This window comes from Pristiophorus japonicus, chromosome 22 (assembly GCF_044704955.1).
Source record: "Pristiophorus japonicus isolate sPriJap1 chromosome 22, sPriJap1.hap1, whole genome shotgun sequence".
NCBI classification, from domain to species: domain Eukaryota; kingdom Metazoa; phylum Chordata; class Chondrichthyes; family Pristiophoridae; genus Pristiophorus; species Pristiophorus japonicus.
Window position 1 is genome coordinate 34,405,795 of NC_091998.1, and position 67,161 is coordinate 34,472,955.

The 67,161-nt window shown below is 49.5% G+C and overlaps 1 protein-coding gene across 1 annotated transcript; it reads left to right on the forward strand.

Annotated features, from left to right (window-relative positions):
* The first annotated feature begins 1,318 nt into the window (after positions 1–1,318).
* LOC139234742 (fatty acid-binding protein, intestinal-like) lies at positions 1,319–45,358 on the forward strand. The gene is made up of 5 exons (XM_070865428.1): positions 1,319–1,347; positions 29,747–29,853; positions 38,332–38,504; positions 41,856–41,966; positions 45,261–45,358. Exons 2-5 carry the CDS (start codon positions 29,787–29,789, stop codon positions 45,309–45,311), a joined length of 402 nt encoding a protein of 133 aa, XP_070721529.1. The 5' UTR covers positions 1,319–1,347; positions 29,747–29,786; the 3' UTR covers positions 45,312–45,358.
* The last annotated feature ends 21,803 nt before the right edge of the window (positions 45,359–67,161 follow it).

A 67,161-nucleotide genomic window follows, 5' to 3' on the forward strand; every position in this document is an offset into this window, starting at 1 on the left:
ATAATCTATTTTTTTAATGATGTTGATTGAAGGATATCAGGGATAACGCACCTGCTTCTTTTCAAAATAGTGCCATGGGATTTTTTACGTCCACCCAAGAGGGCAGATGAGGCCTCGGTTTAATGCCTCATCCAAAAGACGGCACCTCCGACAGTGCAGCACTCCCTCAGCACTGCACAGGAGTGTCAGCCCAGATTATGTGCGCAAGTCTCTGGAATGGGGCTTGAACCCACGACCATCCGACTCAGAGGCGAGGGTGCTACCCACGGAACCACGGCTGAAATGCATCAAACCTGCTCAGGCCTCTCGCTGAGCACACAGGATGGACGGCACAATCAGCCCCATCCCCCAATTCCCCCCCCCCCAACCCGCTCGCTCGCTGTCTGCCCGAAGGGAAAACCAGCCTGCGTCTTACAAATAGCAACCACTTTATTTGAGAGTAAATGATGATTTAGACAGACGACATTTTGTTCTGATTGGTCAAACACTTCCAGTTTGCTGTTTGTGGGATCTTGCTGTGTGCATATTAACTGCCACATTTTCCTACATCATTACAGTCATCATAGGCAGACCCTTGGAATCGAGGAAGACTTGCTTCCACTCTAAAAATGAGTTCTTAGGTGACTGAACAGTCCAAGCTCCACGTAGAGCGCTTGCTTTGGGAGTCTCGTGTCAGGCATGCGGACGATGTGGCCCGCCCAACGGAGCTGATCGAGGGTGGTCAGTGCTTTGATGCTGGGGATGTTGGCCTGAGCAAGAACATTGATGTTGGTGCGACTATCCTGCCAATGGATTGAGTCAATGCACAGTGATGTTAAACTGCAAAATGAAAGTCATAAATGCATATATCTGAGCACAGCCATTTCCTACTGCACTACTTCGTTGCATATTGTCAAAGTTAGTATTGAATGCCTTGCCCAGCTTCCGTCCCAACTGGGATACTGGCAGAGTCAGTGTTAATAAAATGAGTTGGCCTCTGCCTTCCATTCATTGCAGCAGAATGTTGATTGATGGCTCGAAGCTGGTCACAGATTGGTAGATTCAAGTCCTGATAGCCCAGTCTGAGGCATCATAGGGTACTAAGCAGCTCCTTCACACATTCAACTTGTTAGACCTCATTTTATTGTAAGGGACAGGCCAGAACTTGCACAGTCACTTTCTCAGGAGTAGGTGCCACAGTGAGTAACTAGATATTGTGGAAGCCCCAGGGCAAGAAAGGAGGTACAGGTAAATCAGGAGACGGACATCTGTGACAACTTGTGCATGACAATCAGATGAGCCAGCGATCTCACATCATCTCATATTTCCCTGCAGCGCTGGGGTATAAGCAGCAGCAACTGAAAGGAGGTGAGTGCTCTCTGTTTTATAGTTATTCCTTTCATAGGGCTACAGCTATGGTTGCACAGAAGCTGTGGAAGTGATTCACAGGGGGCCATCCCAGCAATAAAGGACGGTATTGGTGAAAGTGCCTGACAGATCGGCACAGCGGAGCACAAATTGTCAGTAGTATTCCGGGAGATTATCTCAACCACAAACACTGGGTTCTCATGTACAGCTAGCATCACAGCTTCAATTGTTCAGAAGTTAACAGACGACCCATTCAGTGAGCAGTGTTTTCCACAGTGTCGTCGGTAACTCTGGAATGTTGAGCTGCGTGTTTAGCTCTGTCTGTACGCATTAAACTGAACACCCCAGTTCGATCTTATCGCCCGTCCCGTGTCCTCAGCGAGAGGCCCAAGCAGTTCTGATGCATTTCAGCCGTGGCTCCGTGCACCTCTGATTCAGCAGGTTGTGGGTTCAAGTCCCACCCTAGAGACTTGAGCACATAAATCTAGGCTGACACTTTCAGTACAGTGCTGAGGGAGCGTTAAACCGAGGTCTTGTCTGCTCTCTCAGGTGGAAAAAAGATCCCATGGCACTATATTGAAGTGTCCAGTTGCAACATTCCTTGCTGCCGCAGTATGTAGATTGTTCCTGCAGAGGTGCTGCACTTGTGAGGCCAATGGCGAGCTCCTTCGAGAGTGCAGTTCCAAAGTCTGTGTGTAGCTGAGCCATGCCAAGCGACACCAAAACAACTTGTATTTATATAGCGCCTTTAACATAGTAACATGTCCAAAGGCATTTCACAGGAGCGTTATAAAACAAGATTTGACACCGAGCCACAAAAGGAGAAACTTGGGCAGGTGAACAAAAGAGGTTGGGTTTAAGGAGCGTCTTAAAGGAGGAGCGAGAGAGGCAGAGAGGTTTAAGGAGGGAATTCATTAGAGCCTAGGCAGCTGAAGGCACGGCCACCAATAGTGGAGCGATTATAGTCAAGGATGCTCAAGAGGCCAGAATTAGAGAAGCGCAGGGGGAGTTGTAGGGCTGGAGGAGATTACGGGATAGGGAGGGGCGAGGCCATAGAGGGATTTGAAAACAAGGATGAGAATTTTAAAACGCAGAAGGTCATGGGTTTGGTTTCCAGTGCCTGTGGAGTTCGGTGATCTTGGACAGGAAAATCCATCAAGGTTCTTGCCCCCAATTACTGTACAGCCAATGTAGTCACTGGAAATCGGCGCGATCCCGGCCTGCAAGACCATCAGCAGGCCGGGGCCATTATAGGGAGCAGCGTGTGCTGCTGCAGGAGGGCGACGGCTGACTGCAGTGCGGGCAGGTACAGCAGGAGCAGCGAGGTCAGGGCGAAGGAGCGGCAAGAGTTCATAGAGGGAAGTGACCGGGGCCAAGGAGAGGCGAGAGTTCGGGGCCCAGAAGAGGCGAGGGCCCAGGGGCAGCACGGGCCAGCCCACACTGCGATATGTGTGCGCACTAGGTCCGTGCAGCAGAGCAGGTCTCCAGTGGTCTTGGGTAATCCTTGCCACTGGACCAAGACCTAGCTCTGTCAAGCCCGTGTGGTGGCTGGTCTACAACGGCCACCACACGTTAAAAAAATCCAAGCACAGGCATCTTCCACCCTTCAGGATGTAGTTCAGGATCCAGATTATTAGGTCTTTCATTGAAACACCTGTGAACGCATCCCTTTTCGGTGTGGAAGCAAGTCATCCTCGCTTCGAGGGACTGCCTACGATTCTTGATGGGGTGGGAAAGTGTCTTCTGACTATAAGGGTCCTCCATGAAATGAGTTTGCGCAGATGTGGGTAGGAAATCACAGCACAAGACTACGTCATCATTAATTGGGGATCTCTCAGGGGAGGCCACTGGAGGGCTGATGTGGGCCAATATAGGGCATTCTCTGAGATAGAGAGGCATTTCTGGGAGTAATTTGTTATTTAATACTCCCGATGGTTTTGTCTGTAGGTTTGCCCGCACGCTGTCAGTATGGGTTTGATGTCACCACTTCACCAGGTCAGAGATCCCCGGAGCTAGTCAGCAAATAGTAGCCGGAACTGCCAGCTGTGACTGCCCTCTTTGTGTTACGCTCTCTGCCCCCAACAACCCCGACCAGGGAGATACTGCCCATGAGTGGGTGGGCAAAAATATGGCCGATGGAGTATAGGGCCCAAGTTTTGGCCTGAGTTGCTCCTGATTTTTTGGAGCAACTGGTTTAGAACGGAGTATCTTAGAAATTCAAATTCTCGGCATTTAGTTTGCTCAAGTTCGAGTCAGTTAGAACAGTTTCACTTTGGAACAGAATTTTTTTTTCAAAAGGGGGCCTGTTTTCAAAGTTTCGGCAGTGAAAACTTACTCCAAACTAACTTAGAATGGAGTAAGTGAAGATTTTTGTACACTTGAAAAAAGCTTGTCTACACTTTAGAAAATCAGGCGTAGGTTACAAATTAGGCATAGGGAACGAGGTGGGGGGGAGTGGGGGGGAAGGGAAGTCATTAAATTCTACAATCAATCCTTAGTTGTACTTATACAAATATTATACAAATAAATCCAACCTGAATAAAAATTTATAAGCAAAGAAAAGATTAAATAAACCATGTTCCTACCTGTGTGAAACAGCAGCAGCCTTCGAGCTGCTGTACTTCAGGCAGGCCTTTCATGTTAGAGACAGGCAGGGGTGTGGCGTCAGTGTCTCGACGGCAGCCCCAACAGCGGCAGCAGGCAGCCTTCGAGCTGAGCTGCGGTGCTTGAGGCAGGCCGTCATTCTCTTAGTGGCTGGCCGCGAAGAATCAACACCGGACGGACTTGAGGCCATTCAGCCATGGGATAGCAGCGACATCAGTGGCTGGCCGGCAGCCAAAGAATCAGCACCGGACGGACGTGAGGCCATTCGGCCATGGGATATCAGCGGCGTCAGTGGCTGGCCGGCAGCCGAAGAATCAGCACCTGACACACGCAGCTCTTTATGGTGCTTGAGGCCATTCGGCCACGCTTTAGGGGCGGCGTCAGTGGCTCGACGGCAGCCGAAGATACAGCAGCAGCCTTCGAGCTGTGAGGGGGACTGAGGCCATTTGGACAGGGAGAGGCAGCCACATCAACAGTTTTATACTTAAATTTGCAGAATGGGTGCTGCATTGTCAACACCACGTTTTATGCAATGGTTCGCCATCAATTCACTGCACAGGAGAGAATTGATTAGAACTCACCGCACCAGGAACGTCATAGCCCGTAGGCTGATGGGCAAGAGACCTTACCCACGTCGACAATATCGAGCCAGGCGCTCGTACCTGGACATGAGCGAGGCTGATTGTGTCAAAAGGCTGCGTTTTCGCAGAGAAGTTGTCACTGAGATCTGTGATATGGTGAGAGCAGATTTGCAGCCGAGAAGCAGAACGCCAACTGCCCTGTCTGTTGCAGTGAAGGTAACAGCTGCACTTTCTTTCTATGCCTCGGGATCGTTTCAGGCTACAACTGGAGATGTGTGTGCCATCTCTCAACATGCAATACATGCCTGCGTTTACCAGGTCACGGCTGCACTGTATGCGTGAAGGAATGACTTCACCAATTTCCCAATGACCGCACAAGCGATCCATGAGAGGGCTGAGGGTTTCTTCAGGATTGCCGGCTTCCCAAAGGTACAGGGCTGCATTGATTGTACCCACATAGCCTTGTGAGCACCTGAGGATTCTGAGCAGTACAGGAATAGAAAAGGTTTCCACTCCATTAATGTGCAGCTCGTGTGTGACGACAAGCAGTGCATCATGTCAGTCGATGCGAGATACCCTGGCAGCACCCATGATGCGTTCATCCTACGCGACAGCGTTATATCTGATATGTTTGAGCAGCAGCCAGAAGGGCAGAGCTAGCAACTGGGAGACAAAGGGTACGGCCTCGCCACCTGGCTCATGATGCCCATACGCGTAACACGGACAGAAGCTGACCGTCAATACAACATGGCGCACATTACGACGCGCAGCATCATTGAGAGGACCATTGGCATCTTGAAACAGCGATTTCAATGCCTGGACCATTCCGGAGGACAGTTGCAATACTCTCCTCAGATTTTCGGTCACTTCACTGTTGTGTGTTGTGTGCTGCATGCTTCATAACTTAGCCATCATGAGGCAGCAGGAGCTGGTAGTGGAACCAGAAGATCTACGTGAGGGTCCAGTGCATGATGATAGTATTACGGAAGACCAGGATGTGGATGATAACGATGATCAGGAAAGCATGCAAGTGCCTGATGCCGGAGCACGAGGTCGGAGGAGGGCCGTCCATCGTGCCCCTTTAACGATTGCTCGAGCCCTGCGCCAGCAGCTCATCCCTGAACACTTCAATTACTGATGCCTGAGGGCTCTGCAACCACTGTTGCGCATGGACATGTTTATTCTTTGGAGTTGTTCCTACATTGTGTTGTACTAATGGAAGATGATTCAGTTTTAATGAAAAAATATTTTATTAAAAAGTTAACATCACTCTAATAAAATATTTGTTGTATCAAACTATACTTTTTAATATGACTCTTGAAGATCACTTAAAAACTTTAAGATCACTTATAAACTTGTAAAGTTACAAAAGTTACAAAACAATTTCTATGTGAAAAATGTTACACTCTAAGATCACTTACACTTCAAGATCACTTTTTAGATGCAAAATTAAATAATTTACAGAATGTGAGAGCATTTACACTATAAGATCACTTGAAAACCCTGAGATCACTTATATGTTGTAAAGTTACAACACTTACAAAACAATTTCAATTTGAAAAACGCTACGACAGCTACATCAAGAACAAGAACAAAAGCAGCAAAGAAAGGCTGCAACCATCTCTCATCCAAATCTCGGTGAATGTTCACTTCCTCATGGGGGTGTCATTTGATTGGCTGGGCCCTTATTGCAGCAGCTACCTCAACCAGGCCCTCCCTGATCGCCTGTGCCGACACTTGCATGCCCTCCCTGACGGCCTATGCCATCGATTGCACTCCCTCGGACATTCCCTCCCTAAGTTCCTGTGTCATTACTGCTATTTCTCCCGTCAGGACCGTCAACTCTTCACCTACTGCACTGACGCCACCGATGAGTGATCGGGTAAGCTCATTGGTCTCCATACCCAATGCCACAACCTGAGTCGCATCTGTTGCACGCTGCATCTCAGGAGAGCGTGTCTCCAATCACCTTCTCCTCTGTCTGGGTCTGCCTTGTGGCAGCACTACACTGGGAGGCGCGGGCACGGACGGTGGGGTGCTCGGTGTTGCAAGCGGCACCACTACACAGGGAGGTGCGGGCTGGGACTGTGGGACGCTCTGTGTTCCAGACGGCTGAACTGGAGGGAGAGGCTCGGCTGGAATGGTGGGATGCTCTGTGTTGCAGACGGCAGTACTAGAGAGAGAGGCTCGGGCTGGGACGGTGGGACGCTCTGTGTTGCAGACGGCAGTACTAGAGAGAGAGGCTCGGGCTGGAATGGTGGGGCGCTCGATGTTCCAGACGACAGTACTCGAGTGCGAGCCGTGGGCTGGGATGTTGGACGAATGGGTGTAAACTGCTCCATGATATCAGCAGCAACACTGGGACCCGAAGCGTCGGAATCAAAACCATAGTAGGTGGAACCAGAACCTATGCGAGAGGGAGGCGCAGGCTCAGACGGTAGTGCAGTGACTGTAGAATGCTGCATTATACCAGCAGAAGCACTGGGACCCACAACATCGGAAGCGAAACCATGGAAGGTGGAACCAAGACCTATGCTAGGGGTTGAAACTCTGATGCCCCTTGATGGGGGCTCATAAACATAAAATTGGAAGCTCTCCCCTGCAGACATTTCAGTCATCGCTGCCATCACCCAGTCTGGTTCGTCCGCAGCTGGTTGTACTGGTTCTTGTTCTGTACCCTCAGGATCCTCAGGGTTGGCATCATCATCATCATCATCATCGTCATCATCCATCATGTTCTGTAAAATACATCAGAACAGTCAAATGCTTAACAGCAAGGGAGGGGGCCGGATGGGTGACATGAATACTCTCACACATAGCAGGCCAGGCAGCAGGTTGATTTAATGGGGCACGATGCATTTTCAGGACTTACCCTCTTCCTCGCGTGCGGGCCCAGCTTGTGCTGTACTGATTGCTTTTCTCCATGTACGACTCATCATAGCAGCTGCACTCTGTTCCAAGGGTGTCAGTGGATGCAGATTGAGCGTGCCTCCTCCTGTCCGAGTTGCCTCCCTTTTGTTGTGGGCCAATTTCTTCTGCAAAGAGTAAAATATAACTTTTTACAGAGTGTGTCAGTCTGCAAGGTGGGACATACAGATAGTCACGTTACAATTACGATTAAATTAAAAATGGGAAATATTACTTGCACTAACGACTTGACCAAGGTCGTGCCATTTCTTTTTACACTGGCTTCCAGATCTCATGGTATGCACCACTGCGCAGTAATCTTCTGCAACTTGGTTCCAGCATTTCTTCATTTCTTTTGGTGGTACTTTTATGTGACCTCTGTTGCTGGTATCTAGCTCCTGCCATCTCTGCTCAATTACGTTGACTAATATTTCTACTTCCTCATGCAAGAAATACTTTGTTCTTGGTGGACGTTGATCCATTGCAAAGTTGAATTGGCACTCTTATTTCTCAAAACACACAGTCCTTAATTTGCATACACCAATGCAGCACTGGTTCTGCAAGTTTAGCAGTGAAACATAGAAACATAAAAACATAGAAAATAGGTGCAGGAGTAGGCCATTCGGCCCTTCTAGCCTGCACCACCATTCAATGAGTTCATGGCTGAACATGCAACTTCAGTACCCCATTCCTGCTTTCTCGCCATACCCCTTGATCCCCCTAATAGTAAGGACTTCATCTAACTCCTTTTTGAATATATTTAGTGAATTGGCCTCAACAACTTTCTGTGGTAGAGAATTCCACAGGTTCACCACTCTCTGGGTGAAGAAGTTTCTCCTCATCTCGGTCCTAAATGGCTTACCCCTTATCCTTAGACTGTGTACCCTGGTTCTGGACTTCCCCAACATTCGGAACTTTCTTCCTGCATCTAACCTGTCTAAACCCATCAGAATTTTAAATGTTTCTATGAGGTCCCCTCTCATTCTTCTGAACTCCAGTGAATACAAGCCCAGTTGATCCAGTCTTTCTTGATAGGTCAGTCCCGCCATCCCGGGAATCAGTCTGGTGAACCTTCGCTGCACTCCCTCAATAGCAAGAATGTCCTTCCTCAGGTTAAGAGACCAAAACTGTACACAATACTCCAAGTGTGGCCTCACCAAGGCCCTGTACAACTGTAGCAACGCCTCCCTGCCCCTGTACTCAAATCCCCTCGCTATGAAGGCCAACATGCCATTTGCTTTCTTAACCGCCTGCTGTACCTGCATGCCAACCTTCAATGACTGATGTACCATGACACCCAGGTCTCGTTGCACCTCCCCTTTTCCTAATCTGTCACCATTCAGATAATAGTCTGTCTCTCTGTTTTTACCACCAAAGTGGATAACCTCACATTTATCCACATTATACTTCATCTGCCATGCATTTGCCCACTCACCTAACCTATCCAAGTCGCTCTGCAGCCTCATAGCATCCTCCTCGCAGCTAACACTGCCACCCAACTTAGTGTCATCTGCAAATTTGGAGATACTACATTTAATCCCCTCATCTAAATCATTAATGTACAGTGTAAACAGCTGGGGCACCAGCATAGAACCTTGCGGTACCCCACTAGTTACTGCCTGCCATTCTGAAAAGTCCCCATTTACTCCTACACTTTGCTTCCTGTCTGACAACCAGTTCTCAATCCATGTCAGCACACTACCCCCAATCCCATGTGCTTTAACTTTGCACATTAATCTCTTGTATGGGACCTTGTCGAAAGCCTTCTGATCAACTGGTTCTCCCTTGTCCACTTTACTGGAAACATCCTCAAAAAATTCCAGAAGATTTGTCAAGCATGATTTCCCTTTCACAAATCCATGTTGACTTGGACCTATCATGTCACCTCTTTCCAAATGCGCTGCTATGACATCCTTAATAATTGATTCCATCATTTTACTTACTACCGATGTCAGACTGACCGGTCTATAATTCCCTGTTTTCTCTCTCCCTCCTTTTTTAAAAAGTGGGGTAACATGGCTACCCTCCACTCGATAGGAACTGATCCAGAGTCAATGGAATGTTGGAAAATGACTGTCAATGCATCCGTTATTTCCAAGGCCACCTCCTTAAGTACTCTGGGATGCAGTCCATCAGGCCCTGGGGATTTATCGGCCTTTAATGCCATCAGTTTCCCCAACACAATTTCCCGACTAATAAGGATTTCCCTCAGTTCCTCCTCCTTACTAGACCCTCTGACCACTTTTATATCCGGAAGGTTGTTTGTGTCCTTCTTAGTGAATACCGAACCAAAGTATTTGTTCAATTGGTCCGCCATTTCTTTGTTCCCCGTTATGACTTCCCCTGATTCTGACTGCAGGGGACCTACGTTTGTCTTTACTAACCTTTTTCTCTTTACATACCTATAGAAACTTTTGCAATCCGTCTTAATGTTCCCTGCAAGCTTCTTCTCATACTCCATTTTCCCTGCCCTAATCAAACCCTTTGTCCTCCTCTGCTGAGTTCTAAATTTCTGCCAGTCCCCGGGTTCGCTGCTATTTCTGGCCAATTTGTATGCCACTTCCTTGGCTTTAATACTATCCCTGATTTCCCTTGATAGCCACGGTTGAGCCACCTTCTCTTTTTTATTTTTACGCCAGACAGGAATGTACAATTGTTGTAGTTCATCCATGCGGTCTCTAAATGTCTGCCATTGCCCATCCACAGTCAACCCCTTAAGTATCATTCGCCAATCTATCCTAGCCAATTCACGCCTCATACCTTCAAAGTTACCCTTCTTTAAGTTCTGGACCATGGTCTCTGAATTAACTGTTTCATTCTCCATCCTAATGCAGAATTCCACCATATTATGGTCACTCTTCCCCAAGGGGCCTTGCACAACGAGATTGCTAATTAATCCTCTCTCATTACACAACACCCAGTCTAAGATGGCCTCCCCCCGAGTTGGTTCCTCTAAAAAACCATCCCTTATCCTCCTCCATCGTATTGCTTCCAGTTTGGTTAGTCCAATCTATGTGCATATTAAAGTCACCCATTATAACTGCTGCACCTTTATTGCATGCACCCCTAATTTCCTGTTTGATGCCCTCCCCAACATCACTACTACTGTTTGAAGGTCTGTACACAACTCCCACTAACGTTTTTTGCCCTTTGGTGTTCTGCAGCTCTACCCATATAGATTCCACATCATCCAAGCTAAACTCACTGATTTAAGCAGGTGATTTTTTTCAACAGTGCTGCTAAAAGCACTCCCTCACACACAGAAATATCACAAAAATTAAGTTACAAGCCTTTGCAGGGGTCCAAGAGACAAATCTTCACTTTTTTTCCAGTCCTTTTAAAAATGGCCGAGTGCCAATGTTTGTTTGACACTGCGCATGCGCACACGCTCCAACGCGCACACGCAGGGTTGCCGGCACCACGTTGGCTCATTTAAATTGGACCCGCCCCCCACTACTTACAGAATCGGCGCGAGTGTTTGGCTCCGTCCCCCGCTGTGAAGAGCGCGCCGCGCCAAGCTGAGATCGAGCTCCGAGGAGCTGGAGAATATCGTAGTTTTTTTTCTAGCGCAGTTTTAGGCGTGAAGAACAGGCGTGCAGCTCGGAGGTGCGCCGTTTTCGGCGTGGGCTGAAACTTGGGGCCATTATATGGGGAAAAATGTGATGGTATCCACTTTGGCAGAAATAATAGAAAAGCAAATTATAATTTAAATGGAGAAAAATTGCAAAGTGCTGCAGTACAGAGGGACCTGGGGGTCTTTTGTGCATGAAGCACAAAAAGTTAGTATGCAGGTACAGCAAGTAATCAGGAAGGCTAATGGAATGTTGGCCTTTATTGCAAGGGGGATGGAGTATAAAAGCAGAGAAGTCCTGCTACAACTGTACAGGGTATTGGTGAGAACACACCTGAAATACTGCGTACAGTTTTGGTCTCCATATTTAAGGAAGGATATACTTGCATTGGTGGCAGTTCAGAGAAAGTTCACTAGGTTGATTCCGGAGATGAGGGGGTTGAATTATGAGGAAAGGTTGAGTAGGTTGGGCCTGTACTCATTGGAGTTCAGAAGAATGAGAGGTGATCTTATAAGATAATGAGGGGGCTCGGCAAGGTGGATGCAGAGAGGTTATTTCCACTCATAGCGGAAACTAAAACTAGGGGACATAGTCTTAGAATAAGGGGCTGCCCAGTTAAAACTGAGACGAGGAGAAATTTCTTCTCTCAGAGGGTTGTAAATCTGTGGAATTCTCTGCTCCAGAGAGCTGTGGAGACTGGGTCATTGAATATATTTAAGGCGGAGTTAGATGGATTTTTGAGCGATAAGGGAATAAAGGGTTATGGGGAGCGGGCAGGGAACATAAGAACATAAGAAATAGGAGCAGGAGTCGGCCATTTGGCCCCTCGAGCCTGCTCTGCCATTCAATACGATCATAGCTGATCTGATCATGGACTCAGCTTCACTTCCCCGCCCATTCCCCATAAACCCTTATCCCCTTAACGTTTGAGAAACTGTCTATTTCTGTCTTAAATTTATTCAATGTCCCATTGAATGGCGGAGTAGGCTTGAGGGGCCAAATAGCCGACTCCTGCTCCTATTTCTTATGTTCTTAAATCCTTCGCTGCTTGGTGCAGGGGCGGAGCAGAGTGAGGATTCCAGCCAATGACTGTCAGTGCTCTGACACATGGTCCAATCCCTCCGACTTACAGTTGTAAATGTTCACAAGCCACTCTTTACTGATGCTGTTCCAAATGACGGAGCGGCACATTAAAGGCACTGCTGTCTTTGTCACAAATCCTGGGACCTTTCGATTGTACTAAACATCGTACACAAGCGATGCTGTCATACGCTTTGCTCACAACTAGTGTTTGCCGAAAAGCGATTCTGCTCTGGTCAATAGAGGGATTCCAGGCAACTGGATATGAGATCATCACTGGCAGCACAGACACAGTACTTAACAACTGAGATAAAAACAGAAAATGCTGGAAATCTCAGCAGGTCAGGCAGCAACCATCGAGAGAAACAGACAGTTAACGTTTCGGGTCGACGACCCTTCATCAGAACTGGCAAATATTCGAAAGGACAGATTCTTAAGGAGCACTGAAAGGGGGAGGGGAGGAAAGAACAAAAGGGAAGGTCTGTGATAGGGTGGAAGGCAGGAGATGGGGATGGGCTGAATTGAAATGGTACTGGCAGAAGTTAGAAAAAGGTTAGTCAAGATAAAGTGTGAATGGCAGAGTAATGACCAGCTGCCCATTGGAGACACAGAGGAAAAAAACATAAGATCGGGGGGGCCGGGGGGCCGGGGGGCCGGGGGCTCGGGGGGCCGGGGGCTCGGGGGGGGGGAGAAGGAGGGAGCCAAAAATGGGCAGCGGTTACGCTCTGAAATTGTTGAACTCGATGTTGAGTCCAGAAGGCTGTAAAGTGTGTAAACGAAAGATGGCATGCTGTTCCTCGAGCTTGTGTGGAACTTCATTGGAACAGTGTAGGAGACCGAGGACGGAGAGGTCAGAGTGGGAGTGGAACGAGGAAGTAAAGTGACAGGCGACCGGAAGCTCGGGGTCACGCTTACGGACTGAACGGAGGTGTTCCGCAAAGCGGTCACCCAATTTTCTTTTGACTTAACAACTGACGACAGGCTCCTTCAATCAGCCCTCGCAATTTGTAAAAGCACGCACTGCGAGCAACTGATGCGAATAAGATGGTTTAACAAATGAAAGTCAAACGTATAGGTTTGCCACACCAAATGCATCCAATTTCCTGAGTCAGGGTCATGATGGGGTCAAAGCAGAAGGCCCACCCCATGCCAACAACAGGAAAATCTAGACCATAGTTTCTGTGGAGCAACAGCAATTTAAATTAATTGCAGAATGCAGAAGCCCAGTCATGGCCCCTTATTCCTAAGCAGTCAGCAATTTATTGTTACTTTGACCAGCTCCGCTGGGCAGGCCACATTGTCCACATGCCAGACACGAGACTCCCAAAGCAAGCGCTCTACTCGGAACTCCTTCAGGGCAAACGAGCCAAAGGTGGGCAGCAGAAACGTTACAATGATCAGGGCTGGGAACTCAACATCCAGGGGTATTCAACATTCAGGAAGGATAGAATAAAAGGAAAAGGAGGTGGGGTAGCATTGCTGGTTAAAGAGGAGATTAATGCAATAGTTAGGAAAGACATTAGCTTGGATGATGTGGAATCTATATGGGTAGAACTGCAGAACACTAAAGGGCAAAAATCGTTAGTGGGAGTTGTGTACAGACCTCCAAACCGTAGTAGTGATGTTGGGGAGGGCATCAAACAGGAAATTAGGAGTGCATGCAATAAAGGTGCAGCAGTTATAATGGGTGACTTTAATATGCACATAGAGTGGGCCAGCCAAACTGGAAGCAATACGATGGAGGAGGATTTCCTGGAGTGCATAAGGGATGGTTTTCTAGACCAATATGTCGAGGAAACAACTAGGGGGAGGCCATCTTAGACTGGGTGTTGTGTAATGAGAGAGGATTAATTAGCAATCTCATTGTGCGAGGCCCCTTGGGGAAGAGTGACCATAATATGGTGGAATTCTGCATTAGGATGGAGAATGAAACAGTTAATTCAGAGACCATGGTCCAGAACTTAAAGAAGGGTAACTTTGAAGGTATGAGGCATGAATTGGCTAAGATAGATTGGCTAATGATACTTAAGGGGTTGACTGTGGATGGGCAATGGCAGACAGTTAGAGACCGCATGGATGAATTACAACAATTGTACATTCCTGTCTGGCGTAAAAATAAAAAAGGGAAGGTGGCTCAACCGTGGCTATCTAGGGAAATCAGGGATAGTATTAAAGCCAAGGAAATGGCATACAAATTGGCCAGAAATAGCAGCGAACCTGGGGACTGGGAGAAATTTAGAACTCAGCAGAGGAGGACAAAGGGTTTGATTAGGGCAGGGAAAATGGAGTACGAGAAGAAGCTTGCAGGGAACATTAAGGCGGATTGCAAAAGTTTCTATAGGTATGTAAAGAGAAAAAGGTTAGTAAAGACAAACGTAGGTCCCCTGCAGTCAGAATCAGGGGAAGTCATAACGGGGAACAAAGAAATGGCAGACCAATTGAACAAGTACTTTGGTTCAGTATTCACTAAGGAGGACACAAACAACCTTCCGGATATAAAAGTGGTCAGAGGGTCTAGTAAGGAGGAGGAACTGAGGGAAATCTTTATTAGTCGGGAAATTGTGTTGGGGAAATTGATGGGATTGAAGGCCGATAAATCCCCAGGGCCTGATGGACTGCATCCCAGAGTACTTAAGGAGGTGGCCTTGGAAATAGCGGATGCATTGACAGTCATTTTCCAACATTCCATTGACTCTGGATCAGTTCCTATCGAGTGGAGAGTAGCCAATGTAACCCCACTTTTTAAAAAAGGAGGGAGAGAGAAAGCAGGGAATTATAGACCGGTCAGCCTGACCTCAGTAGTGGGTAAAATGATGGAATCAATTATTAAGGATTTCATAGCAGCGCATTTGGAAAATGGTGACATGATAGGTCCAAGTCAGCATGGATTTGTGAAAGGGAGATCATGCTTGACAAATCTTCTGGAATTTTTTGAGGATGTTTCCAATAAAGTGGACAAAGGAGTACCAGTTGATGTGGTATATTTGGACTTTCAGAAGGCTTTCGACAAGGTCCCACACAGGAGATTAATGTGCAAAGTTAAAGCACATGGGATTGGGGGTAGTGTGCTGACATGGATTGAGAACTGGTTGTCAGACAGGAAGCAAAGAGTAGGAGTAAATGGGTACTTTTCGGAATGGCAGGCAGTGACTAGTGGGGTACCGCAGGGTTCTGTGCTGGGGCCCCAGTTGTTTACATTGTACATTAATGATTTAGACGAGGGGATTAAATGTAGTATCTCCAAATTTGCGGATGACACTAAGTTGGGTGGCAGTGTGAGCTGCGAGGAGGATGCTATGAGGCTGCAGAGTGACTTGGATAGGTTAGGTGAGTGGGCAAATGAATGGCAGATGAAGTATAATGTGGATAAATGTGAGGTTATCCACTTTGGTGGTAAAAACAGAGAGACAGACTATTATCTGAATGGTGACAGATTAGGAAAAGGGAAGGTGCAACGAGACCTGGGTGTCATGGTACATCAGTCATTGAAGGTTGGCATGCAGGTACAGCAGGCGGTTAAGAAAGCAAATGGCATGTTGGCCTTCATAGCGAGGGGATTTGAGTACAGGGGCAGGGAGGTGTTGCTACAGTTGTACAGGGCCTTGGTGAGGCCACACCTGGAGTATTGTGTACAGTTTTGGTCTCCTAACTTGAGGAAGGACATTCTTGCTATTGAGGGAGTGCAGCGAAGATTCATCAGACTGATTCCCGGGATGGCGGGACTGACCTATCAAGAAAGACTGGATCAACTGGGCTTGTATTCACTGGAGTTCAGAAGAGTGAGAGGGGACCTCATAGAAACGTTTAAAATTCTGACGGGTTTGGACAGGTTGGATGCAGGAAGAATGTTCCCAATGTTGGGGAAGTCCAGAACCAGAGGTCACAGTCTAAGGATAAGGGGTAAGCCATTTAGGACCGAGATAAGGAGAAACTTCTTCACCCAGAGAGTGGTGAACCTGTGGAATTCTCTACCACAGAAAGTAGTTGAGGCCAATTCACTAAATATATTCAAAAGGGAGTTAGATGAAGTCCTTACTACTCGGGGGATCAAGGGGTATGGCGTGAAAGCAGGAAGGGGGTACTGAAGTTGCATGTTCAGCCATGAACTCATTGAATGGCGGTGCAGGCTAGAAGGGCTGAATGGCCTGCTCCTGCATCTATTTTCCATGTTTCTATGTTTCTAAGGACACCCTCAAAGCCTCCCTGATAAAGTGCAACATCCCCACCGAAACCTGGGAGTCCCTGGCCAAAGACCGCCCTAAGTGGAGGAAGTGCATCTGGCAGGGCGCTGAGCACCTCGAGTCTTGTCGCCGAGAGCATGCAGAAGTCAAGCGCAGGCAGCGGAAGGAGCATGCGGCAAACCTGTCCCACCCACCCCTTCCCTCAACGGCTATCTGTCCCAAATGTGACGGTGACTGTGGCTCTCGTATTGGACTGTTTAGCCACATAAGGACTCATTTTAAGAGTGGAAGCAAGTCTTCCTTGATTCCGAGGGACTGCCGATGATGATGATGAGTTAATTTAGAATTGGTGTCTATGTCATAGGGGAGGCAAGTTTTCTAAACCATTAAACCAAAGCTTAACTATTGAATGTTAAAGTCAATCTTCAAAATCGTCAAATGGAAAGGACACCCGTGTAATCAAGGGAGCCTGTTTGTTTCTTCAGTCTTCTCCTCCGTTGGTCACCTGTGTGTAGGGGAATGGGGATTGTGTCCCTGTGTGTAGGGGGAATGGGGATTGTGTCCCTGTGTATAGGGGGAATGGGGATTGTGTCCCTGTGTGTAGGGGAATGGGGATTGTGTCCCTGTGTGTAGGGGGAATGGGGATTGTGTCCCTGTGTGTAGGGGGAATGGGGATTGTGTCCCTGTGTGTAGGGGGAATGGGGATTGTGTCCTTGTGTGTAGGGGAATGGGGATTGTGTCTCTGTGTGTAAGGGGAATGGGGATTGTGTCTCTGTGTGTAGGAGGAATGGGGATTGTGTCTCTGTGTGTAGGGGGAATGGGGATTGTGTCTCTGTGTGTAGGGGGAATGGGGATTGTCCCTGTGTGTAGGGGGAATGGGGATTGTCCCTGTGTGCAGGGGGAATGGGGATTGTGTCCCTGTGTGTAGGGGGAATGGGGATTGTGTCCCTGTGTGTAGGGGAATGGGGATTGTGTCCCTGTGTGTAGGGGGAATGGGGATTGTCCCTGTGTGTAGGGGGAATGGGGATTGTGTCTCTGTGTGTAGGGGGAATTGGAATTGTGTCTCTGTGTGTAGGGGAATGGGGATTGTGTCCCTGTGTGTAGGGGGAATGGGGATTGTTACGTCCTTACTACACAGTATAAATGCACACGAGGCCCATGCTTGAGCGAAGGTCAGTCTGTGACCTGTCCTTTATTCCTTAGCACTCAAGTGATGAAGGTGGGTGGAGCTTCCCCTTTTATACCTGAAGGTCCAGGTTAGGAGTGTCTCCCACCTAGTGGTCAGTGTTCTCACGGTGTACAACTTAGGTCAGTTTATACATGGGTTACAATGCTGGTTGAATACATGACATCACCTCCCCCCCCAAAGTCTTATTGGGATCACAGGTTGAGTCTCTCTGGTGGTTTACGCTCCCTTGTAGAGCGCCTGAGTTGGGGCTCCGGTTGTTGGGCGCTAGCCTGAGTGTCTGCTGTTTGCAGTGCCTCAGGCCTGTCCGGACTGCCCACAGTGACTGGGCTCTCCTCCCTTTGGTTCCGGTGTTCGGTCACCTGTGGTGGAGTGAACTCTATATCGTGTTCTTCCTCTGCTTCTTCTATGGGGTTGCTGAACCTCCTTTTTGTTTGATCCACATGTTTGCGGCAGATTTGTCCATTGGTAAGTTTAACTACCAGAATCCTATTTCCCTCTTTGGCAACCACAGTGCCTGCGAGCCATTTGGGCCCTGCAGCGTAGTTGAGGACAAAAACAGGATCATTTACATCAATACATCGCGCCCTCGCATTCCTGTCATGGTAGTGATATTGTGACTGGCGCCTGCTCTCGACAATTTCTTTCATGGTGGGGTGTATAAGGGATAATCGGGTTTTGAGCATCCTTTTCATTAGTAGCTCTGCGGGTGGAACCCCTGTGAGCGAGTGTGGTCGGGATCTATAGGCCAACAGGAGACGTGATAAGCGGGTTTGTAGGGAACCCCCTTGGAATCTGAGCATCCCCTGTTTGATTATCTGCACTGCTCGGTCTGCCTGGCCGTTTGAGGCCGGCTTGAACGGTGCCGTGCTAACATGGTTAATTCCATTGCCTGACATGAAGTCCTGGAATTCAGTGCTTGTGAAGCACGGGCCATTGTCGCTGACCAAGATGTCCGGTAGACCGTGGGCAGCGAACATTGCCCGTAGACTTTCTACCGTGGCAGAGGATGTGCTTGAATTTAAAATGTCAGACTCGATCCATTTGGAGTAGGCGTCCACGACAACCAAAAACATTTTCCCCATGAAAGGACCTGCGTAGTCCACATGGATGCGTGACCAAGGCTTGGCGGGCCATGGCCAGGGGCTAAGGGGGGCTTCCCTGGGCGCATGGCCCAGCTGGGCACACGTGTTGCACCTGCGAACATAAAGTTCCAGATCTGCGTCTATCCCTGGCCACCAAACGTGTGACCTGATAATTGCCTTCATCATGACAATGCCCGGGTGCTCATTGTGGAGTTCTCTGATGAACACCTCTCTGCCCATCTGGGGCATGACTACGCGGTTTCCCCACAGTAGGCAATCGGCCTGAATCGAGAGTTCATCCTTGCGCCTGTGAAATGGTTTAAATTTCTCAGGGCATGCCCTGTACGTGGCTGCCCAGGCCCCATTCAGGACACATTTCTTGACTAGAGACAATAGCGGGTCTCTATTTGTCCAGACTTTAATCTGACGGGCTGTCACGGGTGAGCCTTCGCTTCCGAAAGCTTCAACAGCCATGACCATCTCAGCACCATGCTCGGTAGCCCCCTCAGTGGTGGCTAGTGGGAGCCTGCTGAGTGCATCAGCGCAGTTTTCGGTGCCCGGTCTGTGCCGAATTGTGTAGTCATAGGCAGCTAACGTGAGTGCCCACCTCTGTATGTGGGCCGATGCGTTTGCATTTATGGCCTTGTTGTCGGCCAAAAGGGACGTTAGGGGTTTGTGATCTGTCTCCAGCTCAAATTTCCTGCCAAACAGGTACGGGTGCATTTTCTTTACCGCATATACACATGCGAGCGCCTCCTTTTCTACCATCCCGTAGCCCCTTTTTGCCTGGGACAGACTCCTGGAGGCATAAGCTACCGGCTGTAACTGACCCTTGGCATTGACATGCTGCAACACATAGGATGACGCATCGCACGTTAACACAAGTTTCTTACATGGGTCATATAGCGTTAACAGATTGTTGGAACATAACAAATTGCGTGCTCTATTAAAAGCCCTTTCCTGGCTGTCCCCCCAGACCCATTCGCGACCTTTGCGTAGGAGCACGTGTAGCGGCTCTAGCAGCGTGCTCAATTTGGGAAGGAAGTTACCAAAATAGTTCAGGAGCCCCAGGAACGAATGCAGCTCCGTTGTGTTATGGGGTCTGGGTGTTCTCTGGATCACTTCCGTCTTGGACGCAGTAGGGCTGATCCCGTCTGCTGCTACCCTCATCCCCAGGAATTCTACCTCTGGAGCTAGGAAGACGCACTTCGCCTTTTTCAGTCGCAGCTCTACCCGGTCCAGTCTGCGTAGCACCTCCTCTAGGTTGTGGAGGTGTTCTTCAGTATCATAACCCGTGATGAGGATGTCGTCCTAAAAAACCACCGTCCCTGGAATCGACTTGAGGAGGCTTTCCATATTTCGTTGGAAGATCACGGCGGCCGAGCGAATCCCGAACGGACATCTGTTGTACTCAAACAACCCCTTGTGTGTCGTGATGGTGGTCAGCTTCTTTGACTCACTCGCCAGCTCCTGGGTCATGTAAGCTGAGGTCAGGTCCAATTTTGAAAAAAGTTTGCTACCGGATAGCGTCACAAAGAGGTCCTCCACTCTCGGTAGCGGATACTGGTCTTGGAGTGACACCTGATTGATGGTGGCCTTGTAATCGCCACATATCCTGACCGACCCATCCGTCTTGAGCACCGGCACAATCGGGCTCGCCCAGTCACTGAATTCGACTGGCGAGATGATGTCTTCCCTCAGCAGGCGGTCCAATTCGCCTTTTCAGCATCTTTTCCCGCATCACGTACGGCACCGCTCTGGCCTTGTGGTGCACTGGTCTGGCATCCGGGTTTATGTGAATCACTACCTTGGTCCCCATGAAAGTGCCAATGCCGGGTTGAAATAATGAGTCAAATTTGTCCAGGACCTGTGAGCATGATACTCGCTCCACAGAGGAAATTGCATTGACATCGCCCCATTTCCAGTTCATGACGGCAAGCCAACTCCTCCCCAATAGTGCGGGACCGTCCCCTGGGACAATCCAGAGTGGCAACCTGTTCTCCGAATCTTTGTGGGTCATGACTACCGTGGCACTGCCTAGCAGCGGAATGATCTGCTTTGTGTAAGTCCGTAGCTGTGCGTCAATCGGCGATAATTTTGGCCTCCTGGCCTTGGATGCCCACAACTTTTCGAACTGTTTGATACCCATCAGGGACTGGCTGGCACCCGTGTCTAACTCCACTGATACTGGGATGCCATTGAGGAGCACTTTCATCATTATCGGTGGCGTCCTGGTGTATGAACTATATACGTGCTCCACATGAACTCGCTGAACTTCAGCTTCCAGCGATTTCCCCCAGTGTCCAATTCTGCAATTTCTGCAGGTATTTTGCTCATCTCTGCAAACTCCGGCAGAATGTATGCCTCCACGCCTCCAGCATGAGTTGCGGTTTGAAACAAAAGGTCCCTTGCCAGTCGATCGTCCCTGACTGCCCCTGTTATTGTCCTTGAGTACACCATTAACAGTGTTGATGGCCCCATTACTGGCCGCATTGTCCCTTGCAATGGCGTGAATCGCTGTTCAGCTTGCCATTGTCTCTGTCGAACTCCCCCTCTGGGTTCGACTACATGTTGGGGCATGCCTGACTGCCCTTGTCTGCCTGGAGAACTGTGTGCTGCTTTAACAATGTTGAATATCTGTCCCAACTATTCCTTAACACAGTACCTCTCGTCTGTTCTGCTAGTGGCCATGCTCGCGTGGTTTAAATCCCAGTTTCTTGTCGCCATTGATACGTCCTTACTACACAGTATAAATGCACACGACGCCCATGCTTGAGAGAAGGTCAGTCTGTGACCTGTCCTTTATTCCTTAGCACTCAAATGATGAAGGTGTGTGGAGCTTCCCCTTTTATACCTAAAGGTCCAGGTTAGGAGTGTCTCCCACCTAGTGGTCAGTGTTCTCACGGTGTACAACTTAGGTCAGTTTATACATGGGTTACAATGATGGTTGAATACATGACAGGGATTGTGTCTCTGTGTGTAGGGGGAATGGGGATTGTGTCCCTGAGTGTAGGGGGAATGGGGATTGTGTCCCTGTGTGTAGGGGGAATGGGGATTGTGTCCCTGTGTGTAGGGGGAATGGGGATTGTGTCTCTGTGTGTAGGGGGAATGGGGATTGTGTCCCTGTGTGTAGGGGGATTGGGGATTGTATCCCTGTGTGTAGGGGAATGGGGATTGTGTCCCGGTGTGTAGGGGGAATGGGGATTGTGTCCCTGTGTGTAGGGGGAATGGGGATTGTGTCTCTGTGTGTAGGGGAATGGGGATTGTGCCTCTGTGTGTAGGGGGAATGGGGATTGTGTCTCTGTGTGTAAGGGGAATGGGGATTGTGTCTCTATGTGTAGGGGAATGGGGATTGTCCCTGTGTGTAGGGGGAATGGGGATTGTGTCCCTGTGTGTAGGGGGAATGGGGATTGTGTCTCTGTGTGTAGGGGGAATGGGGATTGTGTCTCTGTGTGTAGGGGGAATGGGGATTGTCCCTGTGTGTAGGGGGAATGGGGATTGTGTCTCTGTGTGTCGGGGGAATGGGGATTGTGTCTCTGTGTGTAGGGGGAATGGGGATTGTGTCTCTGTGTGTAGGGGAATGGGGATTGTGTCCCTGTGTGTAGGGGAAATGGGGATTGTGTCTCTGTGTGTAGGGGGAATGGGGATTGTGTCTCTGTGTGTAGGGGGAATGGGGATTGTGTCCCTGTGTGTAGGGGGAATGGGGATTGTGTCTCTGTGTAGGGGGAATGGGGATTGTGTCCCTGTGTGTAGGGGGAATGGGGATTGTGTCTCTGTGTGTAGGGGGAATGGGGATTGTGTCTCTGTGTAGGGGGAATGGGGATTGTGTCCCTGTGTGTAGGGGGAATGGGGATTGTGTCCCTGTGTGTAGGGGGAATGGGGATTGTGTCTCTGTGTGTAGGGGAATGGGGATTGTGTCCCTGTGTGTAGGGGGAATGGGGATTGTGTCCCTGTGTGTAGGGGGAATGGGGATTGTGTCTCTGTGTGTAGGGGAATGGGGATTGTGTCCCTGTGTGTAGGGGGAATGGGGATTGTGTCCCTGTGTGTAGGGGGAATGGGGATTGTGTCCCTGTGTGTAGGGGAATGGGGATTGTGTCCCTGTGTGTAGGGGGATCATCATCATAGGCAGTCTCTCGGAATCGAGGAAGACTTGCTTCTACTCTAAAAATGAGATCTTCGGTGACTGAACAGTCCAATATGGGAATTACAGTCCCTGTCACAGGTGGGACAGACAGTGGTCGAGGGAAGGTGTGTTTGGGACTGGTTTGCCGTGCGCTCCTTCTGATACCTGCACTTGATTTCTGCATGCTCTCGGCGATGAGACTCGAGGTGATCAGCGCCCTGCCAGATGAACTTCCTCCACTTAGGGCGGTCTTTGGCCATGGACTCCCAGGTGTCAGTGGGAATGTTGCACTTTATCAGGGAGGCTTTGAGGGTGTCCTTGTAACGTTTCCGCTGCTCACAGTGTGTCGGAGGGATTCGGATTCTGTCACCATTGCATGGGGGAATGGGGATTCTGTCAGGAATAAATCTTACATAAGGCTTATCAGACACTGTGGGATCGATTTTTCTTCTTTAGGTGGAGCACAGACTGGAAAACCTGGTGTGGCGAGCATCACACAGCGATATAATCTGGCTTTCCCCTGTCCCTAACTGAAGATCTTAGATCCGTATCAGGGCTTGTCCGCCAGGGCCAGTCTGCAACATCGCAGTTCTGACATCTTTTGGCAACATGCTGCAACCTCGTGGCTTTTATTATATTTTTCTCAAACGTTTCCGTCTGTTGGCTGGATCACTTGTCATTTCTAATTTTGTTGGGATGGGCACATTGGGAAAATGTGTTTGAAATGCTGTTATATCTGGAGCCTCACATCTTCTCATGGCTGATGAAATGAACGCAGGGCAGGTGAAGGTCAAAAATCACATTGCAAGCACGGCCCTGATCAGAGATTGCTGGCCAGTTCCTGGTCACTGAGGGCCGGGCCTAGTTGGGCGCCTATTCTGGAGCACTGCTGACCTCAGTGAGTCTTTATTAGTTTCAAGATTAGGTGTCTACCATGGCTCAGTGGATAGCACTTTTGGCTCTGCATGACAAAGTTCGTGGGTTCAAGTCCCCATGCCAGAGGCTTGCGCACAAAAATCTTGGCTGACTGTTAAACTGAGGCCTATTTTGTCCTCTCAGGTGGTGTAAAAGATTCCATGGCACTATTTCGAAGAAGAGCAGAGGAGTTCTACCCTGGCGTCCTGGTTATTATTTATCCCGCAAACAACATCACTAAAACAGATTATCTGCTGTGTGTGAATTGGTGGCTGCATTTCCCACATTATATTGGTGAACACGCATCACAATTGGGCTGCAAAGCACTTTGGGGCGTTCTAAGGTCATGAAAGGCGCAATTGAAATGCAGGTCCTTTCCTTAGTCTGTCAACAGTCACAGCCAGAAACACACACAGATCACTTTGGGCTGGAGATTCGGTTGGAGGCTTCTTCGGGCGCTAATGGCGGTGAGGCGGCCATTTGCGGAAGGAAAATGGTTTGCGACGGCAGCCAAAACATTTAGTTGCTGCGCCCTGATAGTGGAGAGGAGCGCTGGGGGAGGTGTTCCGCACCTCTCTTAGGGCACTAGGCCGGGTGGGCAACTGAAAATCCCGAGCTAAAGAGCCAGCCTCAGACCGCCCTGAGAGAGGCCTCGCTGCAAAAAAAATAATCGGGACAAAAGACACAACAAACATTCCCAATAAAGTACTCCCCCAAATAAAGGTGAATCGCAAAAAAATGTGACTTACCTTTTTCAATCATTCCTTCCCTTAACGCCCGGGACAGCTCTGCCTGCCAGCTTTCTCGGGCGATCCCACTAGGGGGCGCTATGGGTGCTGCTCTGAGCAAATATCGCATCGCTATCAGAATCGACTCGATGCCCCGCCGGCTGGTACTGCTCAGCACCGTCGGCACCGGCACACTGAATGTGCCGATCGGCGCGAATGTCGCCGGTCACGGCTCCGACCCCTTTAGCGCTCATTTCCAGGGGCGCTCACCAACCGAATTTCTCCCCCTTCGTGTTTAACTTGGACAAGGAGTGAATGATAATAAAACCAGAGGGAAAATGGGAAGGCATTTAACTTTAGATCGGAAAACGTATCAGCTGGTTTCCCAACACGGCCAACGAAACCTGGCTTTGTGGGAGATTCTACAACCATCTATCCTGAATCCTCTCCCAACTTGTAACGAAAGGGTCACTGACTCAGCCTCAGCTGGAGTATTGTGGATCATTCTGGGCACCCCACTGCAGGAAAGATGTAAAGGCCTTAGAAAGGGTACTGAGGAGGTTTACCGGGATGTTACTAGGGATGAGGGACTTGAGTTATGAGGAGAGGTTGGAAAAGTTAGGACTGTTCTCCTTAGAACAGAGACAGTTAAGAGTAAGAAATAAAAGAAAGACTTGCATTTCTATAGCGCCTTTCACTTTTTGAAGTGCAGTCACTGTTGCAATGTAGGGAACCTAATTGAGGTTTTCAAGATGATAAGAGGGTTTTTATAGAGTAGTTCGAGAAATATTATTCCCTCGGGTGAGTGGCTCAATAACCAGAGGTCATAGATTCAAAATGATTGGCAGAAGATCTCGCCGTTGAAATTGGTCATCCGCCCATTTCTCGGTGGTATGCCTGTTCATACCGCCAGGTATCACCGGGGCGGAGTGTGCACGATTTTCATCAGTTTCCTCTCGGTGGTATGCCGAGCGGAATGCAGCCGGCGGAGCGGGCGGTGAGTCCTTTTCACTCGGGAATCTTCGGGTCCGGAGTTTGGCGCACGCAAAGCTACAAAGCTCCGCCCCTCTGAGAGGCACCGACCAGAATCGACAATATATCGAGGAACCAACTAGGGAGCTGGCCATCCTAGACTGGGTGATGTGTAATGAGAAGGGACCAATTAGCAATCTTGATATGCGAGGCCCCTTGGGGAAGAGTGACCATAACATGGTAGAATTCTTTAATAAGATGAAGAGTGACACAGTTAATTCAGAAACTAGGGTCCTGAACTTAAGGAAAGGTAACTTCGATGATTTGAGGCGTGAATTGGCTAGAATAGACTGGCAAAGGATACTTAAAGGGTTAACGGTGGATAAGCAATGGCAAACATTTAAAGATCACATGGATGAACTTCAGCAATTGTACATCCCTGTCTGGAGTAAAAATAAAACACGGAAGGTGGCTCAACCGTGGCTAACAAGGGAAATTAAGGATAGTGTTAAAGCCAAGGAAGAGACATATAATTTGGCTAGAAAAAGCAACAAACCTGAGAGAAACCTGGGAGAAATTTAGAATTCAACAGAGGAAGACTAAGGGTTTAATTAAGAGGGGGAATATAGAGTACGAGAGGAAGCTTGCAGGGAACATAAAAACTGACTGCAAAAGCTTCTATAAATATGTGAAGAGAAAAAGATTAGTGAAGACAAACGTAGGTCCCTTGCAGTCAGATTCAGGTGAATTTATAATGGGGAATAAAGAAATGTCAGACCAATTGAACAAATACTTTGGTTCTGTCTTCACAAAGGAAGACACAAATAACCTTCCGATTGTACTAGGGGACAATAGGTCTAGTGAGAAGGAGGTACTGAAGGATATCCTTATTAGGCGGGAAATTGTGTTCGGGAAATTGATGGGATTGAAGGCCGTTAAATCCCCGGGGCCTGATAGTCTGTATCCCAGAGTACTTAAGGAAGTGACCCTAGAAATAGTGGATACATTGATGATCATTTTCCAACACTCTATCGACTCTGGATCAGTTCCTATGGACTGGAGAGTAGCTAATGTAACACCACTTTTTAAAAAAGGAGGGAGAGAGAAAACAGGTAATTATAGACCGGTTAGCCTGACATCAGTAGTGGGGAAAATGTTGGAATCGATCATTAAGGATGAAATAGCAGTGCATTTGGAAAGCAGTGACAGGATCGGACCAAGTCAGCATGGATTTATGAATGGGAAATCATGCTTGACGAATCTTCGATAAGGTGCCACACAAAAGGTTACTGCAGAAGTTAAAGGTACGCAGAGTCAGAGGAAATGTATTAGCATGGATAGAGAATTGGCTAGCTAACAGAAAGCAGAGAGTCGGGATAAATGGGTCCTTTTCGGGTTGGAAATCGGTGGTTAGTGGTGTGCCACAGGGATCGGTGCTGGGACCACAACTGTTTACAATATACATAGATGACCTGGAAGAGGGGACAGAATGTAGTGTAACAAAATTTGCAGATGACACAAAGATTAGTGGGAAAGCGGGTTGTGTAGAGGACATAGAGAGACTGCAAAGAGATTTAGATAGGTTAAGCGAATGGCAGATGGAATACACTGTCAGAAAATGTGAGGTCATCCACCTTGGAAAAAAAAACAGTAAAAGGGAATATTATTTGAATGGGGAGAAATTACAACATGCTGCGGTGCAGAGGGACCTGGGGATCCTTGTGCATGAATCTCAAAAAGTTAGTTTGCAGGTGCAGCAGGTAATCAGGAAGGCAAATGGAATGTTGGCCTTCATTGCGAGAGGGATGGAGTACAAAAGCAGGGAGGTCCTGCTGCAACTGTACAGGGTATTGGTGAGGCCGCACTTGGAGTACCGCATGCAGTTTTGGTCACCTTACTTAAGGAAGGATATACTAGCTTTGGAGGGGGTACAGAGACGATTCACTGGGCTGATTCCGGAGATGAGGGGGTTACCTTATGATGATAGATTGAGTAGACTGGGTCTTTACTCGTTGGAGTTCAGAAGGATGAGGGGTGATCTTATAGAAACATTTAAAATAATGAAAGGGATAGACAAGATAGAGGAAGAGAGGTTGTTTCCACTGGTCGGGGAGACTAGAACTAGGAGGCACAGCCTCAAAATACGGGGGAGCCAATTTAAAACCCAGTTGAGAAGGAATTTCTTCTCCCAGAGGGTTGTGGATCTGTGGAATTCTCTGCCCAAGGAAGCAGTTGAGGCTAGCTCATTGAATGTATTCAAATCACAGATAGATAGATTTTTAACCAATAAGGGAATTAAGGGTTATGGGGAGTGGGCGGGTAAGTGGAGCTGAGTCCACGGCCAGATCAGCCATGATCTTGTTGAAGGGCTCGAGGGGCTAGAAGGCCTACTCCTGTTCCTAATTCTTATGTTCTTATGTTCTGGAATTTTTTGAGGATGTAACTAGCAGAGTGGACAAGGGAGAACCAATGGATGTGGTGTATTTGTACTTTCAAAAGGCTTTTGACAAGGTCCCACACAAGAGATTGGTGTGCAAAATCAAAGCGCATGGTATTGGGGGTAATGTACTGATGTGGATAGAGAACAGGTTGGCAGACAGGAAGCAGAAAGTCGGGATAAACGGGTCCTTTTCAGAATGGCAGGCAGTGACTAGTGGAGTGCCGCAGGGCTCAGTGCTGGGACCCCAGCTCTTTACAATATACATTAACGATTTAGATGAAGGAATTGAGTGTAATATCTCCAAATTTGCGGATGACACTAAACTGGGTGGCGGTGTGAGTTGTGAGGAGGACGCTAAGAGGCTGCAGGGTGACTTGGACAGGTTAGGTGAGTGGGGAAATGCATGGCAGATGCAGTATAATGTGGATAAATGTGAGGTTATCCATTTTGGGGGCAAAAACACAAAGGCGGAATATTATCTGGATGGCGGCAGATTAGGAAAAGGGGAGGTGCAACGGGTGTCATGGTTCATCAGTCATTGAAAGTGGACATGCAGGTACAGCAGGCGGTGAAAAAGGCAAATGGTATGTTGCCCTTCATAGCTAGGGGATTTGAGTATAGGAGCAGGGAGGTCTTACTGCAATTGTACAGGGCCTTAGTGAGGCCTCACTTGGAATATTGTGTACAGTTTTGGTCTCCTAATCTGAAGAAGGACGTTCTTGCTATTGAGGGAGTGCAGCGAAGGTTCACCAAACTGATTCCAGAGATGGCAGGACTGTCATATGAGGAGAGACTGGATCAACTGGGCCTTTATTCACTGGAGTTTAGAAAGATGAGAGGAGATCTCATAGAAACATATAAGATTCTGATGGGACTGGACAGGTTAGATGTGGGAAGAATGTTCCCGATGTTGGGGAGGTCCAGAACCAGGGGACATAGTCTTAGGATAAGGGGTAGGCCATCTAGGACTGAGATGAGGAGAAACTTCTTCACTCAGGGAGTTGTCAAATTGTGGAATTCCCTGCTGCAGAGAGTTGTTGAGGCCAGTTCATTGGATATATTCAAGAGGGAGTTAGATATGGCCCTTACGGCTTCGGGGATCAAGGGGTATGGAGAGAAAGCAGGAAAGGGGAACTGAGGGAATGATCAGCCATGATCTTATTGAATGCCGGTGCCGGCTCGAAGAGCCAAATGGCCTAATCCTGCACCTATTTTCTATGTTTCTATGTGACAGAGACTGCCGGCCTGAGAGCGATGTGCAGGTATGTGGGCGGCGGCGGGGGGGGGGGTCGCTTCTTGGGGGGAGATTGCTATTTGGAGGGAGATTGCCGTGGGGGGGGGGGGGAACAGATCACTGTGGGAGATGGGGCAAGAGACTGGTGGGTGGGAGAGACTGGGGTGGTGACAGATAAAAAAATTTTCACAGGTGAAGATACATACCGCCGACTGAAGATCGATTAAAACCACCTTTTCCAGGGCGGTCTGCAGGGTCAGCGGTATGTCGGTGGTAAGTGATCAATTTGGCAATTTTGGGCGGTATGTCAGCGGTCTGCATGGGCTGACGGTATGCATACCGCTCGGCGGTATGTTGCTGATGAATTTTCCGCCAGGCTGTATGTGGGCGGTATGTTGGTATTTTTCGATCAATTCTGCGACTTTGGATGGTATGTTGGTGGTCCGTGGGCGGTATGTTCACCAATTTCGGGCCCCTAGAGGAGAGATGAGGAGAAATATTTTCAGTCTGAGAGCTGTCGGGATCTGCAACATTCGGTCTGAATGGGTGGTGCAAGCTGCTTCTATCAATAATTTTATGCGGGAGTTGGACGAGTTCTTGAGGATGAGGACCTTACAGGGTGACGGACAAAAAGTGGGTTGTGAGTCTAAGCACAGCTGGTCTTTCAAAGAGCCAGTTCAGACACAATGGGCCAAATGGCCTCCTTCTGTACTGTAAGTTTCTATGGTTCTATCTCCACAAGTTGGACTTGAGTTTCACAAACACATCTCACTTCGAATTTCTTTCACCAGGTCAGCATCAGAAAGTCCTTTCAATAATCAACATTCCGCCATGGCTTTCGATGGAGTTTGGAATGTGTGTGAAAATGATAATTTTGAAGCATTCCTAATTGCCTTGGGTAAGTCAGTGGTTCCTGACCGCAAGAAAACATCAATCAAATATTAATTGGCGTGTTAACACGGGGTTAATTTATGGGGATTTGCAGAACATCTACTCCTCGGCGAGCATTGCCATGCGCGTGTCAGGAAGGGTCAAAGGGCTGGATTTTTATCTGGATTGGGCCTCTGTTATCGCCCGGAGGGGTGGGAATGGGTCTCAGAATGTTTCTCACGGGAACATTTGTTGCCGGTGTGGCGGCGCTGAGCAGTACCGCCCGGGACCACCGCGCCGGTGTGTAACGCGCCCGGTTCCGACAGTGATCTGATATTTGCTTGGAGCGCCCCCTAGTGGGACCGCCCGAGAAAGCTGGTGGGCAGAGGTGTCCCGGGGCACTACGGGAAGGAATAATTGAAAAAGGTAAATGGAATTGATATTTCTTTGCGGGTGGGGTGGGGGGGGGTTGTGGTGGCGGGGGAGCTTACGATTCACCTTTATTTGGGGAGTACTTTATCGGGAATGTTTTTTGTGTTTTTTGTCCCGGTTATTTTTGTTGCAGTGAGGCCTCTCTCAGCGTGCTCTGAAGCCGGCTCTTTAGCCACGGATTTTCTATTGCTCACCCGGCCTAGCGCCCTGAGAGAGGTGTGCCTCCCCTAGCGCTCCACCCCACTCTCGGCGCAGCAAGCAAATTTTTTGGCTGCCGTCGCAAACCATTTTCCAGCACAAAATTTACCGCCCCCATCGCCATTTGCGTCCGAAGTAGCCTCCAACCGAAAATCTAGCCAGAGAGTTTAACAAAGCTCACATCAGGGAAACATAGTGGAAAGTTCAAATTAAAGGCACTAAATCTGAATGTATGAAGCATTCATAACAAGATAGATGAATTAATGGCACAAATAGAGATAAATGGGTTTGATCGAGTAGCCATTACTGAGACGTGATTGCAGGGTGAGGGGACCAAGGTTGGGAACTAAATAGTCCATGGTACTTGATTTCTAGTCTTTTGGAAAATATAAGGAAAATGGAATCAGAAGGAGGGTAGCCCTGATAATAAAGGATGAGATAAAGACAGTGGAGATAAAGGGTCTTGGTTTGGAAGATCAGGAGTAGAATCAATATGGATAAAGCTAAGAAGTAACAAAGGGCAGAAATAACTGGTGGGAATAGTTTATAGGCCTCCTAACAGTCGCTATACAGTTAGACAGAGAATAAATCAGGAAATTAGAGGAGCATGTAACAAGAGTAATGCAATAATCCTGGGGGAGTTTAATCTTCATATAGACTGGGCAAACCAAATTGGCAAAAGTAGTTTGGAGGACGAGTTCATGGAATGCGTTCAAGACAGTTTTCTCGAACAATATGTTGAGGAACCAACCAGGGAACAGGCTATTTTAGATCAAGTATTGTGTAATGAGACAGGATTAATTAGTAATCGTAGTGAAGGATCTGCTGGGGAAGATTGAACATAATATGATAGAATTTCATATTGAGTTGGAGTGTGGTGTAATTAAATACCAAACTAGGGTCTTGAACTTAAACAAAGCCAATTACGAAGGTATGAGGGCGAGGTGGTTAAGGTAGATTGGGAAATTAGATTTAAAAATATGACGGTAGATAAGCAATGCCGAACTTATAAAGTAATAATTCGTAATTCTCAATGAATATACATTACCATGTAGAATAAAAACTCTGCTGGAAAAGTTGTCCAACTGTGGCTAACTAGAGAAGTTAGGATAGTATTAGATTAAAAGAAGAAGCTTACAGTGTTGTCAAAAAGAGTTGTAAGCCTGAGGATTGGGAGGGTTTTAAAAATCAGCAAAGGATGAACAAGATATTGGTAAAGAGGGGAAAAATAGATTATGAGAGTAAACTGGCAAGAAATATACAAACAGATTGAACAAATTCTACAAGTATGTAAAATGGAAGAGATTAGCAAACGTAAACATGGGTCCCTTAGAGGCAGAGACAGAAGTAATTATCATGGGAAATAAGGAAATGGCAGAAATGTTGAACAAATATTTTGTTGTCACAGTAGAAGACACAAAAAACATACCAGAAATAATGGGGAACCTCGGGTCTAATGAGAGTGAGGAACTTGAAGGGCTGAAGGGGTTAAGACGAGAGACTTTGAGCCAGACGCAGAGGTCTTGCCTCTCGCGAGAAATTGGGATTACCTCCCCCAAAGGGAAACGAAGCGCTCCACTTCCTTTCTGGGAATGTAGCGGGGCGGATGTTCGGGAGCGGGGCGCATGGCACAGCAGTGCGATGCACTGGGCCGCGTATCGCCGCCGCATAGGAGGGGTATTTCCCTGAATTAAAGGGAAGAACCCAAGCTGCAAACTCTGCAGGAAAAAAAAGGGTCCTCCATGGACCACTGGGGAGCGCGGACGTCGCGTCAAGTGGCCGGATCACGACACGGACCCTGCGTCCAAAGCGGCAATGGTCAGCAAAAGAACACCGGCCATCTTGTTTCCAACAGCAGCCCACCTCCCCTTTAACTTTCGCCCCGCTAGCAGCTGGCCGCCCGGAGCGTTCCCTGAAGCTGTCGCTGTCATCGCCTTTCGGAGCTTCAGGGGACGATACCCAATTTAGGATCCGGGGCGCTAATGGGGTGCTGCGCACAGTGATGATGTCAGCATCGCCTGCACAGCGGAGCAGGGCACTACATGTTACTGCCGCTGATAAACTCCCGCCAAACTTGGCAGGAGTCGTTAGCAGCATCGCGCCAGTCAAAAAGTCTTTGCGCCCCATTAGCACCTCTGGGGGGCGCTAACAGGAGGTGCAAAGTAGCCGAATTTCTCCCTCAAAGTATTTAATATCAGTAAAGAAAAAATACTGGAGGAATTAATGGGACTAAGACCCGACAAATCCGCTGGACCTGATTCTACAATGGTCCCAGTGGATTGGAATGTAGCAAATGTAACCCCGCTATCCAAGAAAAGAGAGACAGAGAAAGCAGGGAACTACATCCCAGTTAGCCTGACATTAGTAGTAGGGAAAATGCTAGAATATATTCTTAAGGACATGGCAACAGGACACTTAGAAAATCATAATATGATTAGGCAGATTCAACAGTTTTATGAAAGGGGAATCGTGTTTGATAAATCTATGAAAGTTTTGTGAGGGTGTAACTAGCAGGGTAGATAAGAGAGAACCAGTGGGTGTAGTATATTTGGATTCTCAGAAAGCATTCTATGTCACACAAGGTTAGGGCACATGGAACTGGCAGTAATATATTAGCTTAGCTTGAGGATTGGTTAATGGACAGAAAACAGATGGGGCAAAATTGCCCCTTTTTAATAGCCCCATTAGTGCCCCCGGGAAGTGCTAACGGGGGGCAAGGCAGTTTTCGCCCGGGGGAGCAGGCACTATCGCCTCCCGGGAAGTTGACCCGGGGGTTTGTGAGGCGTTGTGCCGGGCAGCGTGCCGCGCGATTAGTGTTTTGGCCCGTCGCGCGACCGCCGATAATGTCATCACCAGCGCGGCCGCCCAGCGCCGACCCCTTAACACCCTAAGGGGTAAATTGCCGCACGGGTCGCAAAGCTGCCGGACATCCACTCCCGTGGAGCTGTTTGAAGGGGAGGCTTGCAGTGCCCCGGGCAGCCACCTTTGCTGGTCGGCCGGCTCTTGGGTCGGCCCGACCATGGTGGCCCTAGCGTGGGCCGGGCTGCCATGGTGAAGACTGTCACTCTGCTTTGGACTGCTGGCCCGGCGTCACGTGCCCCTTGGTTCCCGGGATTTGAGTGTCCCTGTCCGTGGCCACCCAAGTGCCATACAGTGAGCAGCGGCTCTCCCCTGGCGGCATCGTAGTGCTGGATTCCTTTGAGGGGTGGAAGGCCCAATTCCGCATCAGGAGCGGGGCCTCTGGGCCGGGCGATAAATGTCTCGTCCCCAGGAAGGTTATTGCCCCCAATTGGGGGGGAACGGGACATTTTGCCCCCAGGGAGTAGGAATAAATTGTTTTGGCAGGTTGTAACTAGTGGGGTGCCGCAAGGATCGGTGCTGGGGCCCCAGCTATTCACAACCTGTATCAATGACTTAGATGAGGGGACCGAGTGTAATATATCCGTGTTTGCTAATGATACGAAGCTAGGTCGGAATGTAAGTTGTGAGGAGGGCACAAAGAGGCTGCAAAATGGATATAGACAGGCTAAGTGAATGAGCAAGAAGGTGACAGAAGGAGTATAATGTGGGAAAGTGGGAAATTATCCATATTGGTAGGAAGGAGAATATCTTTAAAAGGTGAGAGACGAGTATGCAGAGGGATTTGGGGGTCCTTGTGCATGAATCACAGAAGGTTAACATGCAAGTATGCAAGCAATTAGGAGGGTAAATGGCATGTTGGCCTTTATTGCAAAGGGGTTGGAGTATAAGAGTAAAGAAGTCTTGCTGCAATTATATAAGGCCCTGGTTAGACCACACCTGGAGTACTGTGCACAGTTTTGGTCTCCTTATCTAAGGATGGACATTCTTGCTTTAGGTTTAACAAAGGATCACTGGATTGATTCGTGGGCTGAGAGGGCTGTCCTATAAGGAGGGATTGTTGGTGCATTTGCCCCAGGGGTGGGGGGAAGAGGCGCGCTAATGCCTTACCGCTACCGCCCGGGTGCAGCGCTGACAACGACTTCCGCCATATTATGATGCGAAAGGTGAGGACGTGACGATCTCCTGCGCCCGCCGATCATCACGTCCTCACCTTGCGCATCGCCCCGTCCAGTGACCCAGCCGTGAAGTTGAGTTTCGTCCTGCAGCAGCGGCGGGCGATGACACAATAGCTGCGGGGGGCGGAAATTAACGGCAAGGAGGCCGAATGAAAAAAAAATGGACCTTTCCATTGCCACTCCAATTGGCGGTTTATTCGTGGGGTCGAGGGTGCAATCGCTCAGCTCAGCACCCCTGCTCCACGGTGATCCAGGTCGGTCCTTTTATCATTCGCAGAGTCGGCAGCATGGACCTATAAGAACATAAGAAATAGGAGCAGGAGTAGGCCATATGGCCCCTCGAGCCTGTTCCGCCATTTAATACAATCATGGTTGATCTGATCACGGACTCAGTCCACTTCCCCGCCCACTCCCCATAACCCCTTATCCCCTTATCATTCAAGAAACTGTCTATTTCGATCTTAAATTTATTCAATCTCACAGCTTCCACAGCTCTCTGAGGCAGCGAATTTCACAGATTCACAATCCTCTGAGAGAAGAAGTTTCTCCTCATCTCAGTTTTAAATGGGCGGCCCCTTATTCTAAGACCATGCCCTCTAGTTCTTGTCTCCCCCATCAGTGGAAACATTCTCTCTTCATCCACCTTGTCAAACCCCCTCATAATCTTATATGTTTCGATAAGATCACCTCTCATTCTTCTGAATTCCAATGAGTAGAGGCCCAACCTACTCAACCTTTCCTCATAAGTCAACCCCCTTATCTCCAGAATCAACCTAGTGACTCTGGAGCAAATTTTGGGGGGAAAATGGCATTTTTTAACTTATGTCAGAAAAAACAACTTACTCCAAAAAAATTGATGCAAGTCATGGCCAGGATTGGGCCCGTAGAGTTGAAGTACAAGATCAGCCGTGATCTTATTGAATGGTGGAACAGGCTCGAGGGGCCATATGTCCTACTCCTGCTCCTATTACTTATATTCTTATGTCAAGATTAAATCTGCTCAAGAAGTGAATGCTTTCCCAATAACTATGGATACTGGTACCTTGAAACTGTGAATACTGCAACCAGTAACCATGGATACCATCCTCCTCAAAAAAAACACTCTGTCCTTGCAAACTACCGCCCCATCTTCAACCTTCCTTTCCTCACCAAAGTCCTCAACGCATTGTTGCCTCCCAAGTCCGTGCCCATCTTTCCTGCCACTCCATGTTTGAATCCCTCCAATCAGGTTTCAGCCCCTGCCACAGTATCGAAACGGCTCTAATCAAAGTCACAAATGACATCTGAAATAAAAACAAAAAATGCTGGAAACACTCAGCAGGTCAGGCAGCATCTGTGGAGGAACAGAGTTAACATTTTGAGTTGCTGATCCTTCGTCAGAACTGGAAAAAGCTAGAGATGTTTTTGAGCCAGTGTAAGGTCAGGGAAAGGGGGTGGGGAGGAAAGAACAAAAGAGAAGGTCTGTGAAGATGAACAAGGTAAAAGACCAATGGAAATCCCGTCGGAGAGAAGTCCTAGAAGTCACAAATGACATCCTGTGTGACTGTGACCGTGGCAAAATATCCCTCCTGATCCAACATGACTACAGCCTTTGACATAGTTGGCCATACTATCCTCCTCCAACACCTCGTCTCCATTGTCCAGCTCAGTGAGACTGGTTCTACCCTTACCTATCTGGTCATAGCCAAAGAATCTCCTGCAATGACTTCTCTTCCCACTCCTGCACCATTACCTCTGGAATCCCCCAACAATCTGTCTTTGGCCCCTTCTATTCACCTACATGCTGCCCCTTGGTGACAAAGTCAGGGTCCACATGTATGATGACAACACCCAGCTCTCCCTTTCCTTGAGGCACTAGAGGCCGATGAGGGTGATGGAATCAGTATCAGGGGTATGAAGTCAATGTTGGAATATAAAGATTTAGGCGTCAGGTTTCCTGGTGTTGAGCGGAAGGAGGTTGTGGCTCATTGGTTGGGTGTCCGTGTACACGAATCACTGAAAGTTAACGTGCAGGTACAGCAAGCATTTAATTAATTAAGAAAGCCAATGGTATGTTGGCATTTATTAAAAGGATTTGAGTATAAAAGTAAAGACATCTTACTACAATAATATAGGGCCCTGGTGAGACCACACCTGGAGTATTGTATACAGTTCTCGTCTCCTTACCTAAGGAAGGATATACTTGCCATAGAGAGAGTGCAATGAAGGTTCACCAGACTGATTTCTGGGATGGGGGATTGTCCTATGAGAAGAAATTGAGTAGAATATGCTTATATTCTCCAGAGTTTAGAAGAATGTGGGGTGATCTCATTGAAACATACAAAATTCTTACAGGACTTGGCAGGGAGGATGTTTCCTCTGGCTGGGGATTCTAGAACCAGGGGTCACAGTCTCAGGATAAGGGGTTGGCCATTTAGGACTGATTGAAGAGAAACCTCTTCACTCAGAGGGTGGTGAATCTCTAGAATTGTCTACCCCAGAGGGCTGTGGAGGCTCAGTCTTTGAATATATTCAAGATGGAGATCGATAGATTTTTGGATATTAAGGGAATCAAGGGATATCGGGGCAGTGTGGGAAAGTGGGGTTGAGGTAGAAGATCAGCCATGATCTCATTGAATGGCGCAGTAGGCTCGAGGGGCCTAATGGCCTACTCCCACTCCTAATTTTTATGTTCTTATTGAGGATTTAATGTCGGACAAGCACTCTGCCACACGAGGCCATCAAGGAGAATGGTAAAGTGATGGTGAGATATCGTCAAGTGTCATCAGCACCCGTATGGAAGCTGGTCCTTTGTCAGATTACTGAGCAGACTCGAGACTGGCCTCTTGAGCATCTCTGATTTTCATGTCCCCACCATCGGTGGCCGTGCCATCTGTTGCCTGGGCCCCAAGCTCTGGAACTCCCTGCCGAAACCACTCCACCTCTCTACCTCTCTTTCCTCCTTCAAGATGCTTCTTAAAACCTACCTCTTTGACCCAGCTTTTGGTCGCCTGTCCTTATATCTCCTTATGTAGCTCAGTGTCAAATTTTGTTTGATAACGCGCAATGGAATGTTTTACTACGTTAAAGGTGCTAGATAAATGCAAGTTGTTGTTGACGTGTTTGGTATGTCTCAGCCCCACTATGAGGACAGCTGCTGTTTGAGCAGGTCAGACATCCACAATCCCAATGTGGGTCCAGCCTGCTTCATTGGTCACTGAATACTGGAGAAATACCACCAGCGCTGCCTCCGCAAGATCCTGCAAATTCCCTGGGAGGACAACGTCAATGTTCTCGACCAGGCCGACATCCTCAGCATCGAAGCACTGACCACACTTGACCAGCTCCGTTGGGTGGGCCACATTGTCCACACGAGACTCCCAAAGCAAGCGTTCTACTCGGAACTCCTACACAGCAAGCGAGCCCCAGGTGGGCAGAGGAAACGTTTCAAGGACACCCTCAAAGCCTCCCTGATAAAGTGCAACATCCCCACCGACACCTGGGAGTCTCTGGCCAAAGATCGCCCTAAGTGGAGGAAGTGCATCCGGGAGGGCGCTGAGCACCTCGAGTCTCATCGCCGAGATCATGCAGAAATCAAGCGCAGGGCTGCGGAAGGAGCGTGCGGCAAACCAGTCTCTTTCCCTCAACGACTATCTGTCCCACCTGTGACAGAGACTGTAATTCCCATATTGGACTGTACAGTCACCTGAGAACTCATTTTTAGAGTGGAAGTAAGTCTTCCTCGATTCCGATGATGCCTATGATGATGTGTGCTTACCTCGGAATACACACTGTCACACTGCCACGTGTGAATAACCGTCTGTCCCTTTTACTCATGGTTTTGTGTTCTCATTTTTCAGGTGTACCTGAAAGGCAGAGGAAGGTGGTAATGGAGGACAACTTTAAAATGGACATAAAGCAGGAAGGAAACAGGTTCACAATCGTTGAGATAAGTTGCTTCGGTACCAAGACATCAGAATGGACTTTGGAAGAAGAATTTGAAAATACTCTTTCTAATGGGAGTAAGGTGAAGGTATTACAGGAATAATTTATACCCACTGCTTCAATCTCTCCTCTCTTCTCCCCTGATGGTCATTGATCAGTCCTGTTCCGCAGGGGCAGCACCAGCACTGTCTCACCCAACCGTCCATTCTTCATGCGTGACGCTGGACAGTGAGGTTTTGCACCCCGCTCGATATTACCCTGCACTGCCTTCAGTGGGGATTATAGTGAGGCGGGGGTGTGAAACTAGCGTTGCACCCCATCCCGTTAGTTTCTCGCTAGACGAGTTCGGTTAATATTGCCCCCTAACCCCCTCCCCCCACTACCCCCTCCCCCCTCCCCCGCCCCATGGTGATATAAGATAATGAGCGGGCTGGACAAGATGGATGCAGAGAGTATATTTCCACTCATAGGGGAAACTAAAACTAGGGGACATTGGGTTCAATTTTCCCGTGATTCGTGCAGTTTTTTTGGAGCAGGCGTTTTTTTTGGCCTAAGTTAAAAATCCACAGTTGACCCAATCAATTTGCACCAGCGTAACTCAGTGACGATTTTTTTAGGTCAGTTTTTTCAGCCAAAGGGGCATAACCTACCACCCGTGCCAATTCTGGCCATTTAGGGAAGTTTGGCTGGCTGAGAGTTACTCTAGTTCTGCTTAGGCCAGCGTATGTGGCCTCTGCAGAAAAACCTTCTGGAGAATTAAAGAAGCAGGTAAGGAAATCGCGCAGGTAAGGAAATTGGCGCAGGCAAGGAAATTGGCGCAGGTAAGGAAATCGACACAGGTAAGGAAATTGGCGCAGGTAAGGAAATCGACGCAGGTAAGGAAATCGACGCAGGTAAGGAAATCGATACAGGTAAGGAAATCGACGCAGGTAAGGAAATCGATACAGGTAAGGAGATCGGCGCAGGTAAGGAAATCGACGCAGGTAAGGAAATCGATACAGGTAAGGAGATCGGCGCAGGTAAGGAAATCGACGCAGGTAATGAGATCGGCGCAGGTAAGGAGATCGACGCAGGTAAGGAAATCGGCGCAGGTAAGGAAATCGACGCAGGTAAGGAGATCGGCGCAGGTAAGGAAATCGACGCAGGTAAGGAAATCGATACAGGTAAGGAAATCGACGCAGGTAATGAGATCGGCGCAGGTAAGGAGATCGACGCAGGTAAGGAAATCGACGCAGGTAATGAGATCGGCGCAGGTAAGTGCAGCAGATGCCCGGACAGCAGCAGCAGGAAAGGTAAGAGAGAGGGGGAGAGAGAGGTCGGGGGTGGGGTGGAGGGGAAGCCTTTCGGGTATAGTTAGGTGCGGGGACGGAGAGGGAGGAGGCCACTCGGCCTGGGCTAGGGACGGGGGGAGTGGACCGGGAAGGCACTCGGGGCCAGGGTCGGGCGGGGGAACGGATCGTCACGTCCTTCGGCCTGGGCTAGGAGTGGGGGACCTGGACTGGCAAGGCTGGGTGGGGGGTGGGAGAGCTGGACTGGCACCAGCAAGGGGCTCGGGACGGGCTAGGCAAGCAGACCGGCAAGCCCTTCGGTCAGGGCTAGGAGCAGGGAGCGGGACCGGCTTTAATAATTGGAGGTAAGTTGCTGCAATATATTTTAAGTTGATGCAATGAGTTTTAATGTGTTGGGAGCTGGCTATATGTTTTACTTTGCAGCCTCAGCTCGTATTGTGTCCCTGGTTACCGTGGCAACCCGATCTTTTTGCCGCAGATCAAGGCTCCACCCCCAAAACTAAAGGACAGGTTAGGCCGCGCCTAAATAAAGAAATCCAATGGGGAAACTTAATACACTTTTTTTTGGCGTACTTGGGCCCCCAAAAAACGGGCATAACTCCTCAAGGAGGCAAAAAAAGTGCTTTGGGGAAAATTGAGCCCATAGTCTCAGAATAAGGGTGCGCCCATTTAAAACTGACATGAGGAGAAATTTCTTCTCTCAGAGGGTTGTAAATCTGTGGAATTCTCTGCCCCAGAGAGCTGAGGAGGCTGGGTCATTGAATATATTTAAGATGGAGATGGACGGATTTTTGAGCGATAAGGGAGTAAAGGGTTATGGGGAGCGGGCAGGGAAGTGGAGCTGAGTCCATGATCAGATCAGCCATGATCTTATTAAATGGCAGAGCAGGCTTGAGGGGCCTAAGTTCTTATGTATAGTGTCAATTCCAAACTTACCAAATGCAGGTCTGGAATATTTTAACTGAAAGGCTTCACTTAAATCCTGCTGACTGATTTCCCACCAGTTCCAGGCGGGAAGTTGGCGGGAAGCTGCAGAGACCAGCAGGATGGGCTTCCATGCTGCCCCAACCTCCTCCACAATACCACCGCCCCCACCCCCCCCGGCCCCGTCCCTGCGATCAGAGGGGCGAGTCTATGGCAGAGGGGGCCTAAGCATTGCTTTGTGGGGTTCTGGAAGATTACTGCTGCTCCTCCTGGCCCCACAGGGAAAGTAAAATAAAATGTCAAAACCCACCCACCTTTTTGTGCCTCTTCAAGCCCTCATCCTCTTCCCCGCTGGGTTGGACTGGTGCCAATCTCAATGCTTCCAGCTCAGGTCCCATAGCGAAACTCTCATTCAGACCTCGATGAACTCATCTCGACCCGGCATGCTTATGTTACAAAGGACCCCGCTGGCTTTGGCTAGGTGTCCTTGCTGCCTGCTCAGTGAGACAAGTATGATCGCGGCAGGTTAGCCCTGGCGGGCTCCAGACCAGGTAACTGGCCTGGTTGAGGCCGGGCGGGTAGGGTTAAATTCGCACCCTCGGCCACAATTCCTGGTGGTGTTCTTGTAATGAGGACTAAACATCGGGACTCCAAATCTTCGACATCTGCTGTAGCAAAAAAATGAACCTAAGTGGGGTTTTATTTTTATTTGTTCCAGGGATGTGGGCGTCGCTGGCAAGGCCGGCATTTATTGCCCATCCCTAATTGCCCCTTGAGAAAGTGGTGGTGAGCTGCTATTTCAGAGGACAGTTAAGAGTCAACCACATTGTTGTGGGTCTGGAGTCACATATCTGCCAGACCGGGTAAGGATGGCAGATTTCCTTCCCTGAAGGGCATTAGTGACCCAGATGTGAGGGAGCTCATCACTGAAACTCAGAATTGCTGCAGGCCTGTCGGTGTCTGGAAGGGAAGGGAGAGGCAATGGATGAGCTGAGAATCCCAGTCTGAACTTGCTTGTTTCCACCAATTCACAGCTCTGCTTTGCTGGACACATTTGTCAGCTGAGCTTTCCATTTGAGGGTAGATTTTGCCGCGAGCCGCCAGCAGTCTCGCACACAGCCGGTGAACATCAGGAACCCAATTCCCCACCCACCGAGCCTGTATCCCAGGCCCCAGGGCACTTTACACAAGCAACTTCTGCAATCATTTCCTCTCATTGCTTTCAGGGAAAGTTTTCCTTGTCCACCCCGAACTGCTTACAAGGACATTTCAAGAAACTTTCTGACGGAAAGGATTTTATCATAATCCGAGAAGCTCACGGCGATACGTTGGTACAGGTGGGTAACAGACAGAGAGAGACTGACACACACTGGGCCTCCCAGTCAGAGCGGGACATATACTCACTGGGCCTCCCAGACAGAGAGAGGCAGACACACACTGGGCCTTCCAGACAGAGAGAGACAGATACACACTGGGCCTCCCAGACAGAGCGGGACAGATACATAATGGGCCTCCCAGAGAGAGAGGGACAGATACTCACTGGGCCTCCCAGACAGAGAGGGACACATACACGCCGAGCTTCCTAGACAGAGAGGGACAGATACTCTCTGGGCCTCCCAGACAGAGCGGGACATATACTCACTGGGCCTCTCAGACAGAGAGAGACAGATACATACTGGGCCTCCCAGACAGAGAGAGACAGACACACTCTGGGCCTCCCAGACAGAGAGGGACAGATACTCACTGGGCCTCCCAGACAGAGAGAGACAGACACATGCTGGGCATCCCAGACAGAGAGGGAAAGGCAGACGTTGCACACCAAGGGGGAAAAACAGACTTGGAGTTTTAGAATGACCTTATGGACTCATCATTGTCAGGGGAAACAGGGCTGGTCAATGGGGCACAAGTCAGCCTAGAAACTCTGCAAAACCTAACAATCTGGGGCTGCGATCTCTAGGAAATGTTTAATTTAAAAAGATGCATTCAGGTTCATATTAAACACGTTCACATTTCACGATTGATCAGTTGCTCACCATTTTTTTAAAAATTGACCTTTAGATGTTCAACAAACTGCCCAGATCACCTTAACTCTCCCTCAGTTCTCCCTTCCCACTCCTCCTGTCCCTGCCCAGGTGCCACTCAGCCCACTTCAGACCCAGTTTAGAAAGTCACTGTACCCACAGAACACCCCACCCTCTCACACACACTGTACCCACAGAATGCCCCACCCTCACACACACTGTACCCATCCAACTCCCCACCCTCACACACACACTGTACCCCATCCAACTCCCCACCCCCTCACACACACTGTACCCCGTCCAACTCCCCACCCTCACACACACTGTACCCCATCCAACTCCCCACCCTCACATACACTGTACCCCATCCAACTCCCCACCCCCTCACACACACACTGTACCCCATCCACCTTCCCACCCCCTCACACACACTGTACCCCATCCAACTTCCCACCCCCTCACACACACACTGTACCCCATCCAACTCCCCACTCCCTCACACACACACTGTACCCCATTCAACTCCCCACCCTCACACACACTGTACCCCATCCACCTCCCCACCCTCACACACACACTGTACCCCATCCACCTCCCCACCCTCACACACACACTGTACCCCATCCAACTCCCCACCCCCTCACACACACTGTACCCCATCCAAATCCCCACCCCCTCACACACACTGTACCCCATCCAACTCCCCATCCTGTTAGATAAGAACATAAGGACATAAGAAATAGGAGCAGGAGTAGGCCCTATGGCCTCTCGCGCCTGCTCCGCCATTTAATAAGATCATGGCTGATCATCGACCTCAACTCCCCTTTCCCGCCCGATCTAAATATCCCTTGATTCCCCTCGACTCCAAAAATCTATCGATCTCAGTCTTGAATATATTCAGAGACTCAGCATCCACAGCCCTCTGGGGCAGAGAATTCCAAAGATTCACAACCCTCTGAGTGAAGAAATTCCTTCTCATCTCAGTCTTAAATGGCCGACTCCTTATCCTGAGACTGTGCCCTCTGGTTCTAGACTCTCCAGCCCAGGGGAAACAACCTCTCAGCATCTACCCTGTCAATCCACTTCAGAATCTTATATGTTCCAATGAGATCACCTCTCATTTTTCTGAACTCCAGAGAGTATCGGCTCATTGTGCACAATCTCTCATCATAAGACAGCCCTTTCATCCCAGGAATCAATCTGTGAACCTCCGTTGTACCACCTCCAAGGCAAGTATATCCTTCCTTAGATAAGGAGACCAAAACTGTGCACAGTACTCCAGGTGTGGTCTCACCAGGGCCTGTACAATTGTAGTAAGACTTCCTTACCCCTATACTCAAACCCCCTTGCAATAAAGGACAGCATGCCATTTGCCTTCCTTATTGCTTGCTGTACCAGCATGCTCGATGCTCGCTTTCTGTGTTTCTTGCACAGGGGCACCCAAATCTCTCTGAACACCAACATTTCAAAGTTTTTCACCATTTGAAAAATATTCTGTTTTCCTATTCTTCCTACCAAAGTGAATAACCTCACATTTCCCACATTATACTCCATCTGCCATCTCACTGCCCATTTATCTATCTATATCACTTTGCAGATGCTTTGTGTTCTCCTCACAGCTCACTTTCCCATCTAGCTTTGTATCATCAATAAACTTGGATACATTACTAGGAGGACAGATGCAGCAACATTAGTGTTCTCGACCAGGCCAACATCCCCAGCATCGAAGCACTGACCACACTTGATCAGCTCCGCTGAGCAGGCCGCATTGTCCGCATGCCAGACAGGAGACTCCCAAAGCAAGTGCTCTACTCAGAACTCCTTCACGGCAAACGAGCCAAAGGTGGGCAGAGGAAACGTTACAAGGGCACCCTCAAAGCCTCCCTGATAAAGTGCAACATCCCCACTGACACCTGGGAGTCTCTGGTCAAAGACCGCCCTAAGTGGAGGAAGTGCATCTGGGAGGGCGCTGAGCACCTCGAGTCTCATTGCCAAGAGCATGTGGAAATCAAGCACCGGCAGTGGAAGGAGTGTGCGGCAAACCAGTCCCACCCTCCCTTTCCCTCAATGACTATCTGTCCCACCTGTGACAGGGACTGTGGTTCTCATATTGGACTGTTCAGCCACCTAAGAACTCATGTTAAGAGTGGAAGCAAGTTTTCCTTGATTCCGAAGGACTGCCTATGATTGATGATAATATAGATTGTAAATCTATCCAGATTGTACACAGACACCCTCGCTTCCTTCAATCCTCCATGTTCATCCTGCCAGGCTCTCCCTCCTCCTTCCCCAAACTGACACGTCCAGATTTTACCTCTCCTTTCAATACCATCAAATTCCCTCCCCTGCATCTGCCCGCTCCCATCGCCTTCATTGTCATTTATTCCTCTTTTCCCCTCAGGCCCATTCCTACGCATATCAGCTTGAACATATTGGCACAGTCCCTCTAGTAAAGTCTTCATGTGTGAATAGTTGGCTCACAATTCATTCACGGAGAGCTTGCACCCGAGCCCATACCACGAGCACTCTGGCTGTTGCCCATACCCACTGGGGCTTTGGGGAATTGCATCCCATTTCTAACTGTTTGAACATCTTTTTCTCTAAATTTAGACAATTAAAATTAATGGAGAGGAAGCCAAAAGAACCTTCAAGAAACAGTAAAACATGTTGATATGGACGTCCTCCCAGATCCAGGAAGATTTAGTATCGTGTGCTGATTGTTTGATATAAATTCAAAATATAATACAGAACCAATATAACCAAAAACAGAGTTAACGTTTCAGGTCGATGACCTTTCGTCAGAACGACAAAGGGTCACGGACCCGAGACGTTAACTCTGTTTCTCTCCACGGGTCACGCTGACATTTCCAGCATTTTCTGATTTTATTTCAGATTCCAGCATCCGCAGTATTTTGCTTTTGTATGTTGTAATCGATGATGGATTCATAACTGTATACTAAATGGGGAGGCTGGACTTTCCATTAAATCAATAAAAGGTTACGAGAAGAAAAGCCAATGTAGTTTTGTTGTTCTTCCAAAAAGTGCCAGCCTTGGCTCAGTTTTGCCTCTGAGTTCAAAGTCTGCTCCAGAGGTTTGAACGTATGGTGCAGTTTTGAAGGAGTGCAGCACCACTGGATGACGTGTTAACCTGGAGCCCTGCCTGATCTCTCAGGTGGTCCTATAAGATTCCGTTGTACTATTTGAAGAAGAGCAGATGAGGTTTCCTTGGCCAACCATTGGGTCCAAATTTGGTGAAGGCCCCCGCCCGCCCAAGTGCTGCCCAAAGGACTGCCGATGGCCGCCGAGGTCCCTGACCATTCTATGGCCGGGGTTTTCATCACCCAGGTCCCTCGAAGGTCGATGGGTGGCAAATCTGCGACTTACGCCGCCAATCTCTGGGCGGCAGTGGGCCGGATGTCTCGTTCTCGGTGGCAAAGGCGCTTGCTGCCCAAGTGCCGCCGGGGATGGAGTCGGGCCCACGGAGGGTTGAGAAACTAAAAATAAAAAGCATCAAAAACAAAAAAAAACATCTGACGACCTTCAGGGATCTCCATCCAGGTAAGTCCCTGTAAAGAAACAATTTAAATAAACATCACGTACCTTTTTTACAGGATCTTGACACTTACCGTTGAGGACAGAGCAGCCTCCATGCAGCAGTCCATCGCCGACTCCCGCACGCACCAATCTGGCATCTCGGCGGGCGGGAATCTACTTACGCGCATCGGCCGTCCGCTGACATTGGCGGGTGCTTCCCGGCAGCTCTCCCTCCCGCCTGCTCCACGCCACGTCGAAAGTGGTACTGGGCGGTTTGAGCAGAGGAATGTTGGCGGCAGTGGGCGATAAGGCCATCAATGTAGGCCCCAATATTCCTCAGCATCAAAACCGATGATCTGCTCATGTATCTCATTGCTGTTTGTGGGATCGTGCTCTGTACAAGGTGGCTGCCACATTTCCTACATTACAACACTTTAAAAATACTTTATTGGCTGGAGCTTGACTCACACGCCCCAGGAGAGAGCCTCGAGGACTGTCGTAAATGTGTCCCCAGGTCTAATTGAAATAAATCCGTCCAGTTATTAGCTTGGATAGAGGATTGGCTAACTAACAGAAAATAGAGAGTCGGGATAAATGGATCATTTTCCGGTTGGCAAACAGTGACTAGTGGGGTGCCGCAGGGATCGGTACTGGGTCCTCAACTATTTACAATCTTTATTAATGACTTGGATGAAGGGACCGAGTGTAATGTAGCCAAGTTTGCTGATGATACAAAGATGGGTGGGAAAGCAAATTGTGAGGAAGACACAAAAAATCTGCAAAGGGATATAGACAGGCTAAGTGAGTGGGCAAAAATTTGGCAGATGGAGTATAATGTGGGAAAATGTGAGGTTATCCACTTTGGCAGAAAAAATAGAAAAGCAGATTAAATTTAAATGGAGAAAAATTGCAAAGTGCTTTAGTACAGAGGGACCAGGGGGTCCTTGTGCATGAAACACAAAAAGTTAGTATGCAGGTACAGCAAGTAATTAGGAAGGCAAATGGAATGTTGGCCTTTATTGCAAGGGGGATAGAGTATAAAAGCAGAGAAGTCCTGCTACAAACATAGAAACATAGAAAATAGGTGCAGGAGTAGGCCATTCGGCCCTTCGAGCCTGCACCGCCATTCAATGGGTTCATGGCTGAACATGCAACTTCAGTTCCCCATTCCTGCTTTCTTGCCATACCCCTTGATCCCCCTAGTAGTAAGAACTGTAGAGTATTGGTGAGGCCACACTTAGAGAACTGCGTACAGTTTTGGCCTCCGTATTTAAGAAGGGATATACTTGCATTGGAGGGAGTTCAGAGAAGGTTCACGAGGTTGATTCCAGAGATGAAGGGGTTGACTTATGAAGATAGGTTGAGTAGGTTGGGCCTATACTCATTGGAGTTCAGAAGAATGAGAGGTGATCTTATTGAAACATATAAGATAATGAGAGGGACATGATGGATGCAGAGAATATATTTCCACTCATGTGGGAAACTAAAACTAGGGGACATAGTCTCAGAATAAGAGGCCGCCCATTTAAAACTAAGATGAGGAAGAATTTCTTCTCTCAGAGGGTCGTGAATCTGTGGAATTCACTGCCCCAGAGAGCTGTGGAAGCTGGGTCACGGAATATATTTAAAGCGGAGATAGACAGATTTTTGAGTGATCAGTGAATAAAGGGTTAAGGGGAGCGGGCAAGGAAGTGGAGCTGAGTCCATGATCAGATCAGCCATGATCTTATTGAATGGCGGAGCAGGCTCGACGGACCAAATGGCCTACTCCTGCTCCTATTGTGTTCTTGTGAGTTGTGGGTGCCAATCGGACACCTCAATGCAGCTTACCAGTCTATGCTCAGAAGCCAAGCCGCCCTCCTGACTCTACGCTAAGGGTAGGGTAATGTATGCACTGGTGAATATGCTCACAGGTTGGTGGAGCTGTTGAGTTGGGAAGGGCTTACAAAACTCAATAAAACCCCAGCCAGTTGGGTTCGGGGGATCCACGATGAGGCAGGTGGTTGTGAGCCTGGTGGATGAACTGGTAATGAGTAGTTTGTAGGGGGTTTTTGCTCTGCCCAATTACGGGGGTCTTTGGTGGCTGTTGGTGTATTGGGCCTCTCTGTCCCTTCTAGGGGACAGTTTAGCAGCTTATGGCTCGCTGACCACTAAACCGGCGGTTTCGAAGCGCCCTAGCACCCCTATCTGGTTCTAACCTCAGAATTTTGGTGGATTATGAGCTTCCACAAGGGAAAACAAAACATTCAGAGACAAGTGGTCCTTGGAACGAAAAAACACGGGTAAGTCCAATTTATTAACCACGGTAAGTTTCCAACAAGGTCAAACTTTATCAAAACACATATCTGACACACACTTATAAACTATGAAAATCTATGGGAAGAAACGGACACAACGAAAACCTTACACAATTTTATCTTTACAAGACAGTTCTAACACCACCCCCACCCCCCTTTTTACCTGACTGACCTAGGCTGACAGTTGGCAAAAGAAACCCCAGGATAATACTTACGATCCCTTTTGACAGTTTTTTTTTAGCCTTAGGATGGTTGGTTTACGGGGTAGCAGGAGTAAATGTTGCCTCTCCCAGTTACTTCGGTCTCCGGTTCTTCAGCTGGTTGGCCTCGGAGCGTTGTTCGGTGTGCGGCTCGGCTTCTTGAGACGATGTTGGGCCTCTCGGTAGTTGGGTTGTATATTCCGCACACAAGTCGAGTCCAGAGCCCGTTCGATGGTAGTTTCCCAGCCAGTAACAGTCCGTCTCCGTTCTCTCTCGGCTTCTGTCTGTCTGTGACTTCTACTGCTCCTCGACTCCTTCTCCTACTGCTCCAGCTGCTTCTCCCCTCTCTCGGTGGTTCCGTAGCTCCTATATTTGTATCCAATTTAGTTCTGGCCCTTTTCATGCCCAAACTCAGTTGGTGGTCCATTGTGTAAGGGTTAGGGTTAGGGTTATAATCGACCAAAATTCTCTGGACTCTGGGGAGGTACCAGCGGATTGGAAAGCAGCTAATGTAACGACTCTGATTAAAAAAGGGGTCAGACAAAAGGCAGGTAACTATAGGCCGGTTAGTTTAACATCTGTAGTGGGGAAAATGCTTGAAGCTATCATTAAGGAAGAAATAGCGGGACATCTAGATAGCAATAGTGCAATCAAGCAGACGCAACATGGATTCATGAAGGGGAAATCATATTTAACTAATTTACTGGAATTCTTTGAGGATATAACGAGCATGGTGGATAGAGGTTTACCGATGGATGTGGTGTATTTAGATTTTCAAAAGGCATTCGATAAGGTGCCACACATAAGGTTACTGCAGAAGATAAAGGTATGCGGAGTCAGAGGAAATGTATTAGCATGGATCGAGAATTGGCTGGCTAACAGAAAGCAGTGAGTCGAGATAAATGGGTCCTTTTCGGGTTGGAAATCGGTGGTTAGTGGTGTGCCACAGGGATCGGTGCTGGGACCACAACTGTTTACAATATATATAGATGACCTGGAAGAGGGGACAGAGTGTAGTGTAACAAAATTTGCAGATGACACAAAGATTAGTGGGAAAGCGGGTTGTGTAGAGGACACAGAGAGGCTGCAAAGAGATTTAGATAGGTTAAGCGAATTGGATAAGGTTTGGCAGATGGAATACAATGTTGGAAAATGTGAGGTTATCCACCTTGGAAAAAAAAACAGTAAAAGGGAATATTATTTGAATGGGGAGAAATTACAACATGCTGTGGTGCAGAGGGACCTGGGGGTCCTTGTGCATGAATCCCAAAAAGTTAGTTTGCAGGTGCAGCAGGTAATCAGGAAGGCGAATGGAGTGTTGGCCTTCATTGCGAGAGGGATGGAGTACAAAAGCAGGGAGGTCCTTCTGCAAATGTATAGGGTATTGGTGAGGCCACACCTGGAGTACTGTGTGCAGTTTTGGTCACCTTTCTTAAGGAAGGATATACCAGCTTTGGAGGGGGTACAGAGACAATTCACTAGGCTGATTCCGGAGATGAGGGGGTTACCTTATGATGATAGATTGAGTAGACTGGGTCTTTACTCATTGGAGTTCAGAAGGATGAGGGGTGATCTTATAGAAACATTTAAAATAATGAAAGGGATAGACAAGATAAAGGCAGAGAGGTTGTTTCCACTGGTTGGGGAGACTCGAACTAGGGGGCACAGCCTCAAAATACAGGGGAGCCAATTTAAAACAGAGTTGAGAAGGAATTCCTTCTCCCAGAGGATTGTGAATCTGTGGAATTCTCTGCCCAATGAAGCAGTTGAGGCTAGCTCATTGAATGTATTCAAATCACAGATAGATAGATTTTTAACCAATAAGGGAATTAAGAGTTACGGGGATCGGGCGGGTAAGTGGAGCTGAGCCCACGGCCAGATCAGCCATGATCTTGTTGAATGGTGGAGCAGGTTCAAGGGGCTAGATGGCCTACTCCTGATCCTAATTCTTATGTTCTTATGTAAGTTTGGGTGGGGAGATAGCTTTGAATATTTAAGCAGAAGATGTCACAGGTACAAGTAGGTGTGAGGACAGGGGTATTGTTTCAGTGCACATTGGTGCCTCAAAGTCTGCTGGTCCATTGTAACAGTCCTGGGAGTCAATCGGTTTGGGCCTTCCCTTTGATGGGCCATCACCGCAGTGATCTCAGGACTTTTGTCCACTGTCCATATCAATTAGGTAGATGATGGTCCACATTCAGAATTTGATTAGGGGTGAGTCATATTTTTGAACTGGGCTAGGTAGTCCCCATTGGTTGAAGATTTCCCCGCTTCAGGCCCGACTCGACCCCTGATTGGCCTGCCAGAATGCACTTTTCCCCCATTGGCCAGTGCCTCTGTCTCGCTTGTGAGCCAGACTCCACAATGTCTGTATCCGCCCACACGTTTCCCAGCCTGCCTGGTCTGAGGATTTTACTTGGCCAAAAAATGTTCATTTAAAATGTATAGAACGATCCCATCTTAGTTTTCTTGTCCTTAGGGTGTTCCAAAAGAAAATGCGGCCGTGGATTTCGAACCTTACACTCCCCCATCTTGAAACACCCGGATATAGACAGAATGTGTCAAAAGGTTTGCAAGAAAATCCTAAAGCTCCCCAAGTGTCAGCCATCCCCATAATTACTCTAAACTATAGACCCGCAGAAACCAATGTGCAGAAAACAATATTCCTATCACTAATTTGTGCCCTACCCACACTCCTTTACAGGTAAGCTACAAACAAGGTACCATTGTGCTTTTAGTTACGTAGAGTTAAGTACATAATTATAGCACATCATGTCGCGTGTTCCTTGCGTTCTTTGAAAGATTTTTCCGCCATCACAGCATATCGAACAGATGTATTTACACTGTACAAATGTATATCTGTGATAAGTAAGTCCATATTGTGTTCTGTCATGGATAGTTTTAACAGCTTATGTAGTTGACAATTCCAGTCAGTTTCCAGGTACGGGCTTTCGTGGTGCTATGGTAAACCAGAATGTTCCTGATTTTGTTTAAAACCACCTGGAAACAAAATGACATTCTTGTGTGTTAGACTGGGCTGTCCTTCTGTTGTTTCTGGAATATTTTAAGATAACCCCGTGCTATTTGGGCTCTTTTGGATCTGCAGGCATTGATGATGAGACATAGGACAATGACCAGATGTACAATCACCAGCGTGTGGGAGGCCATGCGAAGCCAGACTGGGATATCCATTCTCGTACCCCATTCCCACCACGCTGGTGACTGTATGTCCGCGATTTCGAGGGCTATGTCTTTGGTCTGTAGGGTGTAATAATGTTTTTGGCTGAGATCCACTGCCTTCAACAGGGCGGTAAGTTTCTCAGGTAGTAAGGGTATGGGGTACCCAAAATGGGCAACATAGTTCTGCAGATCACTCGTGTTATACTGTACCGTGAGGTGGACCGTGGAGGATTCTGGGATTGGGATGATCCCTTCCTGGGCCACTTGAACTTCTGCCCTAGGTTTAAAGCAAAAACTGCTGTCCGGGATATCACACCACTTACTCGGGCCGAGTCTACACCGGTGGGCAGTCGTGGCGACACCCAATATGTCCCACCACCTACATATGCTATCTGTGGAGGTACATGGCCAGGTGCCATCACCCTCATCGTGCAATTTATAGGTTCTGCCCCAGCAGTGCTAAACCTGCACTGTGGCCTCCCGAAGGCGTTCAAGTGCTGGGGACACAGGATGACCGGCTACGGCAGCCAGATAGGTCTGTACCCCTCATTGCGCGCTCCCACACAATGACATAGGGTGGGACCGTTGCGAAACGGACGTGTACCCCCCCGCGAATGACTCCAATGTTCTCCACACGTACAGGGGTGCTGGCTTGGCAGATAGCCCCATCACTGGCATTCGCACAACTACACCCATAATAGTGTGGTTAGATTTCCCACAGTCAACAGGGCCAGGATAGGCTTCCGACGCCACGCGGGGTTGGCAGGGACTGAGGGTGCTGCTGTATGGGTGTAGTGCCTCCAGGTGCTGGTTTCTGATCCAGGAGGGGACCCGACCTTGCCTAAGGCCTTCCAAATTGCTCCGACCCTCTCCCAGCAACCAGGCCCCATAGAGTACGCAAACCTCGTTCTGTGAGCCTGATCCGAGGCCAGCCGGTCCTCCTTGATCAAGGTGTTTATTGTCCGGGCGTGAGCCTCTAGCTGGGCAATAATTTCTTTCAGATGCACTGTCATAGGCACCCCCTCGTGAAGCGTTGAACCCAACACGTTATTCTCTTTCCCTAGGATGCTGCGCAGCTGTGACTTTAACCCATTGATCTGTAGGGCCAGCTGCACATCATCCAGGCTGTTCATGACGGATGCCCCAGTGTTAAATCTGGTGAAAACGTCATTCATGACCCCCCTGCGTTGTTTGCCCCGCTCGGTTGTATCTTCTTGTCTATACAGGTCCGCCACATTGACGTCCCCAAAGTCAAGCTCGTAGAAGCTCCTGAACATTTCCTTCAGTAGAGCTTGGTACAACAACTCGGTTTCTCTGGGGCAGAAGGCGGGTAGGCGAACTTCTGTCAGGTTTAGAATTACTGAAGCAACAACATAATGTACTCCCTGGTATACTAACTTATCTGTGGGTACTAACACTAACCCATTCCCAGGTCCCCTAGTGGTGGATGGACATCCATAACTGTCAATGGGCTTGGGTGTGGGCAGGGGTTTCTTCACCTGAGCCAGCAGCTCGATGGCGTTGACTGGTACCTGGAAGCGAGGGAGCACAGTCTTCCCTGCTGCGATCCCATTCTATCCCCTTCCCCGAGTCCTTCCACCATCTGGCAAAGGCAATGGACAAACCCACTGGGCACACCTGGGCCGACCCCCATAGGCATGTATAGATCCCCTGATCATAGGCCCACCATTTCTCCCAACACACAGTGACCTCCATCGGTGACCCCATGATCATCCGGTAGGTGTCATTGCTCAAATTTTCCCAGTCTGAGCTGCTGTCCTCGACATCCGCACTCAGTTTCCTGAGCCACCACCAGCGTCCCAAAGGTATGTCCCCAACACACGTTAAACACAATCTCTTTCCCTCTGTCACCCTAACCCGGGACGTGGCCATCTCGATTTCGGGGCAAGGGATGGAGGCCTCCCCAAAGGTAAAACTCTCGTGGCTCGAATACCGGGTGGAATTCGAACCCAACCACCCAGGCCATCTCCCCTTGTGGAAGTAGGTGGCCTGGCCTTCTGCCTTCATGATCCCTTCTCCCGTGGTCATGATTGGCGCCCTGCCCCCGGAGCACCCGTATGTCAAAGACATCTCGATGTCGAGTTTCTGTCCGGTGCAGGTCCCCAGGTCGGTAAATAACATTGTGACGGTCCGGAGCATCTTCTGGAACACAAGATTGAATACAATCTTGCCTGAGACTTCTTCAGGCTCGACTGGAGTAACATCACAAAATAAAAACACCATCACCTCACTTTAAAATCTCCCTAAACTATACACAGAATACCGGGCTATATAGAATGCCACCCGTCTCTGGGTGGCCAGGTCAGTCTCTGATATTGACTTGGCTTTGTCGGCCATCTTGCTGACCTTGCCCCAGGAGCCGGACTGCCCCCTTTTGTAGGGCTTGCAGGAGGACTTCTTTTAAATGTCCTGCTTCTATTTCTGTGGGCCCTTTGGTGTCTGGGATCTTTCCCGGGTCTTTCGGTGGTGTCCCTTTTACTGCACAGAGTCTGCCGCTCTTGTGCTTCTTTTCTCGTTTGACTCTGGGACGGGCGGGAAGGTATACAGGGGACCAAGGCATCCTAGGCTGCCCCACTCTGGAACTACGCCTAACCAGGGGCGCGGAGTCCCATGTTACGGGCTGCACCCCTTGGTCCTCCCACTGGTCTATCCCTTCCTCTATCTGCCCTGTTGTTATACTGCACAGGACTCCCTTCTCCTGTGCTAAGTCCCTTTCCTGCCTATCAGGCTGTGCCACTTCACTCTGCTGTGTGATAGTCCTACTGTGGCAGTGGACTATTCCGGGTTGTGGGGCTTCGGGGCCGGGGTTGACCTCTGTTACAGCCTCCACATCCACCGGAATGTCCTCTGCCTCCCGTGAGGTTTCTTTTTACCTGTGGGAGCCTTCCTTTTTCCTGCCCTAGTAGGGTCGAACCGCTTGCATTGGTTTATGTGGTACCACTTTACCCGGCGGGGTAATTGGACCGCATAAACCATAGGGCTTGCCTTGTCCACTATACTGTAGGGCCCCATGTACAGTGGCTCGAACACCCCGACCCTGGCGAAGTTGCGGATCATAACCTGGTCACCTCTTTCCCAGTCGTGGTGGCTACGGGGTTCCAGCAGCAGCTTGTTACTAAAGTGCTGCCTTCCCATGTTGGTGGCTGCCTGCCAGTGAATCTGCTGCAGCTGTTCCAGCAGATTCCCAGCAAAGTGATCTCGGTTAGCTTCCTGAAACTGTCCTTCGGTGAGACCCGGCACCAATGTGTGTACTGGGGTCCTCATGGGTCTCCCAGTCATCAGCTAGTGGGGTGAATACCCTGTGCTTTTCGACTGACTGGCCGGATCCCCATGAGGACCAGTGGCAAGACCTCTACCCATCTGTTGGGTGAATTCCCTGTCTCCTTGCGGAGCCTTTCCTTGATGTTGCGGTTGAGACGCTCTACAGGACCTGAGGACTGGGGGTTGTAAGCCACATGCCACCGTGCTTTAATCCCCAATACCTTTAAGGTGGCCTGCATCACCTGGCCGGTGAAGTGGCTTCCCTGGTTAGACTCCACAAACTGCGACAGACCCCACCTTGAGAACACTTCCCTGACCAGGATCTTGGCCGTCCCCAATGCAGTAGCTGTTCGGCAAGGGAAGGCTTCCACCCATTTGGAGAATACATCCACCAGCACTAGACAGCACTTGTACCCCCCCATGGCGGTTGGTAGGGGCCCTATGTAGTTGATTTGGATTGACTGCTATGGTCCCTCTACCCGCCTGATGTGTCCCATGGATGCCTTTCTTTTCTGGGGGTCTGGGTTGTTGGCTGCACACACCAGACAGGCTGCGCAGAAATCACGGACGTCGTTCCGGAGCTCTGGCCACCATGCTGCCTGTTCCACCTTCTGCCAGGTGGACTCTGGCCCGGGGTGTCCTGCACCTGGACCCTCATGGGCTAGTTGTAGGAACTCCCGCTGGTGTTGTGCTGGAACCACCCACTTATCCCCTTTAAACAGCATCCCTTCCTTGACAGCTATATCTGCAGCACTGTATGGGTTCTTTGCCATTCCTCCACTTAGGACGGTTGCTATGGCAGCCTTGAGGACGGGGTCCTGCGCCTGAACCGTTCTCAGGTCCGGGCCACTGCTACCCCTGCGCTCCTTGTTTCCCTGGCTTGCCTCTAGCTGCTATCACCCTGCCTTTCTCATACAGGTCCCAGAAGTGACCTGTCTTGGCTCTTTCTCTGGCCAGGAGGTCCGCCCGCTGGTTACCCTCTGCCCTGGGCTCTGTCTTAGAATGTGCCTTAACCTTGTGGATGTAGACATCCCTATTGTTCCTTAGGGCTGCCACTATCCTTACTAGCAGGGGTTTGGTTACCAGGGGCTTCCCATCTGCGGATGTGTACCCCCTGCATGACCAAATAGCCAGATACTCTGTACACGAATTGCAAGTAAATATACTGTCCGAACAAATCATGTACAGGGTGGGGAATTCCTCGGGGTATGTCACCACATACATCACCGCTGACAGTTCAGCCTGCTGGGTGCTCAGGGTGCTGGGGAGTTTAAGCGCCAAGGCTATGCCTGCCTTGGGGTCCCAAACTCTGCAGCCCGCGGACACTGAACTGGATCCATCAACGTAGATCTCGCAGCCTGTGGGATGTACCCCTGCCCGAAATCCAAAGTCGGTGTCCCAAACCCCTTCTACATTGCATCTGTGTGGCTCCCCTGCATAAATGAGGTTAGCTGCGAGCCTGGGCTCGCAGAGGCCCCTGACCCTGATGGCCATTTGGGTGAGGAGGAGGGTCTAACGAGTGATCCTGGCACTGCTGACTGTTCCATCCTTTATTCTCCCATCTAACAACATCTGGGTCGGGGTGTGATGGGTGAGGAGTGTGATAGGGGATACTCCTGTGAAAACCTGTGCTCTTTTCACAGCCCAGTGAGTGGCTAACAGATGCCTTTCACAGTTGGAGCACCCCTTCTCCACCTCTGCAAGGACTCGAGAGGAGTACACCACCGGTCTCAGCTGTCCAAGCCATTCCTGTAAAAGCACTGCACTCAGACTGTCCCCGCTGGCAGCTACTTCTAAATAGAAATCCTTTCCCCCATCAATAGTCCCCAGTGCAGGTGCCTTCTGCAGGTTCTGTTTCAACTAAAGAAATGCAGCTTGGCAGCCTTGATCCCATTCCCACTCGACCCCTTTGTGTAGGAGCCTGAGTAGAGGGGCTGCGGTTGCTGCATAATCTTCTATGAAATCTCTGCAGTAGCCTGTGATCCCTAAAAAAGATCTGACTCCGGATACGGCGGTCGGTACCGAGAGTTCCTGCACGGCTTGCCTTCAGGCCTCATCTATACCTCGTTCCCCTGCTCTGAGTGTTAGACCCAGGAATTTTACTTCCTTTAACCCTATCTGGGCCTTCTTGAGGTTGACCTTAAAGCCCCCCTCCTTGAGCACAGCCAACAGTTCTGCCAGCAGGGGACCATGCTCTTTACTGTTGTCAGTGAAAAGGAGCAGGTCGTCCACATACTGCACCAACTGTTGCGGCTGGCTGAAGCTCTTTAAACAGTTCACCATGCACTGGTGGAAGATGCTGGGACTGTTGTGAAATCCCTGTATATTGCTCCAAGTATATTGCTGTTCCTTAAAGGTGAAAGCAAATTTGTACTGGTCCTCTCTCTTCACAGGGATAGACCAGAAGCCATTTGAAATGTCTAGGACTGTGAAGGTGGTTGCAGACACAAGGATTTCCCTGATCAGGTCTGCCACTGCTGCCACTGTAGGAGCACAAGCCGGGATGTTTCTGTTGAGCACCCGGTAGCCCACGGTGGCCCTCCACGAGTTGTCCGGTTTTCTGACCGGCCACAGGGGAGAGTTCACGTGCGTGGCTATGGGTCTCAACACACCCTGCTCCACCAGTGAGCTCAGTGCCACTTCCAAGTCGGCTTCTGCCTCTCTCGGGAAGTTATACTGCCTCTGAGGTCGGGACATGGGATCCCCATCTATCCTGACCTCTACTCTGGTGACTCTTCCACAGTCGTGTTTGTGGGTGGCGAAGGCTGCGAGACAGGCTCGCACATAGCCCTGTACTCTGCCGGGATGTCTTTGACCAGAAGCTCTAAGTCATAACCCCCTTTTGGCTTCACAGTACACAGAGCCCCTTTGTCTTGTATCCTTTCTATAAGCATGACCTCATTGTTTGTACCTGGGTCCACTGTTCCCCATAAGCAGTGATTTTGCAGATCCACCAGGATCTGGTGGGCTATAATGAAGTCGGCCCCCAATATACCTTTGTTAGCCTGCTCCCACCTTATTAGGACGCACTTCCATTTGGTGGTCAGTGCTCCCAACTTAAGGGTCAGTGGGATCGAAAAATACCCTGTTCTTTCGTTCCCCGTGAAGCCGACTAGCTCGTAGGGCACACCGCTGGACAGGGGCGAGGAGGCCGGGTCCTCTGTGTGGACAAGGGTGCTTGAAGCCCCCGTGTCCAACAAGTAGGTTCCCTGGTTCCCCTCCACCTCCATTTTCATCCACAGTCTTTCTCACGAGTCATAGTCCAGCGGACACAGGTAGGCAGGCTCGGTGGGTGCTAGTCATGATCCTGCCGTATGGGAGCTGTGGGGATCTCTCTACCCACCGCGACATTGATACGGCCGGGACCTGTCAGCAGCTGCCTGAGGGTTTCTACAGCGGTTTCAAACACTGTTGTGGCACCCGCTTTCTCATTACCCGGTTTCACCTCCGTGGGTGTTTTTACTTCTTTCACGCGGTAGGGGCTGGTCCTGCAGTTGTTGCGGTAGTGGCCAGGCTTACCGCACCCGTAACACACGCCCCTTCTATCGGGAGGATGTCCACCCTCCTGATGCCACTCTCTCCTGGGGGTTGGGTTGGGTTGCACCGCATGCACCCGGCCTTTTACTGTTTTCTCCGGCTTCCCCTCCTCCTCCCCATCCGGCCGCCGTGTGGCAGCCAGTCTGCCTATCACGATGGCTTCGGTGAGATTGGGGTCTCCCGGGATGAACCAGAGATCTGCCCTTTCCTTGACACTGGGCAGGCTGTTCGCAATTATAGTGCGAAACCATGCTTCCCTTTGTTCCGCTGTAAGGTTGTTTCTGACAAGCAGGCCCCCACATGCTGTGCTGTAGACCAGCCATAAACTTTCCACATATATCTGTGGGGCCTCTCCTGCTAACTGGCATGTTTTTGCTATCCTTTCAAAGGAACTCCCTTCGTTCCACCCCATGGCCTCTAGGGTATCCCTTTATAGTGCTGCGAGGGTGCTTTGTCCCCAGCGACAATCTGGGGTGAAGAGCCTGGTAGATCTTCCCGTCAATGGAAAAAAGGAGCACTTTAACTGCTTCCGCGTTATCACATGTGTTCATGTTCACTGCCTGCGCTGTCTCCAGGAAGTGAGCATACGGATCTCCCAGTCTAGTGAGCTTTGGGATATGTGACACCATGGCCTTTAATGCAGCAACTGAATGCGGAATGATAAACTCGCAGTCCAGCGGTCCTTGGGGTTGTGCACCTTGTGGGGGACCATACTTCCTCTGCACAGCCAGGCACATCGGTCCCGCGGCAGACACCACCACTGGCTCCCCCCTATCCTCAGCCTCAACTGCCTCTGAATTTAAATCTGCAGACTCGACCCTTTCTGCGGGTGTCCCATACCTTTTTGGCTGGACCGGCTCCACCTGGCCGTTCCCATGCCCAGTGGCATCTTCGCCTGTGAAAAAAATGTTATCTGTCACCACCCCAGTCTCTTCCACCCACCAGTCTCTTCCCCCATCTCCCACAGTGATCTATTCCCCCGCCCCTCCCCCACGGCAATGTCCTCCCAAATGGCAATCTCCCACCAAGAAGCGACCCCCCCCCCCCCCGCCACATACCTGCACATCGCTCTCAGGCCGGCAGTCTCTGTCACATAGAAACATAGAAACATAGAAAATAGGTGCAGGAGTAGGCCATTCGGCCCTTCGAGCCTGCACCGCCATTCAATGAGTTCATGGCTGAACATGCAACTTCAGTACCCCATTCCTGCTTTCTTGCCATACCCCTTGATCCCCCGAGTAGTAAGGACTACATCTAACTCCTTTTTGAATATATTTAGTGAATTGGCCTCAACAACTTTCTGTGGTAGAGAATTCCACAGGTTCACCACTCTCTGGGTGAAGAAGTTTCTCCTCATCTCGGTCCTAAATGGCTTACCCCTTTATCCTTAGACTGTGACCCCTGGTTCTGGACTTCCCCAACATTGGGAACATTCTTCCTGCATCTAACCTGTCTAACCCCGTCAGAATTTTAAATGTTTCTATGAGATCCCCTCTCATTCTTCTGAACTCCAGTGAATACAAGCCCAGTTGATCCAGTCTTTCTTGATATGTCAGTCCTGCCATCCCGGGAATCAGTCTGGTGAACCTTCGCTGCACTCCCTCAATAGCAAGAATGTCCTTCCTCAAGTTAGGAAACCAAAACTGTACACAATACTCCAGGTGTGGCCTCACCAAGGCCCGAACAACTGTATTAACACCTCCCTGTCCCTATACTCAAATCACCTCGCTATGAAGGCCAACATGCCATTTGCTTTCTTAACCGCCTGATGTACCTGCATGCCAACCTTCAATGACTGATGTACCATGACACCCAGGTCTTGTTGCACCTCCCCTTTTCCTAATCTGTCACCATTCAGATAATAGTCTGTCTCTGTTTTTACCACCAAAGTGGATAACCTCACATTTATCCACATCTGCCATGCATTTGCCCACTCCCCTAACCTATCCAAGTCACTCTGCAGCCTCATAGCATCCTCCTCGCAGCTCACACTGCCACCCAACTTAGTGTCATCCGCAAATTTGGAGATACTACATTTAATCCCCTTGTCTAAATCATTAATGTACAATGTAAACAGCTGGGGCCCCAGCACAGAACCTTGCGGTACCCCACTAGTCACTGCCTGCCATTCTGAAAAGTACCCATTTACTCCTACTCTTTGCTTCCTGTCTGACAACCAGTTCTCAATCCATGTCAGCACACTACCCCCAATCCCATGTGCTTTAACTTTGCACATTAATCTCTTGTGTGAGACCTTGTCGAAAGTCTTCTGAAAGCCCAAATACACCACATCAACTGGTTCTCCCTTGTCCACTCTACTGGAAACATCCTCAAAAAATTCCAGAAGATTTGTCAAGCATGATTTCCCTTTCACAAATCCATGCTGACTTGGACCTATCATGTCACCTCTTTCCAAATGCGCTGCTGTGACATTCTTGGGCTGCACCCTCTGATCCTCCGTAAGGCCTGCCGGACACACTATGGGCGCCTCAGGAGGCGACGACTGTCCTCTGCCGCCGGAACCTCTTCCACTCCCCAATACCCTGACTCGTTAGTTGCCTCCCTGGGCCCCAACAGACAGACTGCCCCCTTTACCTGGGACAGAGCCTGGAGGAGGGATTGGATCCGCTTATGGCAGGGCACATGATCTGCCTTCTCAAGGCTTATTATGGTGTTAACTTTGTAGGCTGTGCACAAATCCTTTAATTGGACCTGAAGCTCTTGGACCTGCTGGGCATAAGCTGCACTCTGCTCCCTGTACTTCTGTTCCGTAGCCTGTGACACCGTAACCTGACTCTGCAGGTACTCCTGATGGTTGCGGAACGTTTCCTCTAACTGTGCCCTTCTATTCCTTTCCTCTATTAACTCTTCTGTGACCTTAGTACCTGCGGCCCCCCTGGCCGCTGAGGTGATAACGGCATCCTTTAATTCCTCCTGCAATTTTCCTACCTGGAGGTCTAACTCCCCAACCTGCCTAGTTAAACATATCAGCCAAATTGCCTTTTCTACCCTTTTGTTATGTGTAGGCCCTTCTGTCCACTGGGCTGCCGTGTCCGCTGGACGTGGTGCCCTGGTCAGGTTCTGAACCCATGTTTTGGCAAAATTGACCTTGGAGAAAACATATTCCGTGATTATCTCCCCCATTTTAGATTTTTCCTGTACCACCCTCTCTGAGGTAGTAAGCTCATTCTCCCACTGAGCTGCTTCGCCATGAGTGTAGGAGGTTTTTGCTCTGCCCAATTACGGGGGTCTTTGGTGGCTGGTGGTGTATTGGGCCTCTCTGTCCCGTCTAGGGGACGGTCCAGCAGCTTATGGCTCGCTGACCACTAAACCGGCGGTTTCGAAGTGCCCTAGCACCCCTATCTGGTTCTAACCTCAGAATTTTGGTGGATTATGAGCTTCCACAAGGGCAAACAAAACACTCAGAGACAAGTGGTCCTTGGAACGGAAAAAAACGGGTAAGTCCAATTTAGTAACCACGGTAAGTTTCCAACAAGGTCAAACTTCATCAAAACACATATCTGACACACACTTATAAACTATGAAAATCTATGGGAAGAAACGGACACAATGAAAACCTTACACAATTTTATCTTTACAAGACAGTTCTAACACCACCCCCACCCCCCTTTTTACCTGACTGACCGAGGCTGACAGTTGGCAAAAGAAACCCCAGGATAATACTTATGAACCCTTTTGACAGTTTTTTTTTAGCCTTAGGATGGTTGGTTTACGGGGTAGCTGGAGTGAATGTTGCCTCTCCCAGTTACTTCGGTCTCTGGTTCTTCAGCTGGTTGGCCTCGGAGCGTTGTTCGGTGTGCGGCTCGGTTTCTTGAGATGATGTTGGGCCTCTCGGTAGTTGGGTTGTATATTCCGCACACAAGTCGAGTCCAGGGCCCGTTCGATGGTAGGTTTCCCAGCCGGTAACAGTCCATCTCCGTTCTCTCTCGGTTTCTGTCTGTCTGTGACTGTTACTGCTCCTCTGTCTGTGACTGTTACTGCTCCTCGACTCCTTCTCCTACTGCTCCAGCTGCTTCTCCCCTCTCGGTGGTTCCGTAGCTCCTATATTTGTATCCAATTTAGTTCTGGCCCTTTTCATGCCCAAACTCAGTTGGTGACCCATTGTGTAAGTTTGGGCGGGGAGATAGCTTTGAATATTTAATCAGAAGATGTCACAGATGCAACAAGGATTCATGAAGGGAAATCATGTTTAACTAATTTACTGGAATTCTTTGAGGATATAACGATCACGGTGGATAGAGGTGTACCGATGGATGTGGTGTATTTAGATTTCCAAAAGGCATTCGATAAGGTGCCACACAAAAGGTTACTGCAGAAGATAAAGGTACGCGGAGTCAGAGGAAATGTATTAGCATGGATCGAGAATTGGCTGGCTAACAGAAAGCAGAGAGTCGGGATAAATGGGTCTTTTTCGGGTTGGAAATCGGTGGTTAGTGGTGTGCCACAGGGATCGGTGCTGGGACCACAAATGTTTACAATATACATAGATGACATGGAAGAGGGGACAGAGTGTAGTGTAACACAATTTGCAGATGACACAAATATTAGTGGGAAAGCGGGTTGTGTAGAGGACACAGAGAGGCTGCAAAGAGATTTAGATAGGTTAAGCGAATGGGCTAAGGTTTGGCAGATGGAATACAATGTCGGAAAATGTGAGGTCATCCACCTTGGAAAAAAAAACAGTAAAAGGGAATATTATTTGAATGGGGAGAAATTGCAACATGCTGCGGTGCAGAGGGACCTGGGGGTCCTTGTGCATAAATCCCAAAAAGTTAGTTTGCAGGTGCAGCAGGTAATCAGGAAGGTGAATGGAATGTTGGCCTTCATTGCGAGAGGGATGGAGTACAAAAGCAGGGAGGTCCTGCTGCAACTGTACAGGGTATTGGTGAGGCTGCACCTGGAGTACTGTGTGCAGTTTTTGTCACCTTACTTAAGGAAGGATATACTAGCTTTGGAGGGGGTACAAAGACGATTCACTAGGCTGATTCTGGAGATGAGGGGGTTACCTTATGATGATAGATTGAGTAGACTGGGTCTTTACGCGTTGGAGTTCAGAAGGATGAGGGGTGATCTTACAGAAACATTTAAAATAATGAAAAGGATAGACAAGATAGAGGCAGAGAGGTTGTTTCCACTGGTCGGGGAGACTAGAACTAGGGGGCACAGCCTCAAATTACGGGGGAGCCAATTTAAAACCGAGTTGAGAAGGAATTTCTTCTCCCAGAGGGTTGTGAATCTGTGGAATTCTCTGCCCAGGGAAGCAGTTGAGGCTAGCTCATTGAATGTATTCAAATCACAGATAGATAGATTTTTAACCAATAAGGGAATTAAGGGTTATGGGGAGCGGGCGGGTAAGTGGAGCTGAGTCCACGGCCAGATCAGCCGTGATCTTGTTGGGTGGCGGAGCAGGCTCGAGGGGCTCGATGGCCTACTCCTGATCCTAATTCTTATGTTCTTATGTACAGGTAGGTGTGAGGACAGGGGTATTGTTTCAGTGCACCTTGGTGGCTCAAAGTCTGCTGGTCCATTGTAATAGTCCTGGGAGTCAATCGGTTTGGGCCTCCCCTTTGATGGGCCATCAGGGCAGTGATCTCAGGACTATTGTCCACTGTCCATATTAATTAGGTAGATGATGGTTCATATTCATATTTTCGAACTGGGCTGGGTAGTCCTCATTGGTTGAGGATTTCCCCGCTTCAGGCCCGACTCGACCCCTGATTGGCCTGCCAGAATGCACTACTCCCCCATTGGCCAGTGCCTCTGCCTCGCTTGTGAGCCACACTCCACAATGTCTGTATCCGCCCACACGTTTCCCAGCCTGCCTGGTCTGAGGATTTTACTTGGCCAAAAAATGTTCATTTAAAATGTATAGAACGATCCCATCTTGGTTTTCTTGTCCTTAGGGTGTTCCAAAAGAAAATGCGTCCGTGAATTTTCGAACCTTACAGTGTGATTGTTAAACCTTTGCTAATAATCATCCTCATCATAGGCAGTCCCTCGAGCCGAGGATGACTTGCTTCCACACCAAAAAGTTCACAGGTGTTTCAATGAAGGACCTAATATTCCAGGTCCCGAACTACATCCTGAAGGGTGGAAGATGCCTGTGCGTGGATTTTTTTTAACGTGTGGTGACCATTGCACACCAGCCACCACACGGGCTTGACAGAGCTAGGTCTTGGTCCAGTGGCAAGGATTAACCAAAACAACTGGAGACCTGCTCTGCTGCACGGACCTAGTGCGCACACTATCGCAGTGTGGGCTGGCCCGTGCTGCCCCTGGGCCCTCGCCTCTTCTGGACCTGAACTCACACCTCTCCTGGGCCCCGACTAGTTCTTAATAGCAATGTGTTGCTATGAATCCTTAAGCAAAGAACCCATGAAGCAAATACATTGTGGCCTCCCCCGCTGGGAGGAGAGAGGTAGTGTCCCTGTCGGCCTGTGACTGCACTGTGATATAATGTGTTTTACTCGGCGAGGTGGACAGCCTCCCTGAGGACTGACTGAGCTCCAGCGGTGGGGTGTGGGAGTCAGTCAATTGAATGAGGTTTGGGTTGTAATTTATTTATTATTTTTTATGACTTGCTGTGCATTGTAAAAAGTCAAAAAATTGTTCAGAAACGTTAGTTAGAAGTGACTTATATTGATTATGTTTTTGTTGAGTCAGTGGGATTATGGTGTTTCCCATTGTGGGTGATACTGTAGAAACATCACAGAAGTAGGTTTAATTTAAATATACTTATCTTTAAATCTTTCTGTTGTTCTGCGTTCATTGATTTATAAATTGTGTTATTCACTTCACCACAAAACAAAATATAATATTTTATTCGGGGACAATCGGCTAAGTTAAATGAAATAACATTTGCAAACAGTGGACAAATGTCACATGATCAAATCTCATGTGCATCGCGTGATCGAATCCCGTGTGATCAACCATCACATGATAAAATCTCCAGGAATATGTCAACCCAGAGTTGGCATCCCGAGCCCAACCTGTGAGTGCACCCTGAGTCCTGGGCCCAGCCTGCTGAGAGTGGGGTCCTGGGCTCAGCTTGCTGGGAGCGGGGTCCTGGGCCGAGCCTGCTGAGAGCGGGGTCCTGGGCCCAGCCTGTTGAGAGCGGGGTCCTGGGCCCAACCTGCTGGGAGCAGGGTTCTGGGCCCAACCTGCAGGGAGCGGGGTCCTGGGCCCAACCTGCTGAGAGTGGGGTCCTGGGCCGAGCCTGCTGGGAGCGGGGTCCTGGGCCGAGCCTACTGGGAGCGGGGTCCTGGGCTCAGCCTGCTGGGAGCGGGGTCCTGGGCTCAACCTGCTGGGAGCGGGGTCCTGGGCCAAGCCTGCTGAGAGCGGGGTCCTGGGCTCAGCTTGCTGGGAGCGGGGTCCTGGGCCGAGCCTGCTGAGAGCGGGGTCCTGGGCCCAGCTTGTTGAGAGCGGGGTCCTGGGCCCAACCTGCTGGGAGCGGGGTCCTGGGCCCAACCTGCTGGGAGCGGGGTCCTGGGCTCAGCCTGCAGGGAGCGGGGTCCTGGGCCCAACCTGCTGGGAGCGGGGTCCTGGGCCCAACCTGCTGAGAGTGAGGTCCTGGGCCCAACCTGCTGGGAACGGGGTCCTGGGCTCAGCCTGCAGGGAGCGGGGTCCTGGGCCCAACCTGCTGAGAGTGGGGTCCTGGGCCAAACCTGCTGAGAGCGGGGTCCTGGGCTCAGCTTGCTGGGAGCGGGGTCCTGGGCCGAGCCTGCTGAGAGCGGGGTCCTGGGCCCAGCCTGTTGAGAGCGGGGTCCTGGGCCCAACCTGCTGGGAGCGGGGTCCTGGGCCCAACCTGCTGGGAGCGGGGTCCTGGGCTCAGCCTGCAGGGAGCGGGGTTTTGTGCCCAACCTGCTGGGAGCGGGATCCTGGGCTCAGCCTGCTGGGAGCGGGGTCCTGGGCCCAACCTGCTGAGAGTGGGGTCCTGGGCCGAGCCTGCTGGGAGCGGGGTCCTGGGCCGAGCCTGCTGGGAGTGAGGTCCTGGGCCGAGCCTACTGGGAGCGGGGTCCTGGGCTCAGCCTGCTGGGAGCGGGGTCCTGGGCCCAGCCTGTTGAGAGCGGGGTCCTGGGCCCAGCCTGTTGAGAGCGGGGTCCTGGGCCCAGCCTGCTGGGAGCGAGGTCCTGGGCTCAGCCTGCTGGGAGTGGGGTCCTGGGCCCAACCTGCTGAGAGTGGGGTCCTGGGCCGAGCCTGCTGGGAGCAGGGTCCTGGGCCGAGCCTGCTGTGAGCGGGGTCCTGGGTCCAGCCTGCTGGGAGCAGGGTCCTGGGCTGAAGCTGCTGGGATAGAGGTCCTGGGCCTAACCTGCTGGGAGTGAGGTCCTGGGCCCAACCTGCTGGGAGCGGGGTCCGGGGCCGAGCCTGCTGGGCCATGGGCCCAACCTGCTGGGACCGGGGTCCTGGACCAACCTGCTGCGAGTGGGGTCCTGGGCCCAGCCTGCTGGGAGTGAGGTTGTG

Bases quoted from the DNA above. Each gene is read 5' to 3' on its own strand.
- LOC139234742 (XM_070865428.1), top strand. From the start codon at position 29,787: ATGGCTTTCGATGGAGTTTGGAATGTGTGTGAAAATGATAATTTTGAA. The intron at 38,505-41,855 runs GTATTACAGGAA...CATTGCTTTCAG, and splicing joins CTAATGGGAGTAAGGTGAAG to GGAAAGTTTTCCTTGTCCAC. The intron at 41,967-45,260 runs GTGGGTAACAGA...CTCTAAATTTAG, and splicing joins ACGGCGATACGTTGGTACAG to ACAATTAAAATTAATGGAGA.